Below are 72,089 nucleotides of genomic sequence, written 5' to 3'. Positions count from 1 at the left end.
AGAGACTAAGGCCATACTTGATAGCGGAGTTGGCATTGCCATTGCGACCAAAATGCTATGGAAAAATTGGGGAAAACCAGCAATACGAACAACTAGAATGAAATTGCAACTGGCGGGATGGGCACATAGAAATGCCTATAGGATTGCTTGAGGCAATTGTGGTATCTTCATGTGGCATAGAGTACGAACATACATTTGCCATAGTAGATTTTGGCAAGAAAAACAATTATGAAATTATCCTTGGTAGGCTGTTCATGAGGCAACTCAAGATGGTGCAGGACTGGGGGTATGATTATTTGTATCTAAGACATGCTAAAACCACTACACGTGTAAACATGAAAAATCATAGCTACCATGATGTCACGAGAACACCTGTGGAAGAATTTGACTCAGCCACACCATTAGTGGATCAGAAGTCCCAGCGTGGCTCTGTAAGAAAAAGGAGATATGGATGTGCGAAGCATCTCAATGTAGTGAATTTGACCACAATGAAAGGACACTAGAGAGGGTCTTGGAAGACGATGCCTATATAAGAGAACCCTTTCCTGAAGAGAAGCTCGAACCCCTAGAATGGTCTCAAATTTTGGCTACATTGGATGTATGTGTCAATGAAGTCACTCCCACCAAATTTTGTGACGAGAATGGCTACGATATCATACCATACTACATGTTGAGCAAAATTGTGGAGGAAGACGAGAACGATGGAGATACTAAGCATACGAGGATCTATAAAACGAAAACGAAACTTGAGATGAAGATAGTGGGATATGTAGACATCCCCACTAAAGAAATCGAGCAGGAGGGAGGAGAATTTTATGATTCTTCTGATCAATGTGAAAACAAAGATAATGCGGATGACGAGAAGTCGGAAAATACGGAGGAAGACTACCATCAAGATCAAGACAATGACGTCTTCTACAATTTCCCAAACCAAAGTGAGAGACGCCAAAAAAGATACAAGAGTAGGCGACACCATAACAGTCTACAAACTAGGCTGAGACCTATGCCTGAGTTCAGGGGTAAGACACATTTCCTTATGAACATTCATGTTGTTGATTGTGCTAAGGACAAAGTGTCAGGAAGATTTCTTAAGGTTGCTGAAGACTCAGGATTTAAGTCTAGACTGTTGAAACCTAAGAAAACTAGCAAAGCAAAAAAAGGAGTTGCAACAGAAAAATTGGATGTCTCTGGTGATCCAATTTATAACGAAAGTTGAACGGAAATCGAGATACAATTATTTGAAACAAAAACTAAAAAATGTATGGACAACCGAAATGGAAAGTAGCGATGGAACGAACGCTAGTGATGGGAGTAAAAAGATAGATGTACCTCCTCACTATTGTAAGTACACCATTCAGGAAAAAAGATTGGTGGTTCAGCAACCAATGAGAGAGCCTAAATCAAACGAGTCCTACGATGGGCCCGAGAACACTAAGAAAATAGACTTAGTAGAGCAGGGAGAAAGTCCTAGACCTGCTTACATCGCCACAGATCTAAGCCGGGAAGAAGAGGACTTACTGATCAAAACGCTTAAGGAATTCCGTGATGTATTTGCCTGGTCGTACAAAGATCTGAAGGGGGTGGATCCAAACATTTGTGAACATTCAATCCCTCTGAAGTCTGATGCAAAGCCAAGCAAACAACGTCCATACACGTACAATGAGACATTCGCCAAAAGGATAAAGGAAGAGATAGACAAACTTATGGAGGCTGAATTTATTTATGAGATAGAGCACACGGACTGGGTGTCATCGATAGTGGTGGTACCTAAGAAGAACGGGAAATTACGAGTGTGTGTGAATCTCAAGAAGGTAAATGCGGCAACAATAAGGGACAACTATCCTCTTCCTATCACTGAACACGTCCTGGAACGAGTAGCAGGCAAGCAAGCCTATAGCTTTATGGATGGATTCTCTGGTTATAACCAATTGGGGGTCAAACTAGAAGATCAATACAAAACATAGTTTGCAACAGAATGGGACATATATGCGTTTAGGGTAATGCCATTTGGCTTGACCAGTGCTCCAGCCACATTTCAGAGATTAATGACACATGCTTTTAAAGAATACTTGCGAATATTCTTGGATATTTACATGCATGACTTGTGTGTCTATTCTCTATTAAGAGAAGACCATATAGATTATCTTAGAAAGGTATTGGAAAAATACAGAACGTATAGGATTTGCCTCAACCCAGAAAAATGTGTATTCATGGTCTGACAAGGTAAAATCTTAGGCCACATAGTATCAGCTAATGGAATTACCACTGATGAAGACAAGGTAAAGGTGATCATAGAATTGCCAAGACCAAACATTGTACGAGAGGTACAATCATTTATGGGACATTGTGGATACTATCGACGTTTTATCTACATGTACGTTGTAATAGCAAAACCCTTGTATAGTCTAATCACGCTCTTCATGTGGACCAATGAATGTGAGGAGTCATTCCAGAAACTAAAAGATGCATTGGTATCTACACCAATTCTAAAAGCACCAGATTGGTCAAAGATCTTCCATGTACATGTAGATGCTTCGGCATTTGCAATAGGCTGTATATTAGCACAACCAGGGGAGGGTAATATAGATTTTTCGATCAGTTATGCTAGTAGACAACTCAACAGTGCAGAAAAGAATTATACCACCACTGAAAGAGAAGGATTGGGTATGATATATGCGGTAAAGAAATTTCGGCATTACTTACTTGCAAACAAATTCACATTTTTTGTGGATCATCAGGCGCTCTTGTACTTAGTAAACAAACCTTGTAACACGGGACGAATTGTAAGATGGTTCATTGTGTTGCTGGAGTTTGATTTTATGGTAGTAGTTAAGAAAAGAAAAACTCATCAAAGAGCAGACCACCTTTCTCGATTACTACATGGCGAAAAAACTACGAGGGTAGATGATGATCTCCCAGACGCCTACCTGTTTAATATAGAGATGGTACCGAAATGGTCGGAGCAAATTATTCCGTTGCTGACATATGGAATGAATCTTGACGACAAACACACGGTGGAAAACGTTAGACAAGCACGAAATTACACAATGCTTGCGGGAAGAATGTACCATCATGGAAACGATGGGATTCTAAGGTTGTGTATAGGCCCAGAAGAGTACGATGCGTATCTAGAGGAGGCCCATACACAAACAGGGGGATTCCATCGAGGAAATCAAATGACCTATGAACAATTAAGAAGACTTGGAGTGTATTGGCCAGGAATGGCAGGCGATGTAGCTAATTACATCAAAAAATGCAACTTTTGCACATCCAATACCACTGTGGATTATGCCACATTATACCAAGTGACAATAGCACCCGCATGGAGTCATGCTATTGTGGAATATTTGAGTAATAAGGAATTGCCAGGAGATTGGTCTAAAGCCAGACAAAAGACTTTACAAATCGAAGCAAATAGGTATACCCTCATTAGTGACCAATTGTATAAAAGAGGAACTGATGACCTGCTGAGGTTAGTTCCTCATGAAAATGACTACTTTCCATTATTATAACAAGCTCATGCAGGCATAGCAGGAGGTCATTTTTCAAAGAATCGTAAAAATCATTATGGTTGCAGGCATATGGTGGCCGACCATGATTCAAGATGCAGCAGAATTCGTGAAAAGATGTGATGAATGTCAACACACTAAGGTACCAGTTAAAAGAGACGAAATGCCTTTAAGACCAATGATGAGTGCTCGAGCATTCACTAAATGGGGATTGGACTTTGTTGGTCCTATCACTCCACCAGCGTATCGTTCACAAGCACAATATATCATAGTGGCCACGGATTACATGACCAAATGGGTGGAAGCAAAAGCCACAACGAAAGCAGACGCTAGAACCACGGCACAATTCTTATATGAATATGTGTTTACACGTTATGGCCTTCCAATCGAGCTGGTGAGTGATAGAGGGACACACTTTGTAAATGAAGTTATCCAACATCTCTTAAATGAGTTTATGGTAATTCATCGCAAATCTGCACCCTACCATCCACAAGCCAATGGTCAAGCAGAGGTGACAAACAAAATATTGTGCACAGTTCTTACAAAACTGGTTAGTGAAACAAGAACGGACTGGGATCAAATGCTATATTCGGTATTGTGGGCTTATCGAGTTGCATATAAAACAACACTCAATGCTACACCATTTAATATGGTATATGGGTTAAATGCAATATTTCCTATTGAATTTTTGATCCCCACACTAAGGGTAGCCACACAATTGGACTGAACGGGGCATGAGCTTTCAGAACGATTAGCGGACCTTGAAAAATTAGATGAGTTACGACTCAATGCTGTAGCAGTCATATATGCAAAAAAAAGACAACAAAAAGAGTTTTTTGACAAACATGTCAAGAACAAGGACTTTAAAATGGGTGACTATGTCTTAGTATACACCCTTAAACAGCATGCCAAGAAGCTAAAGAAAAGGGGAATGGGGCCTTATTTGGTCCAAGAAATATCGTCCAGCGGAGCAGTAAAACTGTCGACTCTAGATGGAAAAGAAATGCCGAACTGGATTAGTGGGTGTCGTTTGAAGAAATATCATCTACCTTTAACACCAGAAATGTTGTTTCAATTGCATTATAGCAAAGCCTATAGAGAGGAACAGCGAAGAATTCAGGACCAGGCACAACAAGAAGCCAAGGACCTCATTGCTAAGCAAAAGCAGTTTCTCAGGACAATAAACATGGTCACACCAATGATGAATAACGAATATCCTCTTTCGACATTCCGAACAATCGAAGCGGATATACAAAGCGAAGAATTAGCAAGGACAATAACAGAATTTATGGCTCAGGACGATAGCACCATTGACAACTTGGAAGATACGTGGTGTAGTCCTTACATAAAAGCTTATGCATGCACAAAACAAGTTGAGATCTATGCATTGCTTGACATTGGAGCAAAAATGAGTGTCATCAGCTTTGAGCTCTTTTAGAAACTTGGACCAATGAGGAAGATCCCAGAGACACACAGGTTGAAGGTAGCATCGGGTGATGAGGTGACCACGTTGTGGTCTATTATATTACCAATCACAGTGCAGGCACACCAGTACACTACCAAGTTCCATGTACTGCCACCTGGTAGATCAGCAACGCCGTGTATCTTAGCAGTGACATGGATGAAAGCTAACAGGGTATTCATTAATTTGGATACGAATGAAGCACTGTTCAGAAATGAAAACTTTTCAGAATCCTTCTTATCATATGACCAATACATGTCAAGGAGGAGACAGGAGTCAATACATCCGCAAGGAATTGACCAACAACAAACAAAATTTACATGTCAAAAAATGTGTTATGAAAAATCAACAATCTGCATGCAGGAAACCAGGCTAGTTTGGGTACGGCGTACAGATCTAGCCGAGGCACAATTACATCAAAGGCGGAAATATAAAGTTTGGATAAGGCAAGACAGTCTAATTCCTGTAAAAAAGTGGACAGAAGAACAGACAAAACACCAAAATCCAGCAAAGCTTCAAAGAACAATAGTCAACCAGTCGAATACGCAACGGACTATATTGGTATGGTGGCCAAAATTACCAATTCAGAACGTGCCAACAAAACAAGTATGGATGCCAAAGATGACCACCGAACAGTTATCTACAACTGTCAATGCCAAGCCAAATCATACAACCCGCATGAGGAAACAAGCAAAATCCACAATAATAACTACAAGGATCGGTACAACCAAAGTCCTCCAATGGAATAGAAAGAATGTTCCACCAGAATATGCAACAAAATCTACAACAATATCAATTTCAAAGGAGCCACATACGCCAATTCAAAAACCGTGGAAACCAATCAAACAAAGAGCGACAGATTTACAACTTCTTCTGGCAAAGAAAATCTGCCAGCCAACTCAGGCTACCACAGGAAACCTCAACGACAAATGCCAATAAGCGAATCGCTTATACCTTCCTCTTACACCGCATAAATTCTTTCTACATGCATATAGGGCTACATTACAAGGCCGGCAGTAGCACGAGTTCATGCCCATGCACAGCACATACCCTTGACGATACCATGTCGTCCGGGAGGACTCCAACTAGGAGAGGGGGAGGCATTCCAAATTCGAACTCACGTCATATATTAGAGGGCATTGTTTGTGATTAATTTTTCAATCATTTTTGCGTTTTATTGTGTGATTTTGGAAAAAAGAATATGCCCTCGTAATTAATCAGAATTGGGGACCAAATGATCATATATGAGCCCCTAGGGATGTGTATATACTATAAAGAGAGTCAAATCTGGCCAAAAAACGTCGGAAAACAGAAAAAAATAGGCCAAGGTTGACGATTAAGAGTGAGAATGTACATAAACGAGAGAAAAGTGAGCTACAAAGTGTTTTGCTTTTCATTGGTATTTTTATAGGTTAGAATTGCTATTTTCGGGTTATTTTGGGATTTATTTGCTTTATTTTAGTCATTTTCTAGCAAAAAATATAGAAAAAAATCCATAATCCAAATGGAAACACAACTGAAGAGACGCCTGATCAGAGCGAGGTAAAGAAGACACAGAAAAAATAGGAACTTCAAAGGTGACAGGGCAAAAATGACCACTGTCATGACGGGACCTCCAAAAGGAGAAATCTGCAAATATTGTAGAACTGGAGCAACCGAGGTCCAAATCAGGAAATTTGCGAGCCTAAACCGTGTCTCGCAAAAAGTTATGGCCACAGGTAAAAGATGGGAAAATTTCGTGTCGAAGTCTTGATTACATATAGAGAGGCTAGGCTAGAAATCTCTCATTTGAGTCATTTTCCATTGTGAGAGAGAGAGAGCTCCCTACAGCAGTTGAGACTTCCAGGAGCTCATCCATCGCGCACGGTCACCTGATCGACATCAGGTATGAGAGGTATGCTCGTCAACACTGACTCTAAGTGTTGTTTACTTCAGTCGGTCGCAAAACCTCGCCAGCACCACCATCACAACCTGTGCACGCATACTGTAGACCGGTTGTTAGGAAGACCTAGAGGCCATCAAATGGAACCAAAATTGAAAGGCACAATGCCTATAGCTTAGGAATCAAGCCTATGACCTCGAAAAGCGGGAAGGAAGCCGCCCAAAAAACCCTAATTTCACAGGACCTACAGAAGGGCAACTGAACCAAAGTGATCGGAAATGAGCCAAAACTCATGAGCAGTAAGCCAATAACCTCGACAAACCAACTGAATGGTTAGACCATGAAAAAGTTCGTCAAAACAAAGCCTAAAGTCCCTATCTGACGGAAACCGTGTAAAGCGTCATGATACTCTAACGGGCTGACCAAATGACACCAAATTTGACAGGGTACATCCAAAAGAGGTCAACTACGAGTTGGAATGTGTCCACTTTAGAAAAAGCTCTTACACTAGGGAAAATGCCAGCAACAGGCCAGAAATATGTCCAAATGGTCGTTCTTGGTGATGTAAACACCAAAACAACAATCGACTACTTTGACGGAAGGTCAAAAGGGAATGAAAGACAGCAAGAGTCATACAATGACCAAAAGGAACTGCAACCACCACCTAAGTGGTCTACTTCGACTCCAGAACCAGCTAAGTGCTGCAAACAAGGAGTACACTCTTCTAAATTGATTAAAACTTGATGTGTGTGTTTAGGAGAGCCTACTAACAACATTATGGACAACTAACACCAAAAAAATGGTAAAAATGACTAAATCTCAGTCTATCGCGATAGACTTGATATTACAATTAGACAAGTAAAATTTCGATTTTGACTTCATGAGGGGTGCTAACAAGGAATAATGACCACAAATATCAATCAAAGTGCAAAATTGATCTCTCTTAGCCAAGTAACCCAGTCTATCACGATAGACTTACTATTTTTATCTTTGGGGGGAAGGCTTTTCAAAATTTTCACAAGATAGACTTGGGGAAGCATATGGAGGCAGTACACCAAATTTGGTGACAAGATGGACTCATATGGCAAGCCGAGATAGACATGATAGCAACTCAGAGTCAGAACAAGGCATCTCAAGGGCAGACAGTTAAAATTCACATGTGAAAGGTCAAACAACCTTACATCAACTAGGAGGAGGCAGACAAATGATCACAGAGCCAAAATATGACAAAATGAGCAAAGTTTTCAGTCTACCGCGATAGACTAAGCAGAGTGATACTAGGCCATCTTATCAAAAATTGGAATCAACAGTTGGCTTCAGCATGATGCAAGAGGACTACCCACTAAGTTTGAGCCCAAAACAACACAAAATGAAGGAGATAGACCAACATCTCCTTGGAAGGAATCTGGAAAAATGGAAGTTGATCCAAAAAGGGGTCACTTGACATTCATTTGAGGTGGAAATGCGATCAGATCATGTGCAAGACATGAGAAACCAACTGGTGGAGTCACAAGTGCAAAATAGGACCCTTGTCAAGAGATGGCCAGTCTATCGCGATAGACTGGGCAGAAATTGCAAATGAATTGATTTTCAGTTTGTGACTATAGGGTGACCTTACATGCCCTGTGCACATACACCACACAAAATTTCAAGGCATTTGGACTTGTTCTCCTTCACCAACAACATTAATTTGAAGCCGTCAGAGTCGAACAATGGTAGAGCTTGTCTATCTGCTAATAATTTTACCTTAACTCATCTAGGGATTAAGAAGGATCATCTAGATGCATGATTAAGTGATAATCAATTTAGAAGAGAAGTACTATGTTTGTACATTAACTGTTATTTGTGAATACAGGATCCATGGATGCTTCTCCAAGAAAAAGAAAAGGCAAGAACCTGGCAACGGAAGGTGCAATACCCTATGCACTTCTACCCAATTCACTAAAGCCAGCGACCACGTGGATACCTGCAGACGTGCAACAGGCAGCAGCCTTTCAAATCTATCAAGGTTCATATGTGGATGACAAAGGAAATTTAGTGGATACAGTGATGATCCCCAAGGAGGTAGAAAATTACCTGAAAAGATCATCGCAAAGGTCATGGCTGAAAAAAGTTGGCTTGTGGAACTTTGTCTCACTACCACCAATGGGGATAGATTTCAAGAGGTTACAACACCTAATTGAGACTATCCAAGAAGATGGAACTTGCAGAGTGGCAGGCATGGATAATGAAGTGATGGAGGTTCAGATCACCAAGGAGATCATCAAAGAGGCACTGAAATTGTCTGATCAGGGAGCCAACATGAGAGAAAGAAGGAAGAACCTCACAGTCTACTTGCAAAGGTCCAAACTGCCTTCTTTCGAACTCATAGCAAACCCGGAAGTAAGAGAACTGACACAGATATACAGTCAGTGTTTGTTGAGCTACAGCAAGAGACCGCCTAGATACACTACACCGCACGGGAGCATCTCAACAACACTGACCTGGGCTATGGGAATGACACATGAGTTCTATATAGATCATGCATTATATCTTTTTGAGGAAGTGACAAAGCTACGGCAGGACAAACCAAATTACATTGCAGGAGGAGAAGTCCTCACTAGAATAATATACCAGGCCATAGGCACGGCAGATCAGCTGCCCCCGGCTCCTCATCAGAACGACTGGCTGGTGTTAAGAGAGAATATCGACGACAGATCACAAAGGCGAGCACCAGCCTCTATTAACACCATTGGAGGACGCAGGCTGGAAAGAGTAACCAGAAGTACACAAGAAAAGATGGAAGAAGAAAGAAAAACTGAAGAAGAAGATGTCCGACTAAAGAAGTGAAAAGCGAAAATGGAAAACAACACCAGATTGCAGAAGGTAGCAAAAATGGAAAGAATACTAGAAGGATTTGTTCTCGAGAGATCTCTAGGAGGCGATGTAGGCGCCACTTGGAAACCTTCTAGTAGCACTTACACATTGAGAACGAAGAATAAACACAACCCAGCTTTTGAGTTGGACTGGTTCGAGAGGTACATCCAAGAAAGAAATGCTATGGACGAACCGGAATTGCTACTAGAAGAGGAGGATCTCCAAACCTTGAGAGATCAATTAAGGCCAACTTCACGAGATCAGGAAGCACCACCTCCATCTCCAAGGCCAGAGACAAGTGAGAGGCAATCAACACCACCTACTGACTCTCCTTCGCATTCAGAGAGCTCACATCGTGATGAGAGAGTTCATACACCACCCAGTGAAGAAGAAGAAGAAAGAACAGATGGTCACCCAAACACTGGAACCATATCACAAATTAATAAAGGCAAGCAAAAAGAGGTGGATCAGACAAAAGAAAAAGCTTCCTCCTCTCAAGAAATTGAGCTGGAAGCTACTATAAATGTGGATTTACAGTCAATGCAGACCCTACTAAACCGAACAAGACTGCACAATTAGTGGTTAGCCGATCAAAACAGGTCCAACAAAACGAAGTTAGAAAAAATCCATCAAGAAGTTCTAAAACTGAAGGAGCAAAGAGAGGACACTCTAAAACTGATCAGCATCAGAGATGCTGAGATCTTGGGGCTCAAAAGCAGGGTAAATCTCCTTCAGGAAAATTTACAGGAGTCTAAAAATTGTGAAGATACGATCAATGTATTTCTTGAAGATGTCAGTGACAGAGATGAACACATCCAAAGGTTGGAAAAAGAAAAGCAAGATGCCCTGGAGACAGTCAAAAGTTTGCAAGTCGTAATAGATGACTTACAAATTGAAGTCAAAGATTTGAGAGCAGTAACAGATATACAAGCAAGGGAAATAGAACGAGCAAAGAAACAAAAAACGTCGTTACCAACAACATCGGTGGCGACCCGCAAGAAAAGTGGTTGCACTGAAGAGAGAGCTGGAGTTGGAAAGAAAACAGCGCTTAATGATAGCCGAAAGTGCGCTTAGGGCAAAGGATCAATTACAAAGGCAAATTTCGGACTTACAAAGTGAACAGCAATAAGGACCAGCTCATGACAGCAAAATAGAAAGCATTGTTTCCAAGTCCCTCAGGGAGGAAAATGAAAATTTGCATATCAGGGTTAAAGAGTTAGAGGAGTCAGCAGCTCAAAAAGAGATGGAATTTCAAGCTCTCCAAATCAATAATAGAACAATGGCTGCGCAAATTGCAAGTCTTCAAACTGCAAGGCAACACCAAGGACAGGTACGAGTGCACATAGAGCAAGCAGCCACGGATTTGGCTGGACTGGCAGAAATATATGGGGGTGAAGATGACTATGAGGAAGAATCAGATGATCATGAGGCCCCAGATACGCAGACTGATCAACCTGGCTCCAAAGACCAAGAAATAGACAAAGATTCAGTCTCGCGAAATTTGAAGAGCAGAAGCTGGTCGAACAAATGGAAAGGCAATCAGAGATGATGTGGTACAAGGCCATGCAACTAGAGAAGGAGATGCTACAAGGACTCTCCAGATCAGGCAAGACAGTAGCAGAGCTATAGGAAGAATGGAATTCCCCTCTGTTACCCTATGCTCTGCTTAAATACGAAACTCTGACACATCAACGGCAGCTTGCAAAAGAAGAACAAGTGCTAGTGTTTGAAGGAGAATTACAGGATCGGGAGCAGCAAAACAGGATAGTAGACAGCCAGCCAAAGTGGAGGCGTCAATGGCTTTTGAATCACCCTAATAACCTGATCCACTTAGTCAACGCATCGCCTGAGCTGAGGAATGATAGTACTTTTTGCCCAACGCCCCGAACATACACTTACAGCCAACATAAAGCACTACAAAGCAGAAATCCTACATGGCTGAATTATCCAGTATTGCTAGGGCCTGCAGAGGGAGAGAGAATATCCGGTTCTTACATGGTGAAAACCCTTCAGGGCTCCATCGCAGAATTCGGAGGCTCTCCCGACCTATCCTACAAGATGCTATGTAAAATAGCTCGAACCTTTTTGGTCTGTCTCACAGTGTTCTCAGAAAGTTGGACTTCAGAGTACATGAATACAGAAAGATGCATCTCAGAGCTGTCATATGATCTAAGTGGGCCACCTACAGAGCCAATGTTGTATGCCTACTTCAGACGGCTAATGTTTTTGCCTACCATCTCCAAACCTTTGAGGAAGCATTTTACACGGGCTTCTTCATGTACAAATCCAAAATTTTTGGCCCATTAATGGCAAGCGAGTCTATGCGATATGATGCGTTTCTACATCAAATCAACCAAGAAGGAAGACATCGACACTGAAGAAAAAAACGATCATGTCGTGGTAGACATGAATTAGGAGGGGGGGAGTGTTGGAGCCCAACTTGTCCAACTGTTGTAATGAGCCCACCTTGTAAGCCTATCAAATTCCCATTTTTATGTCGAAGACGTCTTATCATTTTGATCCACTTGTCTGGGTTATGTAAAGATTAATCAGCCAGTTAGGACCCAGAATTGTTCCCACTTTGTAATTATGAGGAAGAGAACCCCATGTACATTTTTGAGCTAAGGTGACTAAAGTATAAAAGTCACCTTAGAACCATTTTTTGGCATAACATTTTGAATATTAATCCTATGTCGTACGAGTCTGTGTGTGTGAGAGAGAGAGAGTGTCTTATCCTCTTCGTTACGCACTTCTCCCTCACCGGATTCACAACGTGACCACACCATCGTGATAGCCTCTCCGAGAGCTACGTGCCCACGCCACGCATTCACATTTTCGAGTCGTTCGCGATCGATCCTTCCTCGACCTTGTTTTGCTTGTAAGTAACACAAACGGTGTCTGTTTTCAACAATCAAGTGCTTTATGGAATGAGAAAGAGATTAGCTACACATAGATATTCATAAACTTAGGTTTCGCCCACTTTTGGATTATGACCTATGAGTCTATCGCGACTGTAATCGAGATAATTAGGGTTCAAATCTGGTGAGATTAGACTTATAGGTAAGCATATCTTATTGAGAGGATGGTGCCTAGTAAGTTTGATGCGATTCCGAGTTCATTTGAGATGTAAACGGTGTTGTGAGCGTTTAGGGATAGAGTGGGTTGCATTCTACCAGGGTTAGTGATTGATGCATCCTAAAAGTGTGTATGTGTAGATTGGTCTCAACCTGACAAGCTAACGAGATTGCCTACGTGCACCTACGGGTTAGTCGTGTCATCGGATGATAAGTATGTTGTCTGTGTCGTGCTTGTGAGCATGAACAAGGGAGTAGTTTTGCCTTAAAACAACTTGATTAGCAGTAGCCATTCTTACTAGAGGAGTGCAAAGGAAAATTGCACATGTTGGGGATGGATAGAGCAAGTTAGCAATAGAGAAGATGAGAGAAGCTCAAAAACAAGAAACTGACTTTAAAATGGGCCTTGCAAGTTACTTATAAAGGAGACAATTAAAAAAAGGACACTTTTAAAAAACTTAAAATTTTAGAGGTAATTAAAATTTAAACGTTCTCTTTCGTGGATAACTCAGGGCTATGTTGCATAGTGTTGCAATACAAACACCACAGTTTTAAACACCGTAACTCCACCACCCACCACAACTCTAAAGTCACTTAAGGCTTCTAAAATTAAAAGTTAGACATTCTTGGTCATAAAATTAATCAAAAATGTATCGTATTAATATGAGAGTATTACAATGCAATGGCAATTGTTTGCTTGATATAAATACATCTAGGGAAGGGAATGCTCTTATAAACATTTGCAACCAATAACACATATTTAAAAACATCACATTGTCTATATATAGTGGTTTACTAGGGTATTTTTTTCACTTATTTTTATATGGAACACACAATAATTAACTTAGATATTGGAACAATGATAATCATTTGCAAAAAACAAACAAAAGTAACAATATGTATGATTTCAACCGCATGCACCAATACTCTTTCTCAATACACAATGCACTCTCTATCTAACATAACTATGAAATCTTTAATACAATTACACACTTGAGGACTATTGTTTTCCAATCAAGGATTGTAGCTCCATATACATTCAAGTGAATATATAAAAGCTATTTTCATTCAATTAAGGATTGTAGCTCTCATATTGTGCAATGATAAATAATATACATTAACTAAAACCTATGATGGTGTGTGCAAGACTTCGAGGATCTTTACATACCCAATACACTAGTACAGGACACCCAACCCTTGACTAACGACTCATTTTTTAAATATTCTCATCTTCTAAAACCAACTTTAGCCCTTTATGGACGAGTGGCTTTGTTGCAAAATGAGCATGAATTTTAAGACATTCCATTTGTTTGGCATCGTACCTTTGCTTTCGGTCAAGGATTTTTAATTTTTTTAAAAGTGGTTATCGTATTAAGAATCACGCGTAGCCCCGAAATAGGATCTGTACCCGACATTAGAATACACTCCCCAGGGATTTTCCTAGTCAAAATGCTAAAGATAGTAGAGTTTTTACTATATACAAAAGGGCCCACCGAGAAAGTAAAAAAGCCCGACGGAGTTATCGACAAAGTGACTTGTGTAGGTTACCAAGAGGGTTACGTTAATATTTAATATGATCACGTGATTTTCATGTGACCACTTGTTAACGTGTTCACAAGTTCGTGTTCACATTAAAGAAATCCATGATTGAAGAAAATTCGTCTGCAAATAAGGAGAGGCATGCATTTGTTGGTATATAGCTGAACACCTTGCTTTTTTGTCATGCTAATAGAACCACATCAGCACTACTATAAATCTAGGAACATATTTCGAGATTTTCATATTCAGCTTCTTCCTTCCCCCGTTGTCCCCACTGACCCAGGGTATGACTCAACTCAAATTGAGACCTTTCTCTCTTGTTTCAAGTTACTTTAATTTTAGAACTCAATACTCTCTCTCTCTCTCTCTCTCTCTCTCTCTCTCTCTCTCTCTTAATTTTCTACTCTCTCTCTCTCTCTCTATCTCTCTCTCTCTCTCTCTCTCTCTCTCTCTCTCTCTCTCTCTCTCTCTTAAGGACAAGTTTTATCCCAACTTTTTTTCCAAAGGACAAGTTAATAGGCTAGCCTATATACTATGTGCACTAAAGACATTTTCTTGCAACCACGATGATCGAACCCCTTCTACGTTGGTACTAAAGCATGCGCCGAATTGCCAACCTTGCACTGCCTTGAACATGCAACGAAGGAGGCGTTCCTTGAAGCTCACGGTGCCCTTGCCTGGACCAGAAAGTTTTGGGCTGGTAAAATATATAAACCTAATTCTGAAATGTTTGCTCTATTAAAGAAGAAAAAATGTAGAGACTTTATCCCTCTCTTAATTTATAAGAATGATAATCATGCTACTTCTCAAAAAGAAAATTTGGAGATTACCAGGTCTTATTTTCTCTATTTTTCCCCAGAGAAATAAAAGCATCATTGATGCTAGAGCAAAAATAGCTCAAGTGAGGAAGAAAACAATGTCAAATCATATGGCCAAACTATTAGAACTCCCTCTCACAGAAGGGGAAATCAAAGAAACTACTGGAAAACTGAAACCTGGTAAATCTCCTGGCATAAATGGTGTGATTAATGAATTTTATTGTATATATCAAGATTTCCTAACTCCATATCTATTGAGGGTCTGGAAAGAAGCTCTTACCATAGGAGCTCTCTCCCCTTTCATTAATGTTGGTGTAGTAAAGCTAATTCATAAGAAAGGCTCAAGGGATGACCTGTCAAATTTGAGACCAATCACATGTCTGACTTTTGTCTAGAAGATCTTTTCTTTTCTCTCTCCTTAGCTAGAAGACTTACCCTTTGATGGATCAGTTTATAGTAAAAGAGCAGAAGGGGTTCATTAAAGGAATATTTATCCTTGCTGCCATAATTACTTTATGGGAAGGGATGGAGCATGCAAAAGAATTAGATTAGGAATTTATCGACAGAATTTTACAAAGTCTCTTTGATATGGGTTTTGGCAAAATGTTTATCAGATTTGTTCACATTTTGTTTGGCAATGCTTCAACCAAAATTTCTATCAATGTTTCTCTTACGGACACCATTCTTCTTCACAAGTTAATCAGGTAGGGCTATCCATTATCTCCACTCCTCTAGGCCATTGCATCAATCCAGGTAAGCTGGAAGCAGTTGATATTCCAGGTGCAAAGAACTATCGACACCATATTAGTGAATCTGGGAATTTTTGAGGTCCCACTTTTAAATAAAGCTCAAGATTAGACCACATGGACAAATCTTAACCAAAGTTTTGAGAACATGGCTTGAAAGATCTTTTCAAGGGCTACCTTGTGAAAGGTTTTGGCCTTTAAAAATAGTTTCAGATTTGTCCATATGGCCAAATATTCAAGACATTGGTGATTCCCAAATTGGCTCTAAAGTCTCAAAGTCTTTAATATAGTGTTCATCTATGTCTGCAACAATTTTCTTATGATACTAATGCCATGGTCGAGAATAACCAACAGTTCATGGAGAGCTTCTGGAGTTGTCTTAACACCTTTTGTCTTGCTAGTGGTTCAATCATTAACCATGAGAAAACTGGTTTCAAGTCATTCAAGGGTCCTTGTCCAAGCATAATTACACAAGCTAGTTGTAAACCTATAGAGGACGGTCACATTTTCAAGTTACTTGGTATCCCAATGGGTTTTAAGGTCTCCTTCAATCAGAGATGGGAATGGGTTTTGGCAAAACTTCAAGAAAAAATTGTACCGCTAGCAAAATCATCAACCCAATATCACAGCCAAAGTGTTTGTACTAACTCATTTTTTGTTGTCCTCTTTAGTTTTTTTTTCTTTCACGTTGGTCTCCTACTCAATACTAGCTCAACAAAGTTTTTTCACTCTCAAGCAGGTTTCTTTGGGGTGGCTAAGTTGAAATCAACAGAATCCCAAAAGTCGCTTGGCAGGTGTGCTGCAATCCCAAGGAACGTGGTGGTCTGGGCATTCTCAATATTCAACAGCTCACCAACAAATTATCAAGCAAACGGATATTGAGAGCTACAACATCCAACAATTTTTGGGTTATTCTACTCAAAAGGAAGATCCACTCCTTCTATTCGTGACGATTGCTATGCACACACATAGTCCATTTGAGCTTATTGTGCAAGCTTTAAATCCAATTGGGTCAACTCAAAATCAAGCACGGCTAAAGGCAATCAAGATAATTATTCGAGGCTTAAGGTAGAGAGCAATTAGGGGAGCAAAACATGCACAAATCAATACCAAATGCAATATAATGAAAAACTAATGCTTTCTGTCATAATAATCAATATCTAATTCTCCTAAATGATTTTCTCATATTAAACTGATCATTTAATGTGGGGAAATGCCAGGGGAGAAAAGGCTAGAATATTGGTTAAGCTAGCAGACCGGCCACAATAGGGATCCAAAGGGGGGGCCATCTGCAAAAAAGAGCCATGTGCAACAATGGGCTAAAAAGACCCTAAGGTTCAGCCCATTAAGACTTCCAAAATGCTAAGGTTCCAAAATTCAAAGGTTGTGTCCAAAGGGTTAAAGCTTAGGGGGGAATTGGATGCTTTGTGTGCTCTCCAAAGTCAACACATATCCCTACATGGGAGGGGGCGAGCCCTTCTTCTAGGAGATGAGAGAGAAAGCCACACACACACACACACACACACACACACACACAGGCTCCCTTTACACAAAGGGAATGAGGGACACATGTCAGCTCCCTAGGCCAGATGCCCACAAGGTGTGCCCAGTTTCTATTGGATGACACTTGAAGTGGACCAATGAGAATTAAGCTAGAGTAAATCGAGTTTAATTAATTTAAAAACATTTAATAAAAGAAACCAATGAGAATTAAGTCTCCTAGAAGACTATTGGGCAGTCTCACAAGGGGTCCAATGAGCATTCAGGAGCCCAATGGCAACCCAATGGCTTGCCTGATTCCTATTGGCCAGGAGGCAAAGGGGTCCAATGAGAGTTTATTTTATTATTTAATTACCTAAAGCTCTCACAAAAGGGGAAAGGGGGACACATGTCAGAAGGCTATCACTTATGCTGCTTAATAGTCATTGGCTTGACTTGGGGAGAGCCAATGAGGGCTCAGCAAGAGCAAATAGCAAGAGGGCTCGCCCAAGAGAGAGAGGGGGGGCTGATTTTTGCAAGGCATTATCACACACACACTCACACAATCTCATGTGTGAAGTAAAGAAGACTATCTCTTCCCAAGCTTTAATGGAGAGCTCATCACCTACTCCAAGCTTGTGAGATAGAAGCCTACATCGACACACTCTTGGCATGTGGATGCAAATCCAACCAAGAGCCAAGCTTCAATGCATGCTCATCTCCTCTACCATGCTAATTACTAAGCTAAGATATGCTAATATGAGTGATTATGTGAGGAGATGTACATCTTTCTCATAAGATACTCCTTCTTCCTCTCAATCTACTCTCCTACCCTGCTAGCTCTCACCATCTTCGAAGGTGTGTGGGGTCTTGGGTTTGAGACCGGGGATAATTAATGTTGTGTTTGCTAAGTGTTTTGATTAGTGCATGAAGCTTTCATCTTCATTGCACTAGCTAGTCTTGAAGGAACACAAAGAATTGTATTGTACAATGTCTCTCTTGATGGGAGAAACCATAATACAAGCCTTTTGGAGGGGGGACCGGCTCCATGCAAATCCGGTCCTCAACTGTTGTCAATAGCTTAATTTCTCTCTCTTTTGAAAGTATTGTTCATGCTATCTAACTAGGTGTTATGCTTTTTGTTGCTCTATCCACCCAAGCACTCTTGTAATTCTCATTAGGAATCTATTCTAATGAAATGCCCACTATGTTCATGCTAATTTCCGCTACACACAAGTTTTTAGGCCATTAAATGTTACACTTTCTAATCAAACTTGCCTAGTCCATGGAGGGTAGCGGCCTCTTGGGTCTACCAAGGATGTGTCCACACATGAATAGGGTAGAGCTTGATTAGTAAGAGGTATAATTAGCTAAGAGAGTGTTAATCCCACCAAGCTTTGATACCACTTGTAGGATCAAGGTGGGTGCAAGAGAGTGGCATTCATGGCATGTGCGTGTGTATACTTAGAGAGAGAGAGAGAGAGAGAGAGAGAGAGAGAGAGAGAGAGAGAGAGAGAGAGAGAGAGAGAGAGATTGACTCAATGAAACTCAAAATGATAACTCTATTATGCTTGAGCTTGAACACTTAAAATATTGAGTATACACAATGCCTCTTATATAGGCATACAACAGATGACCTCATGAGTGACTTCATCAAATAATACATCATCCAATGTGTTAGCAATCCTAGGTGAAAAGTAGCCACATGCTACCACATGGGATACACATGCCCAATGCCATGTAGGCATCCTAGTAGAAGATTCACATGAAGTGTTGGGTTTCCAAGCCCAAGAGGTGTCTAAGCCGCGTGGGAACACTCTCATAATGCGTGCAGTTGTAGGCCATTAGTTCAGTTGAGTTTGCAGGATACACTTTTTTTGCTTTATATATATTGTAAGGCTTCTACACAAGGACAAGGAATGAACAATAGCGTTATTTTTTACGTGATGAGTCTCTCTCTCTCTCTCTCTCTCTCTCTCTCTCTCTCTCTCTCTCTCTCTCTCTCTCTCTCTCTCTCTCTCTCTCTCTCTCTCTCTCTCTCTCTCTCTCCTCATTTCTCTGCTCGCATAGCTTCTCGCCATGAGTCCTGCACCTCAAAGGCTTTACCCGCCATAGCTGCAACCTAGCAACTGGTATCAGAGCAGTAGGCTTAGCGCTAGAGGGCCTTTCAGGCGTACATATCAAAAGGTGATTGTTGAAGGGCTACATGCGATAAGCTTCTCAAGGCGGTTTTAAGCTTCTGCAGTGTTGCAAAGTGGTGACAGTTTGGCTTTGCAACTCCACACAGGCTGGGATTTCCTACGTACTAGGCAATCTTGTCGAGCTTGTTAGCAAGCTTGCGTGCAAGTTTGAGTTGGTCACTGCTCATGCGGTGCATCAGAGAGCCCAGGAGGGCGTTAATGCTGCTAGAGCCCACGCAGGTCAAGGAAGGAGGTCGGCACAAGGTCTGCAGAACGCTGGGTGCAGCAAACAAAGTGCAGCCCGCATGGGAAGTAACCTCACCAACAGAGAGCAATCAAGAGTTGTGAACTAGAACAACGAGGTGTCATTTCTTCTGCGTCGCTCTGCGTTACAAATAGTTACAAAGCTCAATTTTTCTTGGGATTTCACACTAGTTCTTTAGTTGTCCATTTATTTAATCCTCTCAAGAACTCATTCACACCTCACAAGAGTAGCCACATCTTTCGGTGCTCGCGTGTCCATTGAAAAAGGCTCACAAAGTTGGCCTCATAGGCTACAAATTGGCCTCGAAAGCTATTTGTTTAGCTTGCCATAGTATTTCAAGACACACCTATTGCTACAAGATGAGCATCATACAAAATTTTTGGTTCTTGATGCTAAAGAAAAGCATGAGAACGGCTCCAAAAATCGAAGCTTCTCGAGAAAGAAAGACAGAGGTGATTATTCCATGGTTTTGCTTCATGCTAGGTTTATGACATGCAAGAACCAGATATATTGACAACCACAAGCACAACCAAGATTTGCTTTCAAGAATTTGGTCCATCAACATTCAATTTTACATGTTCAGTGTCATAGGTTTATTTCAAATTTGGTATGTTGTCAATATCAATTTCAAAGCCTTGTTTTAGCCTCTCGGTAGTCGGCCACTGTCATGCTATTTATTGTCATGCCAAACTTTTGTACGGGTTATAGACACTGCCACAAAAATAAAGTGGTAAGACCACCCTTTTGTTGTTTGGTCGAGTTCTCGTATGTCTCACACTGATGGTTGTTTGAGGGAAGTACACACACACACACACCTATGCTATAGTCAAGGGGGGGGCTTCTACTCATGGTTTCAGGTGAATGAACTCTACCATGGTCTGTCTGTCTCGAGTCCATTGTCACTGGTTTGGGCTTGAGGGGGGGGTTGTTGGGTTTCCAAGCCCAAGAGGTGTCTAAGCCGCGTGGGAACACTCTCATAATGCATGCAGCTGTAGGCCACCGGTTCAGTTGAGTTTGCATGATACACTTTTTTTGCTTTTATATATATTGTAAGGCTTCTACACAAGGACAAGGAATGTCATAATAATCAATATCTAATTCTCCTAAATGATTTTCTCATGTTAAACTGATCATTTAATATGGGGAAGTGCCACGGGAGAAAAAGCTAGAATATTGGTTAAGCTAGCAGACCGGCCACAGTAGGGATCCAAAGGAGGGGCCATCTGCAAAAGAGCCATGTGCAACAATGGGCTAAAAAGACCCTAAGGTTCAGCCCATTAAGACTTCCAAAATGCTAAGGTTCCAAAATTCAAAGGTTGTGTCCAAAGGTCAACCTTAAGGGAATTGGATGCTTTGTGTGTGAAAAAAAAAGTCTTTGCAATCCCTACTTGGGAGGGGGCAAGCCTTTCTTGTAGGGGATGAGAGAGAAATCCACACACACACACACACACACACACACACACACACACACACACACACACACACACACACACAAGCTCCCTTTACACAAAGGGAATGAGGGACACATGTCAGCTCCCTAGGCTAGATGCCCACAAGGTGTACCCAATTCCTATTGGATGGCCTTGGAGGTGGACCAATGAGAATTAGGCTAGAGTAAATCTAGTTTAATTAATTTAAAAACACTTAGTAAAAGAACCAATGAGAATTAAGTCCTCTAGAAGACTATTGGACAGTCTCCCAAGGGGTCCAATGAGCATTCAGCAACCCAATGGCTTGCCTGATTCCTATTGGCCAAGAGGCAAAGGGGTCCAATGAGAGTTTAGTTTATTATTTAATTACCTAAAGCTCTCACAAAAGGGGAAAGGGGGACACATGTCAGAAGGCTATCACTTATGCTGCTTAATAGTCATTGGCTTGACTTGGGGAGAGCCAATGAGGGCTCAGCAAGAGCAAATAGCAAGAGGGCTCGCCCAAGAGAGAGAGAGGGGGCTGATTTTTGCAGGGCATTATCACACACACACTCACACAATCTCATGTGTGAAGTAAAGAAGACTCTCTCTTCCCAAGCTTTAATGGAGAGCTCATCACCTACTCCAAGCTTGTGAGATAGAAGCCTACATCGACACACTCTTGGCATGTGGATGCAAATCCAACCAAGAGCCAAGCTTCAATGCATGCTCATCTCCTCTACCATGCTAATTAATAAGCTAAGCTATGCTAATATGAGTGATTATGTGAGGAGATGTACATCTTTCTCATAAGATACTCCTTCTTCCTCTCAATCTACTCTCATACCCCGCTAGCTCTCACCATCTTCAAAGGTGTGTGAGGTCTTGGGTCTGAGACCGGGGATAATTAATGTTGTGTTTGCTAAGTGTTTTGCGTAGTGCATGAAGCTTTCATCTTCATTGCACTAGCTAGTCTTGAAGGAACACAAAGAATTGTATTGTACAATGTATCTCTTGATGGGAGAAACCATAATACAAAGCCTTTTGGAGGGGGGACCGGCTCCATGCAAATCCGGTCCTCAACTGTTGTCAATAGCTTAATTTCTCTCTCTTTTGAAAGTATTGTTCATGCTATCTAACTAGGTGTTATGCTTTTTGTTGCTCACTCCCACCCAAGCACTCTTGTAATTCTCATTAGGAATCTATTCTAATGAAATGCCCACTATGTTCATGCTAATTTCTGCTACACACAATTTTTTAGGCCGTTAAATGTTACATTGGTATCAGAGCACAAGGTTTCTTTTTTCTTGGTCAAGAAGGGAGGTCCTCAAGCTAGCTATAAATGGTTGGTATTATTAATTGCCTGTGAGTAAGTAGAATAGGGATTTTTCAGCCTTGCAGTGTGCCTACCTTCGTGCAGTTAACGAGGAATCACCATCGAGAGCTATGGTCTTAATAGTGGAGTCCTACGGGGCTTGCCTATGGCTTAACCACTATTGAGCTATTAGAAGCTTGACAGGAGCCGATGCTGTTTTGGTGTTGAAAGACCCTCTCTTCTATTCCTTGCAATTAATGGTATTCGAGCCACGGGTACAGTAGCTTGAGTGCTTTTTCTAAAGGGGTAAAGAGGAGTAGCAACTAGGGCTTGAAGTGCCAAAGTACACCTAAAAAGTTGTTAGAATGGCTGACAATAGTAAAGAGAGTGAAATTAATGTTGATAACTTTGATTTTGCTAATGAACAAGCTACTAATGATGCTCCGATGCTTGTTAACTATCTTGTTTCTAGGCTTCAACAAGCCATGGGAAATCCATCTCTCCAAAGTGAAGTGCAACGGCAGCTCCGTGCTCACGGGATTCTCCAAGCTCATCACCATGACGAGAGAACACCTAGGAAGCCTCCTTGTGAGACTCCCAAAAGAGGTCTCTCTCCAATTCGGGAAGAAGAAGAGAATCCATACAAAGGGCTCAAGAATTTACTTCTTGATGATGCATCTCCTTCCCAAAGGAGAACTCAAGAGCCTCCACCGAAGGAACGAGAAAGAAGTGAGTCTCCCGCCACCTCAGTGGAGATGGCTCCACGAAGACGGCGGGCTAAACGCTCTTTATCACCACCAAAGCGGAGAAGACCATCACACTCTTCTCCACACCATAATTTAAAGAGGGATGATAAAAAGCAAGAGAAGAAAAAGGCGAGAAAGAGGACACCCTCTTCTCCATCTTCTTCATCCTCTTCCTCTCACGAAAATGATGGTGAAGGCAACGAAGATCAAGACAACAAAAAGGCGAGAAAGAGGTCACCCTCTTCTCCACATTCTTCAAATTCTTCACCTTCTGAAGAAAGTGATGGTGCAACCTTTGAACCATCAAAAAGAAGAGGCCATAGGAAATCCTATGCCGCATGGAAGAGGTCGTCCAAGTTGAAGAAGTTCAAAGAGGGAGGGAAGGAAAGAGATGCTTGGCGTAGCTTAGAGGACGTTTGGAGATGAGGGATTCACGGAGTCCTCTAAGCTACGCCATGCAGCTATGCACTTTCAAAAGTCCGCCAGACTATGGTGGTCTGGCCTACGAGCCAACGGTGAAGCTCCACGAACATGGAAAACTTTAAGAGCTTCCATTATGAAGCAGTTTTTGGCCATCGATGCCAAAGACAAAGTACTCACCGAATGGCGAAGCTTAAAGCTCTCTCCCTATGAATCCATCCACAAATATATAGACAAGTTTTGGGACCTACAACTCAAACCCACTGTCTTTAAAAAGTTGGATTTTGGAGAGCAAAAGCAACAATTTTGTGCGGGCTTAACCGAAGAAATGGCGGAGTATGTCAACTCCCAAAGGCCACGTACCATATCGGCGGTAATACACCATACTATGGTGGCCTCTCGAATCAATTTCCAAACGGGGGCTAAAAGAAATAATAAGCCCACGGAAAACAAGGGTTCCAACGAGCCTAAGGGGAAGGACAATGTCCAAAATTCTCCTAAGGGCAACTCCAGCAAAGCTAAAGAGAAGGGAGTTTACAAAGGTAAGAACAAACTCTCTCCTGAAGAGCTTGAGCGTTATCGCAAGGATAACCGGTGTTTCAAGTGCGGCGAACAAGGGCATGCGTACCGCGCTTGTCCCCAAAAGAACAACCGCCAAGATCCTCCTAGAGCTTCCTTGGTTGAAATCCAAGAGGAGGAGACTCACCAAACTCATCACAAGGGATCTCCTCTATGCCATGCTTGGGGAAAGGTAAGAAAACATGATGCTTTTATTCTCTTTGACCCTGGTTCTACTCACAATTTTATATCTATAGAGTTGGCCACCAAGCTAGGCATACAAGCTTACGAGATGGGAGATGTCCTACCGGCCGCAGACAGTGCCTTCAAGGGGCAAGAAGCTTCAGTCACTCCCTTAATCGGGAAATTGAAGCTTCATGTCCATGGCTATGTGGACAAAGAGGACTTCTTTATCTCTCCTCTCAAGCATGAGGATGTAATCCTAGGGGCACCATGGTTTGATCGCCTGACTGCCAATGTTAAATTCCATGAAAGGAGAATCTCCTTTAAGTTTAGGGAAAAAGACATGTATATAGATGCTAAGGAAATGGGTAACACTATCCCCATTGTACATACACCAGCTTTCAACAAGTCAATAAAGAGCTCTATTTCCGTGTACATGATTTTTGTTAAAGATTCTCAAAATGAATCTAATGCTTTAGCAAAAGAAAATAAAAGCAACCAAAAGGAATTAGAGTTATCCAATTTTCTCAAGGGGTTTCAAGATGTTTTTATTGACGACATCCCTTGTGAGCTACCTCCTAAACGAGGTAATGATGACCATGCAATTGAACTTCTTCCAGGAAGCTCACGGCCTAACAAACCTCCTTATAGAGTTTCTCAAGCTCAACAAGAGGAGATTATGCGGCAAGTGCATGAGTTAGTTGAGAAGGGCATGGTTAGGCCTAGCTCATCTCCATTTTGTTGTGCTATTAGTGCAAAACAAAGACGGCACGTATCGTATGTGTGTCGACTATAGAGCACTAAATAGGATCACTATCAAGAATAGGTTTCCCATTCCACGGGTAGAAGACCTATTTGATGAGCTACAAGGATCGACCTACTTTAGTAGGATTGACCTAAAAAGTGGCTATCATCAAATAAGGATAGTTGATCAAGACATTGTAAAGACCGCATTTCGCACCACATTTGGTCTTTACGAATACATTGTCATGCCTTTTGGCTTGACCAATGCACCAGCCACATTCAACCGCTTGATGGAGAAGCTGTTCAGGCCTCATCGAACCTTCACTGGAGTGTTCTTTGATGATATTATCATCTACTCTAATTCATTAGACGAACACAAGCAACACCTCCAGGTAATATTTCAAGTTTTAAGAGAGAATAAACTTTATGTTAATCGAAAGAAAAGTGAATTTTTCTTGCAAGAGATTCAGTATTTAGGTCACATTATCTCTCAAGATGGCATCCAAATGGATCCATCCAAGTTAGAGGTAATAAAAGGATGGCCTAAACCAAGGAATCTTCATGAACTAAGAAGCTTTATAGGTATGTGTGCATACTATAAACGCTTCATAGAAAAGTTCTCACAAATTGCGGGACCATTACATGACCTAACAAAGAAAAGCGTTAGGTATACATGGTCTGCTAAGGAGAACAATGCTTTCGAAAAGCTTAAAGAAAAGCTTATCTCTCAACCTGTGCTTACACTACCGGATCTCTCAAAACCATTTGAGGTCCAATGTGATGCTTGTGGTGATTGCCTTGGAGCTGTTTTGCTCCAAGAAGGGCATGCCATAGGCTATGAGAGTCGAAGGCTCGACCCTGTTGAGCAAGCTCTAGGTCATATATGAAAAAGGAACTCCTTGCAGTTCTACATGCCTTAGACTCATGGAAGCACTATTTATTGGGGACTCCTTTCATTCTGCGAACGGATCACCAAAGTCTTAAGTACTTCATGATGCAGACCAAGCTCTTCGACAAACAAATGAGGTGGGCAAATTTCCTTTCGCAATTTCATTTTCATATTGCTCACATTGCTGGCAAGCATAATCAAGTAGCTGATGCACTCTCAAGACGGCCGAGAGTGAATGCGGTTTCCATAGCAACTCACAATGATCTATCTTCAATGATAGATGAGTATGCTATTGATCCCGATTTTAGAGATGTGATTTCAGCCCTTGAATTAGGGAAGAAAGAAGAACCATTTACTTTACAAGATGGTTATCTTCTCTATGGCAATAGACTATGTGTTACTAACTCACTACGTGAGAAAGTAATGTATGAATCTCACGCTCCACCTTATGTGGAGCATAGAGGGATTCAGTCTACCTTAAAGGGAATTGAAACATATTTCTATTGGCCTACCATGAAAGTGAACATACAAGAGTATGTTTCCAAATGTGTGGTATGCCAAAAGACAAAATTTGATAGAGGGAAGCAACTTGGATTGCTTCAACCCTTGTCAATCCCTAATTCACCATGGGAGAGCATATCCATGGATTTTATCTTTGGATTGCCTAAGTCTATCCATTGGAATACGGGAATATGGACGATAGTAGACAGGTTCAGTAAACAAGCTCATTTTATACCTGTCAAAAAGACTATCAAAGCCCATCAAATGGCAACCCTCTTCATTTCACAAATTTTCAAGTACCATGGCTTGCCAATGTCCATAGTGTCGGATAGAGATCCTACAATGACCAGTAATTTCTGGAAGGGTCTCTTTGAGAATTTAGGGACAAGGCTAAACTTCTCTTCGGCCTATCATCCACAAACGGATGGACAAAGTGAAATAGCTAACCTAACCATTCTCGATCTACTAAAAGCCTATGTAACGGAAGTAGATCAAAGATCCCAATGGGAGAAGTACTTACCCTTAGTGGAGTATGCTTACAATTTCACTGTACATACTTCCACAGGAAAAGCACCTTTCGAGGTAATTGAGGGGAGATCAAAAAGTCCCTTGCTACTTAAGGTACATGGGAAGATCTTCGTTGCAGATGAGTATAGCCGAGACCTACAAGAATCTTTTCAAAAGATTAAGGTTGCTATCTCTATCTCATAGCAAAGGCAAAAGGCTGCTGCTGACAAGCACAGAAGAGCCCAAGCCTTTAAAGAAAATGATTGGGTCTTATTAAAGTTTCCCAAGGCTCGATTAAGGCACACGACGGGCAAGAATCCTACGGGACACCAAAAGTACTATGCTAAACTAGCAAAAAGGTACTATGGTCCCTTCCATATTCTTAGGCCAATCAATGAGATGGCCTATCAACTCAAGTTGCCCAACCATTGGCTCATACACAATGCTTTCCATGTGAGCCTATTAAAGCCTTACAAAGGAGAGCCACCTCAAGAACCAACTATTGAAGACCCACCGGAGATCGAGGACCAAGAGGAGGTGCTGCAGCTCGAGTCCATTCTCCGACATGAAGACAAGGTATTAAGAGGCGGTAAGACTATCCGACGATATCTTATTAAGTTTAAGAATTATCCTTTTGAAGATGCTAGATGGATGCAAGGCATACAATTAAAGGATAACCTAAACCTTGTCATGCTTACAATGCTTCCCAAGAGTAAGCAAATGTACAAAATATTAAAAATGGACAAAGTTTTTGTCTTATAAGACTCTCTTTTTCTTTATTTGTGCACAAAAATGAAGTAGTATGCATGCTTAGATCAAGTTTGTGGACATGACGTCTCCCAAACACCAAGTAGAGCTTGTCACTCTACTATGGAAGACTGATAGGACTAATGTGCAGACATGCTTGCGGCAGCCTCAGGCTCTCAAGCGCCAAATGGACTAGTCATCCATTGTGGAATGATGTCGTAGGGTAACATAGGGATCCTCTACCCGCTAAGAAAAGGACTCATGAATATGCTTTATCTTCTCTACACCATAGTCGAGGACGACTATGATTTCAAGAGAGAGGTAATGTCATAATAATCAATATCTAATTCTCCTAAATGATTTTCTCATGTTAAACTGATCATTTAATATGGGGAAGTGCCACGGGAGAAAAAGCTAGAATATTGGTTAAGCTAGCAGACCGGCCACAGTAGGGATCCAAAGGAAGGAAAATAGGGATCCAAAGAGGGGGCCATCTGCAAAAGAGCCATGTGCAACAATGGGCTAAAAAGACCCTAAGGTTCAGACCATTAAGACTTCCAAAATGCTAAGGTTCCAAAAAATTCAAAGGTTGTGTCCAAAGGTCAACCTTAAGGGAATTGGATGCTTTGTGTGTGAACAAAAAAAGTCTTTGCAATCCCTACTTGGGAGGGGGAGAGCCTCTCTTGTAGGGGATGAGAGTGAAAGCCACACACACACACACACACACACACACACACACACACACACACACACACACACACAAGCTCCCTTTACACAAAGGGAATGAGGGACACATGTCAGCTCCCTAGGCCAGATGCCCACAAGGTGTACCCAATTCCTATTGGATGGCCTTGGAGGTGGACCAATGAGAATTAGGCTAGAGTAAATCTAGTTTAATCACTTAATAAAAGAACCAATGAGAATTAAGTCCTCTCGAAGACTATTGGATAGTCTCCCAAGGGGTCCAATGAGCATTCAGCAACCCAATGGCTTGCCTGATTCCTATTGGCCAAGAGGCAAAGGGGTCCAATGAGATTTTAGTCAAATTATTAAATTACCTAAAGCTCTCACAAAAGGGGAAAGGGGGACACATGTCAGAAGGCTATCACTTATGCTGCTTAATACTCATTGGCTTCACCTGGGGAGGTCCAATGAGGGTAGAGCAAGAGCAAATAGCAAGAGGGCTCATCCTGTTAGGAAATAAGACGTAGCTAAATAGATATTTGAGTAGATTACTTAATGGAGAGAGATAGATTTCACACACAAAAGATTATAGAGTAGAGAGAGAGAGAGAGAGTACACACGATATACGTGGTTCACCCAATGTGGGCTACGTCCACGGGAAAGCAACCACTCAATGGATTTAGTACTTCAAAACAAGAAGTAGTTTACAAAGGGATTATACCCTTAATGGAGCTCCCGCCTTGCTTCACTCTCACCACCTCACACTCACCTTGTTGCATCAACTTCACACTATGAAATGTGTGTAGAAATGGCCTCCTTTTATAGGCCAAAAGGGTTGCCCTCTCTCATGAGAGGCAACCATGTGTAGCCTCCCTTGTGTAGATAAGTCCAAATCGGACCCTCCAATCCGCCCATGTGTGGCCGCCCTTGAGAAGACAAGTCCGCTTTTGAATTCGTCCACCAGCCATTGACTTTCGACCACCGGCCACTGACCATTGACTATCGGCCACCGGCCAACCGACGGTTGTTTTCCGACTACTTTCCGGTCGTCGTCCGGCCATTATATTCCGGCGAAAAGGAATATTCCGGCGAGGGAAAAAAAGTTCGAGGGCTTCCGCCCTCGAGGTCCCTAAAGTTGCCCCTGATTTTTGGCCGTGAAAATTTTGGTTTCCGGCGAGTGATTTTCCTTCACGCACGATGGCTTCTCCTCATAATGGGGGCCTTACAAATGTGCGCTTTTACCATAGAAAAATTACAAGGGTAAATCAGGCTTCATACTTAACACGCCCAAGAGAGAGAGGGGGCTGATTTTTGCAGGGCATTATCACACACACACTCACACAATCTCATGTGTGAAGTAAAGAAGACTCTCTCTTCCCAAGCTTTAATGGAGAGCTCATCACCTACTCCAAGCTTGTGAGATAGAAGCCTACATCGACACACTCTTGGCATGTGGATGCAAATCCAACCAAGAGCCAAGCTTCAATGCATGCTCATCTCCTCTACCATGCTAATTAATAAGCTAAGCTATGCTAATATGAGTGATTATGTGAGGAGATGTACATCTTTCTCATAAGATACTCCTTCTTCCTCTCAATCTACTCTCATACCCTGCTAGCTCTCACCATCTTCGAAGGTGTGTGGGGTCTTGGGTTTGAGATCGGGGATAATTAATGTTGTGTTAGCTAAGTGTTTTGCGTAGTGCATGAAGCTTTCATCTTCATTGCACTAGCTAGTTTTGAAGGAACACAAAGAATTGTATTGTACAATGTCTCTCTTGATGGGAGAAACCATAATACAAGCCTTTTGGAGGGGGGACCGGCTCCATGCAAATCCGGTCCTCAACTGTTGTCAATAGCTTAATTTCTCTCTCTTTTGAAAGTATTGTTCATGCTATCTAACTAGGTGTTATGCTTTTTGTTGCTCTCTCCACCCAAGCACTCTTGTAATTCTCATTAGGAATCTATTCTAATGAAATGCCCACTATGTTCATGCTAATTTCCGCTACACACAAGTTTTTAGGCCATTAAATGTTACAAGGAATGAACAATAGCGTTATTTTTTACGTGCTGAGTCTTCTCTCTCTCTCTCTCTCTCTCTCTCTCTCTCTCTCTCTCTCTCTCTCTCTCTCTCCTCGTTTCTCTGCTTGCATAGCTTCACGCCATGAGTCCTGCACCTCAAAGGCTTCACCCGCCATAGTTGCAACCTAGCATGAAGAAGCATAAGAATAGGTCAAACCCCACAAATCCCAACACCACCTCGACCCACTAAGCAATGGCGAGGGTCCTCCCGTCCCCTTCTACACGACATCCCTGATCTAAGCACGTCTTGCGAGGTGCCCATCGGCAGTTGCCCATGGAAGTCTACCTCTGATCCGTCGGTTAGGAAATAGAGAGAGAGAGAGAGAGAGAGAGAGAGAGAGAGAGAGAGAGAGAGAGAGAGAGAGAGAGAGAGAGAGAGAGAGAGAGAGAGAGAGTATTCATAACGGCAATAGAAGCCCTTGCACTTGCTGTATCATTCAAACAACCTTATTGGTGCATCCTTTGCTGGCGCAATCGTTGGAGATGTTCTTTTGAGAGTTTGAGTATGCAAAGTACAAAGGCCCTCTCAAGCTGCCCTATGACACTCACCATTTTGAGGATTTGTTAGGCGCCATAGCCAAGTCCAACACTACTATTGCTACGCCTCCACTTAAGCTCACATTGCCCTTGGTTTACTCCACTGCTGAAAATAAAACTTTTTCTCAAAATTTAGAAAACCTACGTATGAGAGGTAAATTGACTATATTTAAGGGTTCTTACACTATTTTCTCTAAATTTTGTACCTTTTCTTACCTTCAAATTTGAATTTTTGTGGGATTACACTAACCATAGTTTTTTTTCGAGCACTGGTCTACTCTATCTCCCACCTCGACTCACTAATCCCCACTTCTACACGACAGTCCAGATCTAATCCTCTCTTACAAGGTGCTCGTGGCCACTTGCCTGTGGGATTTTGCCTCTGATTCATCTTTTAGGGAATAGAGAGAGAGAGAGAGAGAGAGAGAGAGAGAGAGAGAGAGAGAGAGAGAGAGAGAGAGAGAGAGAGAGAGAGAGAGACATTGAAATGCTCGGGGTAATTCTAATCAGATTAACACTATTCCTCTCAAAATCTAGGTGAGACAAAGAGAGAATCCATTGGTTTTTGGGGGCGAGAGAGAGAGAGAGAGAGAGAGAGAGAGAGAGAGAGAGAGAGAGAGAGCTCAATGCTATACTATTCGCTCTCTTTCCTACATTTATTGCTTTTTGAGCATCGTAGCTTCTTATCTCTCTTATGAGTTCCCAAGCATGTTTGAATTTTATACTACCTATGGCCTCGATCCTCGCCAAGAGAGATAAGTGGCAGGACCAACTCCATCATGTTGAGAAACCGGTTTATGATCTTGAAATCTATTGGAGCGTCCCCGGCCCCCGCCCCATTTCCTCGGCTTTTGCAAGTGGCAACTCAGCCATATTGGTAACAAGCTTGCTGATGGCAGTTTTGCCATCTATAACAGCAAGAGGAGGCACATCCAACCTTTGAGTAGGTCTTGAGCACCAAGTCTCCCCTCAATCGCAGCTGCTTGCAGCACTTGGTGGCCCTTTCTCTCTGCACCGCAACCAATGGCGAGACTACATCTGGTTTGAGGTGAGGTCTGCTGATTGCAAAAAGGCTAGAGATTCTTATGTCTCTAGCCCTATTCTAACATGTAGACGAAGTAAATGGAGAGAATGTAAATTGATTGTTTAAATGTCTCCCTACTTAAAAGTACCAAGTTTTGAAAGTTCTTACACTAAATTTCTCTTAGTTTTGTATGTACTCTCACCTTTAAATATGAAGTAAAGATGCAAACAACTAAATTTGTAAGTTGGTGGATTACACTAACCCTAGGTTTTGTCTGAGTTTTGGTGGAGAGCAAAGGAAAGGGAAAATTTGTCAACAAGTGCTAGCTCAATTGATAGAGCAAAAGCAGGGCACTCGTGGATTCTTCCCACTCAAAAGTGCACAAAGCCCACCATAGCCCCACCACACCTCTACACTCAATTATCGAGGCTCTCACTAGCACCACCACAACATCAATCTAAAAGCTTAGACGGTCACCCTCGGTGGAGAGTTGTTTCAATGGAGGGAAGAGGACATATTGGCTATGACAAAGGACAACTAAACATATGGCGTTGACCATGCTTTTGAGGTTGGCTAGAGCTGCAACATGTGCGCACAATAAGAGAGACGTGTTGATAGAAGGGGGGGGGGGGGGGGGGGGGGGGGGGGGGGGGGGGGGGGGGGACTAAATGGCACGGGGTCTTAAATGACCCCCCAACCATGGGATCGACGACGAGGGATTGAGGGTGGGCATCTCGAGGAGATTCTACGACGACAAAAATTATGGCGGCATGTGCCTGGGCCCAGACTACTCGAACTCAGACGTGTGATGTGACAGCCCCGTGCTCTAACCAAGCCCGCATATGCATTTCATTGAAGAGTAGGCGTGTTCACATATACTTATGCTTGTCTGAGTTTATTCTCTAGATGTCTAAGTTTACTAAATTTGTCCGAGTTTATTTTTAAAAAATCGAACAGCACCGCATGCCTCTGCTTTTGTGCGTGGAGTTCTCTTCCATGGATCCCATGATGGGGGCTTCATTCAAGACCCCATGTTCTTTAGTCGTAGGCGTGTTCACATATACTTATGCTTGTCTGAGTTTATTCTCTAGATGTCTAAGTTTACTAAATTTGTCCGAGTTTATTTTTAAAAAATCGAACAGCACCGCATGCCTCTGCTTTTGTGCGTGGAGTTCTCTTCCATGGATCCCATGATGGGGGCTTCATTCAAGACCCATGTTCTTTAGTCCTGTGTGATGTGAGAGAGAGAGAGAGAGAGAGGCCGCCGAAATTAAACTTATACTAGTTAACTAAGCACTGAGCACTTAGACCACATCGAGGTCACGTGTTGCGTATAAAGTTGGGGATCGTTAGCCTAACATTGTGTGATATCTGGTTGGGAATGCAATGCGGTGATGGTGAATCGTGAAGGCTTGCTTGGCGCTGCCCTCGAGCTGGGGGCCATGGATCAGGAGGGGGAGGAGTTCCCTTTCAGCCCAGGCCAAAAAGTGGAGTCCAAATCAAACATCAAAGGCTTCCGTGGAGCATGGTTCCGTGGCGAGGTTACCCTTGTTTTGATCCTGTTGATGTTTCTCATAATGTTTGTGAGCTGGAACAGTCGCAGCAGGACAATAATGATAAGCTCTCAGATGACGATATTGATTGGTATGAAATAAAAGGCAAGGCTGGGTTCTCCCCAAAGACTAGACTTGTGGGCACTAGACCATGTCATCTCATCTCGTCAACAACTTGAATATGGCGTCCAATTAGGAACTTATTATTGTGATTGAAGAAATAGCTTTAGAATTCAAGGCCCAAACGGTGTCCTAGCCTAGAAGTGAAGGTTTGATTATTGACGCGAAGGTTGTGAAGAGGAAATGTTTGGGGACTTGCATGGTTTAACTAAGTCCTTGTTTTCTGACGAGTCTTTAATGGCATTCCAATGATAAGATTCAGTAATCATTTGGCAGGACTTCTTTGTGGCTATTCTTTCATAGTAATTGAGCAGTTTCATTTAATGCAAGACATATCTCTTAAGAATCAATGTATGTGAAGCCAAACTAGATTAAGTCGGCCATGTACCAAGGGCTTGTTTCTTGGAGGCCTGGGACAGAAAATAGACTTCCAATCCAGTGTTTGGATTGCTCGGTCTTGGAGAGAGTATTGCTTAGAGATGAAGTTACCGTATATCCTTCACAAAGTAGGAAATAATGAAGAGATGTGTCCTGAATTAGAAAGATTAGCATTTTTGTTTTGTAAACAAAGTTACAAAACCTATCTGCCATGTGTTGATGGTGGGTTGTTTGCAAAATTGACAAGGGTCTGCCTGCCTTTGAGTGGATGAAGGGGCTGATCTGCAACATTTGAGGGGCTGAGAGTTGCAATGAGGGGTGAAATCTGCGATGGAGAGAGCAGAAAGGAGTTGCCACCTTGGTCTGCAGGAGGGCCGATTACTATCACCACAGAGAGAAGGATTACTTTTGCTTATGGCTATCTCACGAAGGGGAATTGAGCCACTTTGCTCGCCGGTCTCTATCCAGATAAAGATATGTTAAAGGTGAAAGCTAGTCTATTGATTTGAGCAATGGAGAAAAAACCGTAGAGAACCTCGTATCCTTCATCTAAATGCCCATGTAGCTAGCTGGCTTGGAGATTGTGTTGGTTATACAGACTAACCAATAATGACCTTAAAATTGCAGATGCTGCTCTCACTGAGTTTTGTTCAGTCTTTTCGGTCTGCTTACGTGTGAGGTAGATTCCCTACTTGAAGGTGGTATCAGAGCAGATTCGATTCATCTTCTATGAAGGATCCAATCCCTATACTCACAAGATTTGGTTGACGAATCCTGCCAGGAGGAAACTGTGGCGTCTGACCCGTCCAGCCCGGGCAAGAACAATGAAGATTCCAATGGACATCGTCCATCTTTTGAAGATTCGGAGCAATACAGGCCATCTCCTCCTACTGAGTACGAAAGAATGGGGATGCAACGGCAACAACGGGTTGATGCTTGTGTCCAACAAATGCTTCAGTACTCCAAAGATCCACAATATGCGAATTTTTGGCCAAGTATCCACTTGACGAGATGCATTCAAGATTGCGCTCCGTCATCATATCATCTCTGAAGTCAGCACTGAAGAAGCCGACCACACCTAGGACTCTTGCTCAGAAGGTGTATTCAGAGGATGAGTTTGAAGAAGCAGTAGAACGACGAGTCAGCAGACTCATGAAAACCATGAAGTGGCCCGGAAATCAGAGTCAAGCAACAGACTATCCAGGCTACTTGGGTCGGAGATCTACTTTTGAAAACGCCAAGAAGGCAAAGAAACGAGTTAGATTTGAGGATGATTTCAGTTCGTCCTCATCTTCTTTTGATAGCCCTCTGACAGTTCTTCGACCTCCGAGTCTAGTGACGAGGGAAGAAAGTGCAAGAAGAGGAGAAAGATCCAGAGAGACAGCGCAGGCAAGAAGGCAAAGAAGAGTCGAACCCATAGAAGATCTTGGAAATATTGCGATGGTTCAGGCGAGGATTCCTCTTCCTCAAGAGTTCATAGTCTGATGAGCCGATGTTCGCAAAGAGGAAGCATTTTTACAGAGCCAACCAATATGATTTTCTCGAGGATAGGAAGAAGAAACTCAAAGATTTTAAGGAGGGCGGGCAAGCAATAAAGTTTGACACTTTTTCGGGCTTTAAGGACACGCATCGGACGAACGACCCAACTATAGCCACCATCTGGCAGCAACCCCTGTTGTGGGGTCATAAGAGTACCCAATCACCAAGTGAACACAACAATTTACGTTGGTGACGATCAGCAGCCCTTTTCTGCTTTGCTCGAGTCTTCTCCAAGGCAAGCTTGATTTTCTTGTACATTTTATCCATATTCTCAACATATCGATCTGCTTCGAAAATTTTGTCCTTTGTGTGCAATATGGGAGGAACCTTTTTGCCATCCTCAATAATATCAAAAGGTGCCTTGCCTATTGACGAATGCACTGTATTGTTGTATGCTTACTCAAGCATGGGCAAATACCATTGGCACTTGTCCTTGTCATCTGACACACAGCATTCAATAGATCTAAGACAATAGAATTAGCCTCTTCTGACTGTCCATCAGTTTGTGGATGAAATGAAGAAGAAAACTTGAGCGTGGTGCCCATGTTTTCAAACAAGCCTCTTCAAAATAGGTTCGTCATACGAGGATCACGATCACTGACAATAGACTGTGGCCTATTATGGTACTTGAACACATTGTACATAAATAATCGTGCCATCTGATCAGATTTTATCTTCTTCCTGACAGGAATAAAATGGACTTGCTTGCTGAACCTGCAGATGTTGGTGCATATATCATCATTCCTTATCGGCGTTCTTGGAAGGTCAAGGATAAAATCCATAGCAATACTTACCCTTGGCTTATCTAGAATAGGTAGCGGGTGTAAACCCTGGTGCCTTTTGCCTATCAAACATGACCTTTTGGCAAATCACGCATGCTTGCACAAAGGCATCCACATCTCTCCTCAAAGTAGGCAAATAAAAGAATGTCTTGACCGCTTTCCCTATCGCATCTATACGACGATGCCCTGTGGGGCATGGCTGTCTACCATAACCTTATGTGGCAATGGCCTAGTGACACATAGTCTGCCTTGCGTTGTCATAAAACCATCCTTGAGGAGGTAGTTCTCATGGCATTGCCCCAATCTTGCAACTGGTCAAAGATCCTTGCAAAATCTTCATCAGTAGCATACTTTTTCTTCTTGTCATCAAGCTCATGATATGATAAGGGATTGACATAGCTGAAATTTGTGGCTTTCTCGATAACGCATCAGCCACAACATTCTTTTTGCCTTCCACATGGAGAATTTGAAAGTGGAACTTTTGCCCATCGCATATGCTTTTCGGATAACTTTGACTGTGTTAAGAAGTATCGCAAGGTCTAATGATCTGTTTGGACAACAAAATCAAGGTAGTGCTTCCAACTAGAAAGCGCATGAATCACGGCCAGTAGCTCTTTGTCATAGATTTGCATAGTCTTTTGTAGCCCTTGCAAGATTTTGCTCTTGTAAGCTACTACCCGACCATCTTGCATTAACAGTGTCCCAATACTATTACCGCACGCATCACACTGGACCACAAATGACTTGTTGAGATCCGGTAAAACAACTACTCGATCCGAAGTCATCTTTTCGTTCGGGGGTTCTTCTGCGGGTTCTAAATGTTGAAAACTGAAAACGCTGATGCTTGTGGGGATTCCGTTGCGAAGATCTGCAAAAACGTTGTAGTGTCTTGCAGATGCAAAAACGCTAGGGCTGAAAATGGTCTTGCTGTGGAGAATTTGCTAACGATGGGGAGTCTGCTGCTTCTTGTTGTCGCCAGGCTGATGTCAAAGAAAAAACGCTGGCTGAGCTAAGGTTTTATCCAAAAACGCTAGCCTTCTGCTGTGGAACAAAACGCTAGGGCCTCTTGGGGGTTCTGCTGAGAAGTTGCTTGTTGAGCGAGTGCTCCTACTGCCTCTTTTGCCAAAAAGTGCTAGCTTTGGTTTGCTTATATATTTCATTAGCAAAATTGCCCTATCTAGTTTCCAACAAAAGTCGCTTAATAAATAAGTGAAAAATGTCAAAAATAGGGAAAATAGGTTTTAATGCACTGAAAAATTCTCCTGATGGATTCTGATGGAAATGCTGATGATCATGCTGTGTGCAACCAGAGGATATGCATCTACTTTAAGTGTCTGGACATGCACGGTCTGCGAACAGACTCACAAAAGTGCCAGAACACTTCCTATTCTAGACTGACTGAACTGAATTAAACCCATGTCATGAAGTAGCTTGTCCACGTACACATAGGGTTAGATGTATCACGTGACATCCCCTCCTTTTCAAAGTGAGGTACTGGTACCGAACTGTATGGCGTCGAGGGAGATCGCCAATAGGGTCTGGAATCCTGGAAAGGACTCGTCGCCGGCCCACTCTGATGCGTGGGTCATGCGGTACTTGAACTTCATAAAGGTCTGCAACGCTTGCTTCTTTGGGCCGTGCCGAAAGCGACAGTCTTCTGTGGCTGCTTCGATGCTTCAACTTCGTCGATAATCATGCTTCTTGCTTCTTCAAGAATCTCCATGGCTGAAAATTCCTGAAACCACTTCCAACAGAAAAACATGAACATACCTATTCCATGTAAAGTGACTGAAAAAAATCTCGGCGTCCTCAAAGACTGTGCATGCAATGTAGATGAACCAATAGACGGAGTGCCAAACCGTTCACCACACACACGCAAACAATGAGATCGACTTTTGTGTTTTTGATCTAATTCAATCAATTTTGGCAAATCACAATGGACATGCCTATGCTTGTTGCTCAATCTTTCTTGTGCTCTTTCTACGACTATGTCGTGCCAAGGAAGAGACATGGAATGTGACTTCCTTGAATGCATACTTTTCAGCTTTTCATGAACAATCCGCATACATCCGTTCTCATTCATGAATGAAACGTGCTCAACGTACAATATGTGATGCCTAGGAAAAGGGATCACATAAAGGTGCTGACTAAAATACAAGAAACGATCATGAATGAAGCACTCGAACAATGCGTGTTGACTTATCATTCAAACACATAATACTTCCTGTGAGGGTTCTTTGGACCTAGGTTGGAGAGCCAAGATGAGTTCTTCCTGAGGGATCGAAACTTCCTGAGGGGGTTCTTTGGACCTCGACTCGAGAGCCAAGATCGGTTCTTAGTGATTGATCGGACCTTCTTGTGGGGGTTCTGTGGACCTCGACTCGAAAGCCAAGATCGCTTCTTCGTGATTGATCGAATCTGCAATGAGGTTAGCTTCACTAGAAAAAGTATTAACTAAACCATCATCCTTGTGAACAATCACATCGTGATCCTGCAAATCATCATGCTTGTGAGAAATCACATCTTGATCATGTAAATCATCATGCCAATTATTATCATGCAATTCATCATGCTTGTCATTATCATCCAAATCATCATGTTTATCATCATGCAATCCATCATGCATGTCATTATCAACCAAATCATGTGTGTCGTGCTTTGGAGAAGAAGAGACTTAGAGAGTCCTCTTTTCTCGAATCTCTTGCATCTGTGCCTGCACTTGAGAAAAGAATCGGAACAAGGCGGCTTTCCTTTCGTTGTGCTCATGCTCTATGGCTGCCATTCTTTCTTCGTGTTCACGTTGTATTTCTGTTTTTCTTTCTGCGGCCTCCAAGCGTGCTTGCTCGCGCTCACGCTCAAAGTCTGTCACAAAGTGATGACGTGGCGGACAGTAGAAACCCTAAAATTCTTGCAAACCCTAATTTCTGCCAAAAACCCTAATTTTTGGAAATCCGGAGGCTATTAATATATATATATATATATATATATTTTGGAAAACGAAGAGCGACGCGAATTTTGCTTTTTTTTTTATAAAAAAAGAGAAAAAGACTCTCTAGGAGAGAGAGAGAACTGATGCTTTTTATCTTAAAGCTTTTGGGGCACTGCTTTTGGGCATCCCTTGTAACCTTTAAATTAGTGGTGAGGGCCTCACTTCTCAGAGCATCTGGACGCAGAGTCTGAGAGTGAAACCCTAACCGCTCTCTTGTACTTTGATGATTGATTAATACAAAAAGAAATACCGAAAGGGGCGCCAGTCTTTGGGGCCAATATCTCTAGGCACGGAACTCCGTCGGGCCAGTGCAAATCTATTGTGATCTGTGAATTGTTTTGAAGTGGTTATTTGGTGCTGTCGTGGTTGATTCTTGACTTGGAGTGTCCAAGTCTGTTATAGTGGTATTAGAGCACGGCCGATTTCTCTTCTACAGGAAATCCGATCCCCAATTTTTTTTTTCCGCGGCACCTATGGCTTCGGGCAATGATCAGTCGACTCCCTCTACATCTGGAGATGCGGGCTGGGATCACAACGAAGATTCAGACAGGGAGTATGGCCCGCCGCGGCCTACTCAAGCGGAGCAAAGAGAGATGGAGCGTCGTCGATTGATTGGCGATGCAACAAAGATGATGCTCAATTTTGCCAAGGACCCGAAGATGGCAAAATATATGAACCAGACCTCTTTGAAAGAGGTACAGATGGAGTGGCAAAGAACCACAACACCACTCCCGAAACCCGCTCTCAAGAAATCTTCTGCCTCCAAGAAATATACGGAGAAGGAACTGGAGAACGTGGTTGATGCATGGATTGCTCAGCTTTTCGACGTGCAAAAGCACGGCAAAAAGCAGAAGAAATGCATTGACTTCCCAAGATATTTGGGTCGTCGGTCGACTTTTGACAAGGTAAAGAAACAGAAGAAGCGTGTTCGATATGAAGGAGTACCCCGTTCTTCTTCTTCTTCTTCTGATAGTTCTTCTAGCTCCTCGGATTCGAGCGAAGAAGACAGAAAAGGTAAAAAGCGAAGCAAGAAACAAAGCTTCGGAAAGGGCAAGAAAAAGGCAAAGAAGGCTACATTTCGCCCAGAGACTTACAATTCTACTGAGGACTCGTCTACAGACAACTCAGATTCCGATGACGGAAAGTTTTATGCGAACAAGAAGAATTTTTACAAAACCAACCAGTATGACTTTCTCGAAGATAAAAGCAAGAAAGTCCGAGAGTTTAAGGAAGGTGGCCACTCGATCAAGTTTGATACTTTTTAGGATACTCAGATGCCTCGAAGGCTTTGTCTTTTATATAGCAGTTTGACATCGCTTTCGCGGGAGGACGCTATTCAGAGCACTCCAAGATTCGGAGAGCTACCTCTTACCTTAAGGGGAATGCTCGTACTTGGTGGTCCACGCTTCTTTTAACAAGACTGCGCCAGTTAAATGACTGAAATTTAAGAAGCTTTTTATTTCTTCTTGGTTGACGCAAGAATATGAAAGAGATATACGAGCTGCTTGGAACCATCTTCGGATGACCAAGAAAGATACAATCGATGCTTATTGTGAAAGATTCTGGAGCTCTTTTCTACCCGCCTCTTCATTCAAGAAGATCTCGTTCAGAGAACAGATTGAGCGGTTTACCTTGGGTCTACCTACAGAGATCCGAGATCACTGCTTGGAACAAAAGTCAGCTTCTATTCAGGAGTTGATGAGTCATGTGAAGCGGGGCTTTGCCATTCACTCTGGCAGTCTGACCTACCCCACAGATGAGGCCATGACACAACGAGCCGAACAGACTTTTGGGAATGAAAGTAGAAAGAAAAAGAGCAACCCATAGAAAAATGATGCACGACCCAAGCTTACTCTTGAGGAGAGAGCTCGCTTCATCAGAGAGGGGAAGTGCTTTGGATGCGGGGAACATGGACATATCTCCGCGAAGTGCCCTAATAAGGCACAGAAAGAACATAATGATAAGACGACGACAGGTCTGAGAGTTCGAGAGCAGCTGAGGAATGTGGCAGAAAAGGCAGATAGAAAAGCAGAACTGGTACCACATGGCGTGGGACCTGCACCGAATCTAATGAATGAAAGTACAAACTTTGCCGCTTTTGGGCAAAGTGAAGGATCACGAAGCTCTTTTGAAGGAGCCAAGGCCAACTTCTTTTCACTTGGAATTGGCGGCTCGATTTGGAATTACGCCCGACAGACTGACGCCACAGGCAGAGGTAGTTCTACTGGCACCCGGATGGGATGTTGCCATTACACCGAGCATTGGCAAACTTTGTTTGCAATGACAGGGGTGTTCAGGGCACGCGAGTGACGTTCGACTCAGGATCCCTTGGTACCACAAGAACTACGCCGTGGTTGACTACCGGGCCGAGAAAGCGACTTTGATAAATGAAGGGCTTAGAGATTGTACTTGATGAACTTCAGTTTCTTACTCATTCTTTTGGAAGAGAACTGAACGATGGATAAAGGTTGAATATGTTTTGACCTGATCAAAAGAACGCCAAGATTTTTCTCCACACTCATGCCGATTGCTTTTCAGAGGGCCTGAAGATCAAACCATTGATCTGATACCTGGAAGCACGCCACCGAATCAGCCACCTTACCGTGTGAGCCGAGTACAGAATGAAAAGATTATGAACCCAATGAAAGACCTCTTGGAAAAGGGTCTTGTCCAGCCTAGTACTTCACTGTATTGCTCTCCAGTGTTGTTGGTTTTGAAGAAAGACGGATCTTGGAGAATGTGCATCGATTATAGCACTCTCAACGAAATCACCATCAAGAACGGATTTCTGATTCCTAGGATCGATGATATACTCGACAGGTTATAGGGATCCTCGTGCTTTAGCAGGATTGACTTGAAGAGTGGATATCATCAGATCAGGATAGCGCCAGGAGATGTCTACAAGACAACTATTCGGACGACTTTTGGGTTATTTGAGTTTTTGGTGATGCCTTTTGGCTTAACCAATGCTCCTGCGACATTTAACCGGATGATGGACAGGATTTTTCGAGAGTACAGGCTATTTGTTGGCACTTTCTTTGACGACATCATTGTTTTCTCCAAGAATGAGGCAGAACATAGAGATCATCTGCTTCAAGTCTTTTAGGCATTACGAGATCACACGTTAGTGATTAATGCAAAGAAAAGTGAATTTTTCCTACCAGAGATACAATTTTTGGGACACATTGTGTCAGCAGCAGGAGTGCAAATGGACCCGGCCAAGATAGAGACTATCCGTGATTGGCCCAATTTGAGGAATGTCCATGAAGTTAGAAGCTTCTTGGGACTGCGTTCGTACTACATGCGGTTCATACGAAAGTTTGCAGAGATTGCTTCCCCTTTGCATACCTTGACACAGAAAGGAGTACCTTTTTCGTGGGGACCCACAGAGGTGATTGCCTTTCGGACATTGAAAGAGAAATTGACTACAGGACCATATTTGACTTTGCCGGACTTGCAGAAGTCATTTGAAGTATTTTGTGATGCTTGTGGTCGTAGTCTAGGTGCGGTCTTGATGCAAGAAGGCCATGTCATAGCTTACGAGAGCCGTTTGTTCTCTAGGCTGGAGATGACAGCACAGATCTATGAGAAAGAGCTTTTGGCGGTTATCCATGCTCTTACTCAGTGGCGGCATTACCTACTCGGAGCGGATTTTACTGTCTTTATAGACCATCAGAGTTTGCGCTGCTTCTTGTCACAAAAGCAGCTTTCGGAAAAGCAGATGCGGTGGGCGAACATCTTGTCACAGTTTCACTTCCAGATTTTCCATGTGCAGGGACAAAAGAATGTGGTGGCAGATGCTTTGTCTCGGAAACCGTTGGTTCTGGCTGTTTCCGCAATACATCATAGGAGCTTCGAGGATATGGTCGATCAGTATGCCACAGCCGTTGAGGGATAAGGTTATGACTGAATGCCACTGTCCACCTTTTACGGATCACCGCGGCATTGCTACCACCATGAAGGGGGTAGAGAGATACTTCTTTGGGCCGAGACTCAAAAAGGATGTGGAAGAGTTTGTGTGCAGTTGCTTGGTATGCCAGAAGGTCAAGTTTGACAGGCATAAGGCACACGGATTGTTACAGCCTTTACCCATACCCACCCACCCCTGGGAAAGTATTGCAATGGATTTCATTTTTGATCTCCCGAGAACACAGAATGATCACGATGATTTTCCGATTACATGGCACGTCTGAGACTATTGTCTCCGACATGTTGGAATTAGGGTTGCAGAGAAACACACAGCTTGGAGAAGACGAAGCAAGCTCAAGGCACACAATAGAGAGTGTGTTACTTAGTGTGCAATGGAAAGATTGATAGCCCTAGAGTGATGGGCGTATATACAATGCACGGGGAAAAAAACCTCCTAGAGAGGGAAAAAAATACCCCGGCGGTCCTAGTGTGTTCACACACATCACTACCACATGTATATGGTAACAAATCCCCCGTGGAGTGATGCGGTGAACGAGAGCTGGCACATGAGTAAAGGGAAGTGCCATGCCCTGAGGACAGGATCAGTCCACAAAGGGGAGTAAGCCCAAAGCTTTGCGGAAAGCTTCAAGCTTCTCACGAGACAATGCCTTTGTGAAAAGATCTACAAGGTTGTCCTGTGTTGGCACATAAGCCAAGGTGATCTCTCCTGTTGAGAGCCTCTCCCTGACATAGTGGTAATGCACCTCAATGTGCTTTGTGCGAGCATGAAAAACTGGGTTCCTCGCAACTGCCAATGCGCTCTGACTGTCAGTGTAGATAGTGTTGGCAGTGTCCTGTCCAACACCCAAATCAGCCATAAGGCGTCTGAGCCATACACACTCAACCGTAGCTGTGAAGACTGCCCTGTACTCAGCCTCACAACTCGAAGTGGCCACAGTAGGTTGCTTCTTGCTCAACCATGATATACATGAACTGCCAAGCATGAAACAAAAACCACTTGTGGACACTCGCGTGTCAAAACAACCAGCCCAATCTGAGTCCGAAAAAGCATGTAAGTCTGGCGGCAATGATCCCCCCTTGGGATAAAACAAGCCAAGATGTAAAGTGCCACTAAGGTAGCGGAAAATTCTCTTGACAGCTTGCCAATGCTTAGACCCTGGGCTATGCATAAATCTGCTGACCTGTGAGACTGCAAACTGAATATCCGGCCTCGTGTTGCATACATAAATGAGGCAACCAACAGCAGTTTGGTAAAGAGTGACATCAGCAGGATCACCAACATCATGTAGACATTCAAACCTGTTTCCATGGGAGTGGCAATAGGTTTGCAATCCTCAAGTCCAAACTTACATAGCAATGTCTCTATGTAACTTTTCTGACACAAGGCAATACCACCATCACACTGCTTAAACTGTATACCCAAATAATGATGCAACAGCCTCAAATATTTCATCTTGAAAGTAGCATTCAAATCAGCCTTAAATTCAGCAATATGTCTCTCATTTGGTCCAGTGATCAACAAATCATCAACATAAAGAACCACAATGAGAAGTACATCACCCTCACGCTTTACATACAATGTGCTTTTTGTTGGATTGTTACGAAAGCCTTGTTTGACCAAATGAGTGTCAGCTTTCTCATACCAAGTACGAGGAGATTGCTTCAACCCATACAAAGCCTTGTTACATTTGCACACTTTGTCCTCTTGTCCTTTTATGACAAAACCGCGAGGCTGCGTTACATAAACTTCCTCAAATATGTCACCATTCAAGAAAGCAGTAACAATGTCTGATTGATGTACATCCCAACCAAAATGAGCTGCCAATGCACATAGAAAACGCACAGTAGTCATAAGACAAGTGGGAGCAAAAGTCTCTTCATAATCTATGCCTTTTTGCTGTGCATAACCCTTTGCAACAAGTCGAGCCTTATGGCGATCGATCTCACCATCCGGCTTGCGTTTCAACTTGTAAACCCACTTCGTACCAATGGCCTTTTTGCCAGGAGGCAAATCACATAAAGTCCATGTGTCATTCTCTATAAGTGCATCATATTCTGATTGCATGGCAGCCATCCAATTTTCTGAATTCTGTGCTTCATCAAAAGACAAGAGGCTCCTCAACATCATGTAAGCTAGACACAGCCAAAGCATAACAATCAGATGCATAAGATGCATGGTGAGAGCCTGAACGAGTACGACTAGACAAAGGTGCATCCAATTTACTGTCACGCAAAGTGTGCACCAGCCATTTTGGCATACCTCTAGCCTGCTCATTTTCAGCCCTTTCCTCATCAAGTACATCATGTACATCTGCATCAGTAATAGGCTGATCTAAAACATTTTCAGAAACCCCCATAGGCTGTACATTTGCCTCATTGGAACTTACATTCGTATTTCCACCACTAAAAAGAGGCAACAAAGTGTCATAAATGTCCTGTGAGCTTACATTACTGTCTCTAGTACATGATAACAAGGGCTGAGCAGAATCTTTCACAAACACTACATCCCGAGAAACCAGAATACGTTTTGTTTGCGGATGATACAACCTGTAACCTTTGCTTTCAGCACTATAACCAACAAAAATACATTTGACAGCCTTATCATCCAATTTTCTGCGCTGCACTTGTGGCACCAAAGCATATGCCAAACAGCCAAAAACACGCATGTGCTCAATAGAAGGCTTTCTATCATGCCATGCTTCATATGGAGTAATAGACTGCAAAGCTTTCGTAGGACACTGTTTAGTACATAAGTGGCACACATGATGGCCTCAAGCCAAAAAGAATGCGGCAAAGCTTGACTTTTGACCATACATCGTGCCATTTCCGTCAGTGACTTGTTTTTCCTCTCAGCAACACCATTTTGCTGAGGCGTATAAGGCACTGTACATTGGTGTTTTATCCCACGACTAGCCAGAAATGCATTAAATTCATGAGACATATACTCCCCCCCTCGATCTGAACGGAGGGTGCCCATAGTACATTTCGAGACATTTTCAGCCATAGCCAGAAATTGTTTGAAGCACATAAAGACTTCGGACTTCGCTTTAAGCGGAAATACCCATGCATGCCTGGAGTAATCATCAATGAAAGTCACGAAGTACAGGTAATTGCCCAAGGACGGAGTTTGCATGGGCCCACAAACATCACTATGCAAAAGCTGCAACCTGCATGTGGCCCGAGCTGAACTATCCTTTGGAAATTTAGAACGTTGTATCTTACCCAAAATACAGCCTTCACAAACATGTTTGACAGGTGCTCCAAGAGGTGGCGAAGAAGCAACCATATCAGATTTCTGCAAACGCAGCAAACTGGCAAAATTCAGATGACCAAAACGTGCATGCCAAAGTTTGCATCTGAAATAGCCCTTGAATCTGCAACAGCATTTGCAAAATTTTGTCCACACTTGTCATACAAAGTGAGCTTATATAGCCCACGGTACAAAAGCCCAGATGCAACAATTTCATCACCAAAACAGTCATCCACAAATTTGATTACAAGTCCAAGTCTAGCAAGTGCGGATACAGACAAGAGATTCTTCTTGATCCCAGGTACATAAAGTGCATCAACAAGTGTGAAGGAACTGCCATTAGCAGCAGTGAGCACAATCTTTCCAACTCCCTGAACTGGATAAGAGGCGTTGTTGGCACAAGTGACCGAATTCCCATGAGGGACTGACTCGAGAGAGAGAAAACAATTCACGATGTGAGGTAATGTGCTTTGTAGCACCACTGTCGAAATACCACACATGTCAATCTGCAACAATGACAAGCATGCATCATGGACAGCAGGATTGTAAGTGCACTCTGCGCTAAAAGCCCATTGTGCATCAACATCAGCATTACAGTCTCCTTTCACAGAAGACTCAACAATGGCTGCATTTGTAGTGGAACCAGCATTTGCAGTGGAACCACCCTCTTTCTTCTTAGCCTCTTTGGCCTTCAACTTAGGACACGACTTGATCAAGTGATCATTGGCTTTACAATAATGGCAACGCATCTTCTTTTTGCCCTTATCACCAGAATTGCCAGACGAAGTGCTGCCAGCAGAAGCATTAGGAACAGAATTTTTGCCACTCGCAGCAGAACCATAAGAAGTGGCTGCATTACTGTTACCACCCTTTCTTTGAGAAGCAATAAAAGCCTGTTCAACTGCACGCTGCCTAGTCCTGTTTTTTCTGGAAAGTGACTCTTGCAACAGCAATGTGCATAATGCATCAAACTTGACAACTTCAGGATTTCCTTGGGTCATCAGTCTCCAAGTACTAGCAAAAGTCTGGTAGGAATCTGGTAAGGCATCAAGAACCGTCTGCACAAGGGAACTGTCTGAAATGACTTCACCTGCAGAAATAAGCTGCTCATTGATATCCTTGACACTAGCAAGGAAAGTGTCCATATCATCTTCCTCATGCATAATCTTCGATTCCAGCTCTTTACACAGCAAAGCAATTTTAGCCTCATTGCGGCTTGCATAAAGACCTGCTAAAATATCCCAAGCTTGCAGATTTTGCTGAACGGATGTGAGGAACAACGGTGCGCTTCACAGACAACGCAATCAGTGCATGAGCCTGCGCATCCTTAACATCCCAACGAGCTTGTTCTACCGTAGGCAAAACAACTCTAACAGCTACAATCCTTGCAGCAAGACCTGCAACATCCTCAACATCGCCTACATCCTCAGAACCAGGACGTACATCAATGCCCTGCACAATGTTCCAGACACCCTTTGACACAAGAACATGTTGCATCATATAAGCCCACATAGGGTAGTTGTCCCCATCCAACCTGTCCTCAGCAGCAAACATCTTGAACACATCTGTGTTGTTGTTGTCAGCCATGATAAATGCTGCACCTGATGTGAAAACTATCCAAAAATAGGAGAAACGGAGCGAGAACAACCTGTGCTATATAGCACAAACCGTAGAAGACTATAAGGCACCTGTTATGCAGAAAACGGCACTGACAGAAATTCTGCACAAAATGACGAAATAGCCTGTGCAGTACTGCCTGTAGTGGAAACGGAGGCCGAAATGAGCCCAAATCAAAATTCTGAGCAGACCAAGCTCTTCGAGATCTCCCAAAATTTTGTCGACCTGCGATCGCTCGCCAAAGCTCACTGAAATCGGAGAAAGTGAGCAGCATGGCTAGAGCAGCGGGCGACTAAGCCCGGGAGGCGTGACCTGCTCTGATACCAATTGTTGGAATTAGGGTTGCAGAGAAACACACACAGCTTGGAGAAGACGAAGGAAGCTCAAGGCACACAATAGAGAGTGTGTGTGCAATGGAGATTGATAGCCCTAGAGTGATGGGCGTATATACAATGCACGGGGGGAAAAACCTCCTAAAGAGGAAAAAATGCCCCGGCGGTCCTAGTGTGTTCACACACATCACTACCACATGTATATGGTAACGCGACAGAGACCCCAGATTTATGAGTTTGTTTTGGAAGGCAATTTGGGAGAACATTGGCACGCAGTTGCAGTTCTCGTCATCGTTCCACTTGCAGACTGACGGGCAATTTGAGATTGCCAATTCAGTGATTTTAGATTTATTGAATCTTGTGTCTCGATCAGAAGACTCAATGGGAAAAGAACCTTCTTTGGTGGAATTGCCTACAGTAAACACGATACACTCTTTGACGGGAAACGCCATGTGAGATTGTTGAAAGTGTTGCGAAGGTTCCATCCTTCCTGAGCACGAAAGATTAGATATTGGAAGCGATGAATATTCGTGAGATTTGGATATGGCTTTTGCCAAGGTTCGCGAGACTTTGCAGGAGTCTCAAGAATGACAGAAAAAGGCAGCGGATCGCCATCGTCGCGACTTGAAATTAAAGGAGGATGATTGGTGCTCTTACTTTTGAGAAGGCACGCCACGAAAGAAAAAGGGAAAGCAGAGGCTTTTTCCAAAGCTTAGTATGCGATACTACGGACCTTTCCAGATCACTGACAAGATAAATGTTGTCTCCTTCCGATTGAAACTGCCAGATACTTGGAGGATTCACAATGCATTGCATGTGAATCTCTTGAAACCTGTTAAGGTGATTTGCCTGATGAGCAAATCGAAGTGGAAAAAACGAGGAGATCCTTGTTCCTGAACAGATTTTGGCACATAACGATACGAAGAAAGGTAAAGTCCGAAGGCGGTTCTTGGTTAAATTCAAGAACTTTCTTGCATTTGATGCGAAGTGGATGGAGGAGGAGACCTAGCAGATACTCCTCAGATTGTGAAACTTTACCTCGATGTTTGGGTTTAGCATAGTCTACTCCAAACGGAACCCAGAAACAGCTTGGCCGAAGATGGTGCAGTGGGATGCACAAGAGGGGGTTACTCCGCTCCTTTGTCAAAGATGCCTCGATTTTGATACTAAAGTCACTGATGTCTCTTTGAGCTTCAGGGATACTGAGACTGACAGTATTCTGCTGGATGACTTTATGAATGGAATTCCTTATAATGATACGATTTTGTTCTTGACTTCTTGTGAGTGTAGGAATTGATAGCCGAAATGACTGCAGCATTTTGGTCTACTTGATCTCGAATAGACATGGTTGCAATAGGGGTTAGTCAATCGGACATCGATGAGGTCCCGATTGGACCTAGATGTGATTGCTAGCTACATTGCCGATAAATCATGGTCTAATATCCGAATGAATGTTGAATGTCATGTGATGTCCTGTGATGTCTTGTGATGTCGTGTGATGTGACTGTCGATTTTTGTACATGTGCTAGATGTGTGTTCCTAGTACGTAGGTACTAACAGTCAGTGTTTGCTAAGACGGTTTTAGGCTTTTGTCGGTTTTGCAGGTGTAATCGCGGTCGATTACAATGTTTTCAAGAGGGGGGTATGTCACAAAGTGATGACGTGGCGGACATCAAACCCCCTAAAATTCTTGCAAACCCTAATTTCTGCCAGAAACCTTAATTTCCGGAAATTGCGGAGGCTATTAAATTTTTTTATTTTTTATTTTTGGAAAATGAAGAGCGACTCGATTTTGCTTTTTTTTTATAAAAAAAGAGAAAAAACTCTCTAAGAGAGAGAGAGAGAACTGATGCTTTTTATTTTAAAAGCTTTTGGGGCTCTGCTTTTGGGCATCCCTTATAACCTTTAAATTAGTGGTGAGGGCCTCACTTCTCAGAGCATGTGGACGCAGAGTCTGAGAGTGAAACCTAACCGCTCTCTTGTACTTTGATGATTGATTAATACAAAAATAAATACCGAAAGGGCGCCAGTCTTTGGGCCAATATCTCTAGGCACGGAACTCCGCCGGGCCAGTGCAAATCTGTTGTGATCTGTGAATTGTTTGAAGTGGTTATTTGGTGCTGTCGCGGTTGATTCTTGACTTGGAGTGTCCAAGTCTGTTACAAATCCGCCTTTCTTTCTACTTTTCTTGCTTCGCGTTCTAACTTCCTTTCCATAAATAACTGCTTCAACTCCTCCATAAGAGTTATGCAATCCTTGGCATAGATGGGGAAGGGAAGGTCGGAAAAACCTCATGGTGGGGAAAATTCTTCTCGCCTCTCTCATGCTCATCACCTCCAAGCAAAGTATCCATTCCGCTTCGACTGATGACCATCTACTGAAGTCGTGGATTCTTGTGGGTTTGTGTGGTCTTGGGTTCTTAAGTTTAGGAGAACTTGGGTTCTTATGGGTCTTGGTTCTTGGTTCTTGAGTGTCTTGAGGTTCTTCTTTCGCTTGCAATCTGTGTTAGAGAAGGATCTTCTCTTCACCCGAGCTCTTCTCTTTTCCGCGGGTGCACCCCTTGCGGCTTGCGCTCGCACCAAGGTTCTTTTTCCCACCTCACGTCGATTGGCCGGCCGCTAAGTGCACGATCCGCTCTCAATGAGTGAAAAAAGGCACAAGGGGGCTGGACAAGCCCTTGGTTTCCTGTCACTCTTCAAAAACACGATTAGGAATCGACACGCCTAAGAGTCTTGGGTTACGTACGACCGCAACAAGCAAAAAAATTATTGTGGCTCTTTCCTTGAGTGATATAGAACATTGCCAAAGCTCTGATACCATGTAAGGTGCAGCGGAAGTGAATGTTTGAACTTTGCTCAAGATGAGTGCTCCGAACTGTGCTCAAGGTTCCTTTTACTTACGGAAGGGAGAGCCTTCCCTTCCTTTAGTGAGAGAGTGCAATGGACACAAACAAAGTGAATGGGCACTATGACCCTCCTTCGAAGGCCCCACTCTCTATGGTGAGAGTGGTCTACTTATGATTGCACAAATCCTACAATGCTTGGACTTGCCGACGATGTCGACGACGACGACGAGACGGCTGAAATCTGAAAATGCGAAGGGCTGAAATCTGCTAATCTTCTATCTGTTGAATTCTGACTCTATTTCGATGACGATGTCGATGGCGACGATGCAATAACGACGCGCTGAAAACGCAGATGCTGAAATCTGCGTTTTCCGGCTGAAACTGTAAACTTTGTGGATCTGACCGTGCGGCGAGGATCTGTTGCGGGAGGTGAGATTTGCGAGTTCGGGGGTTCTTCTGCGGGTTCTAAATGCTGAAAACTGAAAACGCTGATGCTTGTGGGGATTCCGTCGCCAAGATCTGCATAAACGTTGAAGTGATGCAAAAACGCTAGGGCTGAAAATGGTCTTGCTGTGGAGAATCTGCTAACGATGGGGAGTCTGCTGCTTCTTGTTGTCGCAATGTTGTTGTCAAAGCAAAAACGTTGGCTGATCTGAGGTTTTGTCCAAAAATTCTAGCCTTTTGCTGTGCCAGCAAAAATGCTAGGCCTTGGGGGTTCTGCTGAAAGTTGCCTGGTGAGCGAGTGCTCCTGCTGCCTCTTCTGCGAGAAAGTGCTAGCTCTGTTTGCTTATATATTTCATTAGCAGCAATTGGCCTACCTAGTTTCCAACAAAAGTTACTTAATAAAAGCGAAAAATGTCAAAAATAGGAAAATAGGTTTTAATGCACTGAAAAATTCCCCTGATGGATTCTGATGGAAATGCTGATATCATGCTGTGTGCAACCAGAGTATATGCATCTACTCTAAGTGTCTGGACATGCTCGGTCTGCGAACAGACTCATAAAAGTGCTAGAACACTTCCTATTCTAGATTGACTGAACTGAACTAAACCCATGTCATGAAGTAGCTTGTCCATGTACACATAGGGTTAGATGTGTCACGTGACAAAGTAAAAGCCCAAAAAGCTACGGCCATCGTGCACAGCTTTCAAGTTTGGCCATGTCTTGATTGCTTCAACCTTGGCAGAATCCATTTGGACACCATCCTTCGACACTATGTGGCGAAGAAAGTGGATCTCCTCCAAGAAGAATTCACCTTTTTTAGGATTGACAAGCAAGTTGTTACTGCGTAGCCCTTCGAACACATGGTTATGTAACCGGCCTATTAACTCAAAAAGGCGGTAGACTTTACTTCAAACCTTGATTTAACTTTCACCCATTATTAGTCGTCTATTCTACCTGTACTATAATGACACAAGAGAGGGGAATGGTACAGATGCTAGAATGCACGTGTATGCGAGTCAGACACTAGATTGGCCCCTAAATAGGCGCCCCTTTCGGTATTTCTTTATTCTTTTACAGTTAAGAGGAAGTACAAAGAGTGCTTATAGCACTAAACCTGTATCCCGCAGTTTCTATCCTGTTTGGAGGAATTTGGGCAGCATAACGACGCAGAACCCTGCCCAAAACAGTCTGCAAGTAGGGATCCTAAGGAGACTACTGTCCTTGTCCCGATTCCACCTTTAATTGACCAAAACAGGCATAACCACCTCTGTAATTTCTGGTTTATTGACTGGTTTTTCTATGTTTTCAGCTCCCTGTAGCCCCTGCAGTGTTCCCTACACCTTGGACTAGTTGCCCCTTGAATCTGGAAGGATTTAGAGCATCGAAACAGCCCCAAACCTGCAAAAATCAGAGTTCCGGGAATCCTAATCTGTATCCAACAATACAACACCTGTTTTGGCTAAATTTTGGCAGCACAACGGCTCCAAAATTGATGCCAAACAATTCCCAACACTGGAACTTGATTCAATTGACAAAAACCCTCTGATTCCAACTCAAAAAGAGCAATTACAGCTCGCTGGAATTTCTGTTTTTCACTTGTTTTGAGCCCCAACACTTCCCAGAAGTGTTCTCTGACAATTGGACACTATTCCCAATGCATCGGGCATCCATACGGCTGCAAAACAATAAATTTCAGACCGCTGTATTTTCTGGTTAGGACCTGTTTTTGACCTAATTTCAGCTGTCAACTGTCCCCTGCACTGTTCCCAATGCCTTGGACTACGTGTCCCTTGATTATGGCATGATTCGGAGCACAAAACAGTCCCAAAACAGCCCAAAATCAGCAATAAAACAGTGCTGATTTTTGTGTGTTTACTTGAGAGGTTATCACCCTCTCGTTTCCCTGCTTTGGAGTAGCTAACTGGAGTGAGAGGTGTGCAGGTCATGACATCCTGCACCTCACTGTACATAGAGGGTAAGCCAACACTCCATTGAAGCTCTCCCACCTGTGATAGCACTGAATAACGAGCTCACAGCTGAAAATCACGTTTTTGCCTTCTCTTTAAGTAGTAAACTGGCCTCAGAGTGCCAAGTGTCACTCATTTGTGCATTTTCCCGCTTTAGACCCTTGGGTCTAATTAATATCTCACCTGCAGCCTCAGTTGACTTGGCCACAGAGTAACAAAATGATCCCCATGTCAAACTGCACGCAATGACACGAAGACATTTTGCCGCCCAAAAATAACAATCCCTAAATTTAGGAGTTTCTGCCATTACATTCTTCTAGGTCATCTGACCCTCTTTGTACAGTGCAGCCACACCCAGAACTGAAATGTAGCCTATGTAGCAAAGGATTCCGCTTTGGCTGGCCAATGAACCCACTTTGGCTAACCATAGTCCTTGTCCAACCTTAGTGCTCTTTAGCCCTCAGGCTTGGACTCTCTCTGAACAGTTCCACACTGGCTATGCAATGCAGGGCTGTTAGATTTCCAGAGGGGTGTTTCCAAAAGGTAAAACAACCGAAATTCCCCAAAGAAAGAGAAAATGAACAAAAATGGAATTGCCACTGGCTGGTGACATTAAGTGTCACCTATGCTCCTTGTCTTTGAATAGACTATCATGTCATCAAAGAATGTGTCGACAAACTTTTAATGTGGGCGGAAAATCCGATCCATCATCCTATTGAACGTAGCAGGCACATTTGTAAGACCGAATGGCATCACTAAAAACTCATACAGACCAAATGTCGTCCTAAACGTAGTCTGGTGCACATCCTTTAGCCTAGTACGAATCTGATGGTACCCACTCTTAATGTCTATCCCCGAGAGGATCTTACTGGATCCAAAGCTTAGAGAGCGAGTGGAGGCACTTTGGACAGAGAGCCTGGACACGTATCCCTGCTGGTGAGTGGCATTTGGACTGGTTGATCTTTGTCGCTGCTTCTTTCAAGAGTCTGCAACTCGTTTGGCTGCAGCCATGGAGGAGGAGAAGCGTCTTCAACGTCTCATTGTTTCCTTGCAAAGGATACAGGAGTAGCATCGAGACAACCCTGGTTGGAGGAGCAGATGTAGCAGGCTAGGCAAGAGTTGGTTAGCATTGAGGAGCGGCGTCATGAGTTTGCCTTCTATCGGCAGGCATCTCAGTGGACCCAGGTGGGTGGCATTTATTGGGGCGTTTTTTGAGACAGTGGGGCCACGCCATGCTCACACCAGTGTAAGTCAGTTGAGGAGCCACGACAGATTAGTTGTTGTAGAGCCTGAGGACAACTGCTACTGTCTTCTAACGTGCTTTGTTGTCAGCTGAGCCTTAGTCAGAGCGTCAGGATGCATGCAAAGAGCAGGTTTGGGCATAGATGCCTTGCCTTGTTGCTGAGGAGATGCGATAGAGACTTGAACTTCCCCTCCAGCTAGAGGAGCTCCATGAGGTCCTGAGAGCACTCCCCCCAGGTAGTTGTCGAGGGGAAGATGGTTTGACTCCTAGCTTCTTATTGGGACTTGCTTGGTTCAGATCTTTGCAGCGCATTCCAACACGTTTTGCATACTGATGAGATGCCTGACAGCATGAGTGAGGGCTTGATCTACCTTATTCCCAAGGAGGGAGGCTCCTTGGATGAGATTCGACAGTGGCGACCCATTACCATCCTCAATTCATCCTCCAAATTCTAGCAAAGGCTCTAAGCTGGAGGATCCAGCCACTACTATAGACAACATTATACATGGTGGGACCCAAACAGGTTTTGTCAAGGAGCGTAGTATCCTTGACAACATCTTCACTTTTTGGGAGTCTCTGCCCTTGCGCGTCTCTGAGGAGAAGATTTGGTGATACTCCTCCTCGATTTTGAGAAGGCCTACGACAGTTGACTGGGACTTCTTGGAGGGCACTCTACGCTGGATGGGTTTCACAGATGCTTGGATCAGAGGTATGTCAGCTCTCTACACCAGCTGAGTGGCTCACCCCTCTAGAGAGAGCAGCTCCGAGGTGGATGGGGGCCTTCACGTGACTGGAGGTTCTTATCGCAGTTCGTGCTTGCTCGGAGTCCGTACCTTGAGATCCAGGGCGAGGGTCGACTACTCAAAGTCTCAGTAGAGGCTCCACAAGTTGCAAAGTGCTGTTTTCAGAGGATACGAGTAGTGGGCATCTATGGGAGGACCTGTGTCACAGATCCTGACCCAGCAGATCTTGAGACAGGCCACTGGAGGCTTTGGGCATGGGAGAGCTGCCCTCTGGCACGAGTGCAGTGGGACCCTGGAGAGTGGTTTTGGAGAGAACCCTTCTCTTTAGCCAACCATCTTGGGATCCCTTTCTTTCAGTACACTGCTCGACTGGGGCGACACATACTGGTAGCACGGAGAGAGGCTCGTCCGGCTACAGCACCTCACTGGCAGGAGGAGGGTCTCACAGCTGGGTTCTTGTCGGGCTTTTGGGAGCGGTTATTGGACTTCAGACAGCTGATGCGAGTCACTTTGTTCCAGTGGCTAGTTGCACACATAGCGAACAATAGTGGGAGCTGGTTGGTACATAGTGGCCTTTCGGCAGTCTGTGTAGCTTGTGATCATCCTTTGGAGAGTTGGCGTCGTTGTTTGTGGGATTGCCCCATGGCACATGAGGTTTGGCTTCAGGTTCTTCGGCTGATGCCAGCTCTTTCCACAGCGAGACAATACACTTGGGGTGTTGCTGCCTGGTCCACCCTCACAAGCCCGACCCTACAATTTGAGCTATCTTCCACTAGCAGGATGATAGTGATCCAAGGGGTCGACCTACACTTCAGCCTGCTACAGAGCTTACCCCCCAGAGTGGTACAGTGAGAGAGGTGTGTGTTGGGAGCTCGTCTGTGGTATGACACTCTGGTTCATTTGGCGTGCCCGTTGCTTCCGCATCTTCGAGGCTCGCCTTGTGCTAGCGGCAGAGATTGTTTGCGACTTTTGGGTGGAGTTGATCCATACTCTTAGGGGTCAGTTCAAGAGACTCCAAGGCAGCTGTGACCGCGTGCGGGAGCGCAGAGAGGCTTTCCTGCGACTTTGGCGCCCAGGGTGAAACCGGCCTGTTCAATCCAAAAAGGGCGGTAGACTTTACTTTAAACCTTGATTTAGCTTTCACCCATTATTAGTCGTCTATTTTACCTGTACTTTCAAGACACTGCAAAAGGGGAGAGGGATACAGGCTGCTAGATTGCACCTGTATGAGTAGACAGACACCAGATTGGCCCCTAACTTAGGCGCCCCTTTCGGTATTTCTTTATTGTTCAAAAGAGGGAATAAACGCTGTGGTTCCTACAAGCTGCCCCGCACAAACTCGGCTGAATTTCCACTGTTCCAGCCCGATTTCGGCAGCATAACTGTACTAGAACCCTTCACGGTCAGTATTCCCACGCATTGACTGACTTTCCCGACGCATACGGGCACTTTGCAAAACCTGGCGAGAATCTGCAGCACGCTGAATTCTCTGTTTTCAGCCCTGAAAATGCTCCAGATCGCCTGTACAGCGGTCCCCTTGCGTCCCCGAACCTCCTGGGGGTATTAGGGTCCGTTTAGGGCCAAAACCCTAAACCTGCAAAAATACACAGCAGGCTGTAATTCACTGTTTCGGGCTCCGTTTCGCGTGCCGGTCGCATCCCTAGCAAGTCCTCGAGCTCCCGCACCTGTAGGGCTACTTGCCCTTTGAATCGGACGAGATTTCTGGCGTGAAACCTCTCCGAATTCACCTGTACCTGCGGGGGGATTAGCCGCTAGCTAATCCAGTACCTGTGCAAGAGGCTCTTGCCTCGGCAATCGCGCATGAACCCACACAACTGTACATTGGTCAAATGAAGAGCCCACTAGAGGGGCATAACATACTGCCAAAGGGGAGAGAGAGGGCAGTGCGTAGCGTGCAGGGCATCACTCCTGGCACCGCACTGTGCATAAGAGGGAAAGCAAGCACTCCATAGCTCTTAACCTGTGACAGAGACTTGCAAAATGAGCCTCCCAACTATAAATCACGTTTTTGCCTTCTCTATAAGTAGTAAACTGGCCTCAAAGTGCCAAGTGTCACTCATTTGTGCATTTTCCCGCTTTAGACCCTCGGGTCTAAAAATATCTCACCTGCAGCCTCTGTTGACTTGGCCACAGAGTAACAAAATGATCCCCATGTCAAACTGCACGTAATGACGCGAAGACATTTTCAGGTCCCAAAATAGCAGTTCCCTAAATTTTAGGAGATGCTGCCATTGTATCTTTCTAGGTCATCCGACCCTCTTTGTACACTGTGGCCACATCCAAAACTGAAATGTAGCCTCTGTAGCAAAGGATTCCACTTTGGCTAGTCAATGACCCCACTTGGCTAACCATAGTCCTTGTCCAACCTTAGTGCTCTCTTGCCCTCAGGCCCGGACTCCCTCTGGACAGTTCCACACTAGCTATGCAATGCAGGGCAGTTAGATTTCCCGAGGGGTGTTTCCAAAAAGTGAAAGTAAATAGATAATAAGAAAGAAATCAACAAAAAGGATAGATAGTAGTCACACGCTGGTGACATACCCCCCTCTTGAAATCTCAAACGTCCTCGTTTGCATCTATGTCGTACAAGCTCCTAGTCAACATTGATGTATTCAACACCTGTCGACACATGTACGACACATACATGCTCATTGTCAACCCTGGTGTATTCAACACCTCGTCGACTCATGTATTGCTTGCGTGTGAACCCTGTCCCAATGACATAGTGGTAGCTTCACACTCTGCCATTGCTTTGAGTCACTAACTTTCCAATGACAAAATGGTAGCTGCACATTTTGCCACTGTCTTATAGTACACGTTGGATCCCGTAACACTTTCGAGCATACCCAAACCGACAGTTTAAGAATGCAGTTACACATGTACTCTTCAATAGAAGCAATCACTGTATCCTTGACAAACTGACAAGAAATACTCACTTCTATAGCACTAATCAAACTTTTGGACATTCCATAAGAGCAATTGCCAAACTGACAATCTGTACAGCTCTAACATTCATGTAACAGGTATTTGATTTGAGCTCACTTTAAATACCTTGTACATCATTTGTTTCAGAAGCCATTGTCACACTGACAATCCATTTAGCTATTGAAACTCAAGGGTCAAGGTAGGTTGCAAAATCGAAGGCTTCCGGTAAAGTGATAACACAGTTGGTGACTCTGCAAGTTCACCTTCTTCCATCCACTTAGCATCCATTGGTGGATAGTTTTCATTTCTGAACTTACCCAGTAACGCCTAGCAACCTTGCCTTTCACTTTCCTTTCTTTGTGTGCCAAAATCTGTTCAGGGACCAAGATTTCGTCAAGTTCCTCGACTTCCGGCTGATCTTCAGCTGGCATATCTTCTGGCACATCACCCACATAGGGTCTGAGAAGACTCACATGAAACGCATTGTGAATCTTCCAACTGTCAGGCAATTTCAGCCTATATGCAACATCACTGATTATGTCGCACACTTGAAAAGGCCCATAGTAACGCATGCTGAGCTTTGGAAACAGTCTTTCCTTGCCCTTCATCTTCTTTAACCTTGCCTTTTCAAAGCGTAAAAGCACCCAATCACCAAGTGAATATACCACTTCACGACGGTGACGATCAGCTGCTTTCTTTTGCTTTGCCTGAGTCCTTTCTAAGGCCACTTTGACCTTCTGGTACATTTCATCCATGTCCTGAACATACTTATCTGCTTCAAATATCTTGTCCTTTGTATGCAGTATGGGAGGAACTTTCTTGCCACCTTCAACTATCTCAAAGGTGCCTTGCCAGTTGATGAATGCACTGTATTATTGTATGCATACTCCACCAATGGCAAATACTGCTCCCACTTTCCTTTATGCTCTGACACATAGCACTTCAGCAGATCTAGGACAGTAGAATTTGCCTCTTCTGACTGCCCATCTGTTTGAGGATGAAATGACGAAGAGAATTTGAGCGTGGTGCCCATATTCTCAAACAAGCCTCTCCAGAACAAACTTCATGCGTGGATCACGGTCGCTAACAATCGACTGTGGCATGCCATGATACTTGAAAATATTGCTCATAAACAAGCGTGCCATCTGATCTGGCTTTATCTTCTTCCTGACAGGAATAAAATGAGCCTGTTTGCTGAATCTGCAAATAATGGTCCAAATACCATCGTTTCCTGTCTGCGTTCTCGGAAGATCAAAGATAAAATCCATAGCAATACTTTCCCATGGTTTATCTGGAATAGGTAGTGGTTGCAATAACCCTGGTGCCTTTTGCCTGTCAAACTTGACCTTTTGGCATATTAGGCATTCTCGCACAAAGGCATCCACATCCCTCTTCTCAATGTAGGCCAATAGAAGAATGTCTCAACCGCTTTAACTGTAGCATCGATACCACGATGCCCTGCATACGGTGGGACATGACTCTCTTCCATAACTTTGCGTCGCAATGGCTTTGTGACACACAATCTGCCATGCATCATCATGAACCCGTCTTTAAGAAGATAGTGTTCATGACGTTGTCCATCCATTAGTTGCTCGAAGACCCTTGCAAAATCTTCATCATTTGCATACTGTTCTCTCATATCATCAAGTTCATGATGATAAGGAATCGACACAGCTGAAATTTGTGGCTTCCTTGACAAGGCATCAGCCACAACGTTCTTCTTGCCTTCCACATGCACAATCTGAAAATGGAACATGGACAAGATATTTGCCCATCGCATATGCTTCTCAGATAACTTTGTCTGTGTCAAGAAGTATCGCAAGGTCTGATGGTCCGTTTGGACAACAAATCTGCACCTAGCAGGTAGTGTTTCCAACTTAAGAGCGCATGAATCACAGCCAGTAATCTTTCTCATAGACCTGCATGGTCATCTCTGGCCCTTGCAAAATTCTGCTCTCATAGGCTACTACCCTGCCATCTTGCATTAGCACAGCACCAATGCTACTACCGCAGGCATCACACTGGACCACAAATGACTTCCTAAGATCTGGCAACACAATGACTGGATCTGAAGTCATCTTTTCCTTTAAGAGATTAAAAGCTGAAATCTCTTTTTGTGTCCATCTAAAGGTGACTGCCTTCTTTTGAAGAGCATGTAAAGGTGAAGCAATCTCAGCGAAATTTCGGATAAACCTTCTGTAATAGGAGCATAGTCCCAAAAAGCTTCGGACATCATGCACCGTCTTCAAATTTGGCCATGACTTGATCGCTTCAACTTTTGCAGGATCCATTCTGACACCATCCTTTGAGACAATGTGTCCCAAAAGTGAATCTCTTCCAGAAAAAACTCACTTTTCTTTGCATTGATGAGCAACCTATGACTGCGTAGCTCTTTGAACACAATGGCCAAGTGATGCCTATGCTCCTCTTCATTCTTTGAGTAGACTATCATGTCATCAAAGAATGTACCAACAAACTGCTGGTGTGGACGGAAAATTCTGTCCATCATCCTATTAAACGTAGCAGGAGCATTTGTGAGACCAAAGGGCATCACTAAAAATTCGTAAAGGCCAAACGTCGTTCTAAAAGCAGTCTTGTGCACATCCTCTGATCTAATGCGGATCTGATGATACCCACTCTTTAGATCTATCCTGCTAAACATAGCTGCTCCTTCTAATTTGTCCATAATATCATCAATTCTAGGTATAGGGAACCTATTCTTGATGGTATTCTTGTTCAGTGCACGGTAGTCGATGCACATACGCCATGAGCCATCCTTTTTCTGCACCAACAACACTGGAGAACAGAATGGAGATGAACTGGGCTGAATCAGCCCCTTTTCTAACAACTCCTGTACTTGGCCCATTATCTCTTTCTGCTGAGCCGCACTAACCCTGTACGGAGGCTTATTTGGTGGGCTACTGCCCTGGCACCAAATCTATCGCATGGTCCTCGGGTCTCTGGCGGTAATTGAGACGGTAATGAATCGAAAAAACAGTCACTATACTGTTGTAAAAACATTGACCTTTCTTTATCTAGCACAGATAAATTTGATTCATCACAATCTGACACTTCACGTGCAAAAACCAAGTACGCAGAAAGATGCTTTTTCATTACAGAAGTAATAGCAGAAGCTGATACAGTAGGAATAGACTCCCCTTTAAGCTTTACATCCAGAATGTGAGTCTTTCCCCTGCTCTGTACAGTGATCTTTTTGTTGTAGGCATCCATGATTCCCTGTACACGAAATAACCAAGGAATACCTAACAACACATCACATCCGTCCAGTGGCATGATGTAAAATTCTTCAGCATCTACATAGGACTGGATATGTAGACGCAACTTTCCAATGATGGGTGTCACAGCCTCTGTATGGCCAGGACATGCCAAACCTGCCTCTGCTGTATACCCCATCTCTTCAGGTCTGATTCCCAACTTTGAAGCCAATTCTGGGGAAATGAAGTTGGCTTTGGCACCTGGATCAAAGAAGATAAGCACTGTTTGATCCCTAACCTTTCCCCATGCTCTGCAAAGCTCACTTGCATCTGAATTTGGCTTGTCGCCCACCATATCTGGCACTAGACCAGCCATGGGCTTCTTTCCTTTCTTGTCTTTCTTGTCTTCAGAATCAGCTGGCCTTTTCTTTGTAGGACAATTGTAAGCAATGTGGCCAGGCTGCTCACATATAAAGCATTTGTTCTCTGTCCTTAGGACCTTCTTTTGCTCTTCTGACTTGCGAGGAAAACGTCTTTTCCATTTCTTTGCGGGTCCTTTTTCTGATTCAGCCGTAGCTTTGTCTTTCCCTGCGTTGGCCGACTCCTGAGTCCCTTTAGGAGCCTCATTGGGAACGTGCTTCTTGGCTGAATTTTTCTTGCCTGATCCTGCCTTGACGCCAGTGTTAAATTCACAATCTTCTCCCTTGAGCAAACCATTGCCAGTGTTTGCTACCTCGATGAGCTGCGTCAAAGTAGTGACTTTTGTCTTCGTACAGTACTTTCTCAATCCTTTAGGTAGGCCACAACAGTATTTTTCAATCTGTTCTGTCAATGGCACAAACCTATAGGAAGTTACGGGAAGTAGAGCTTTCCAAAACTTCCGATTGTAATCATCCAGATTTCTGCAAGTGGCAGCATTAAGCTGGTGCCATTCTGTCATGACATCTGCTTCGAAATCATCAGATAACCATGCTGCTGCAAAAATCTGCTTGAAGTAAATCCATGTGGACGGAGCTTGCCCTTGAAGCAATAAAGTTGTCCACCATTGTCCCGCATTCCCTGTCAAGAAAGTGGCTGCCTTGCGGACCTTTGAAGCCTCTGTAAAGTTTCCCCCTGCATAGGCCTTGTCAAACTGCTGGAGGAATGAAAGAGCCTTCTTCCTGTCATCAAACCCTGTAAAGGTCGTGAATGACACTCCTTTGCCACCTTCTTTGTACGGAGTTGGCCTCTCCAGCGGCGTTAAATTGTCATATGGAAGTGACTAAAACATGGGAACACTAATAGGGTTCATCTGTGTTCCTTGGCCGCTATTAACTTGACTTGGAAACGCCATATTTGGCTGCTGATTTGTAATTCCAGCCATACCAAAATTTGCTTGTGGCATCCCAAATTGTCCCTGAGTGCTTTGAAACCCTGGTTGCATACCCATGACACTGTACATGGGGTTAGGCATCATCGTTTGAGCACCCGCAAACACTGTTCCTGGCGTATAAAACTGATTTCCAGGTGCATGACCAGCCATGCTTTGGAATACGGATCCACCTCCAAAATAGCCAGGGTGTACTGAAGGTGGTGGGAAGACTTGTTGCATAGCCTGTAAGTTGCTTCCCTGCCCATTAGAACCAGCTATAGGCTGTTGAAAGGTGGCGGGCTGAATTGGTACAGCTTGAAAAACTGGCATCTCAGCCACCTGTTCTTGCACCTTAGGCATAATTGTGGAGACTGCATATTCTCCGTCAAGTGTACAGGTGTTTCCATTGACTGTGCGGTATGAATCACCTGTGCTCGAGCCTTAACAGGCTTTTGAATATGATCCAGTGACCCAACTTGCTGAGACGGAACAGGAGGTTGCAGAAAGGCTAAAAACCTTGGGTTCTGCATTACTTGTGTGAACATAGCCACAGCAGTAGCCAACTGGGTCCTGAATATATCATCATCAGTCTGTGGTGGTCTTGAGGACTCACCCACTTCATGTGTCTGTTGACCCTGTGAAGAGGAAACCTCTTCAGTCACATCATCTGGTCTGTCAGCCATAATTGCAATTCCCTGTGTCTGGTCTATGATCCCCTGTGTCTTCAAGCCCAAAACTGACCAAGGCTCACTTCTATGGGAAAAAGTGATTTAATCCCGTCGATGGAACCATGAAACCGGCCTGTTCAATCCAAAAAGGGCGGTAGACTTTACTTTAAACCTTGATTTAGCTTTCACCCATTATTAGTCGTCTATTTTACCTGTACTTTCAAGACACTGCAAAAGGGAGAGGGATACAGGCTGCTAGATTGCACCTGTATGAGTAGACAGACACCAGATTGGCCCCTAACTTAGGCGCCCCTTTCGGTATTTCTTTATTGTTCAAAAGAGGGAATAAACGCTGTGGTTCCTACAAGCTGCCCCGCACAAACTCGGCTGAATTTCCACTGTTCCAGCCCGATTTCGGCAGCATAACTGTACTAGAACCCTTCACGGTCAGTATTCCCACGCATTGACTGACTTTCCCGACGCATACGGGCACTTTGCAAAACCTGGCGAGAATCTGCAGCACGCTGAATTCTCTGTTTTCAGCCCTGAAAATGCTCCAGATCGCCTGTACAGCGGTCCCCTTGCGTCCCCGAACCTCCTGGGGGTATTAGGGTCCGTTTAGGGCCAAAACCCTAAACCTGCAAAAATACACAGCAGGCTGTAATTCACTGTTTCGGGCTCCGTTTCGCGTGCCGGTCGCATCCCTAGCAAGTCCTCGAGCTCCCGCACCTGTAGGGCTACTTGCCCTTTGAATCGGACGAGATTTCTGGCGTGAAACCTCTCCGAATTCACCTGTACCTGCGGGGGGATTAGCCGCTAGCTAATCCAGTACCTGTGCAAGAGGCTCTTGCCTCGGCAATCGCGCATGAACCCACACAACTGTACATTGGTCAAATGAAGAGCCCACTAGAGGGGCATAACATACTGCCAAAGGGGAGAGAGAGGGCAGTGCGTAGCGTGCAGGGCATCACTCCTGGCACCGCACTGTGCATAAGAGGGAAAGCAAGCACTCCATAGCTCTTAACCTGTGACAGAGACTTGCAAAATGAGCCTCCCAACTATAAATCACGTTTTTGCCTTCTCTATAAGTAGTAAACTGGCCTCAAAGTGCCAAGTGTCACTCATTTGTGCATTTTCCCGCTTTAGACCCTCGGGTCTAAAAATATCTCACCTGCAGCCTCTGTTGACTTGGCCACAGAGTAACAAAATGATCCCCATGTCAAACTGCACGTAATGACGCGAAGACATTTTCAGGTCCCAAAATAGCAGTTCCCTAAATTTTAGGAGATGCTGCCATTGTATCTTTCTAGGTCATCCGACCCTCTTTGTACACTGTGGCCACATCCAAAACTGAAATGTAGCCTCTGTAGCAAAGGATTCCACTTTGGCTAGTCAATGACCCCACTTGGCTAACCATAGTCCTTGTCCAACCTTAGTGCTCTCTTGCCCTCAGGCCCGGACTCCCTCTGGACAGTTCCACACTAGCTATGCAATGCAGGGCAGTTAGATTTCCCGAGGGGTGTTTCCAAAAAGTGAAAGTAAATAGATAATAAGAAAGAAATCAACAAAAAGGATAGATAGTAGTCACACGCTGGTGACACAGGGCCCTTCTTCTCCATGATCCAAGGTGTGCCTAGATGGCACTATCAGCTACTTGTGTGGCTCTTTCCTCCTCCCGTTTCGTGATTTAGCCTCGTTGTCATAATTTGTTTACTCACTGGGAGAATCTTTTTTGATGTAGCCCTCTCTAGTAGAGGTGGTTTGTAGGGCAGTGTTTTCTCAACTATTCGATTGAAGTTGCTAGATACTCGAAAGGTTTACAATGCTTTTCATGTGAGTTTCTTCTAAGGTGAGGTGCCAAAGGACAGGAAGCCATAGGAGAAACTAGAAGTGGAAGAGATCGAAGAGATCCTCATTCCAGAAAATGTCGTCGTGCATGAGGAGAGACCTTGAGGATTGTTAGAGAGAGTGATAGTCACCTCTTGTGGGATTAGCATTCCTTTTTAATCAAGGGATTTTGGGGTCAAATAAAACTATGAAATTATATTGGAGAAACCTTCCATGAGACAATTCCAAATGATTCAAGATTGGGGCTATAATGCCATATATCTCACGCAATCCGGAGCAATAATGAGAGTGTCTTTTGAATCATGTACATAGATAGGACTCTAGTAGAGGATTTGGATACCGAATTATTGGCCTCTGATGATATAGAGCTACCATCATGGCTCAAAGACGTTACACCCATATGGATGTATGCGTCCTTAGAACATGATAGCCTAGAAGGGAAGATTCTCCTTGATTACTAGAGTTGTACCTTGAGGCTTTTGATTCACGCCATCTATTCCTTAAGTGCATGTTGAATCAGCGGTTTGAATATGGTGCGGCGTGTGCTGCACAAGAGCCACTCCATACCTTTATCATAGATTATCTAGAATGGAACAAAAGCACTAAATTTTCGATGAGATTTTGGAGATACTGACAGGCTAATGGTATTCTGCTGAATGACTTTATGAGGAGATGTACATTGAAATGGGAATTTCTAAAATGAACTTGTTACATGTGCTCTTTCATGTGTGTTTTGTTTGAGTACATGTTGGAAAGATTAAATGACTGCAGCATTTTATTTGTTGCGATTGACGGTGATCTGAATGTGATAGTAACGAGATTTAGTAGATCAAGACATCCATGAAAAGATCAGTGCAGTTTGGATGTGATTGCTAAATAAGTTACAATGATCATGAATCATGATTCTCATCTTAGATCTCGATGGGGATAATGATGTGAATGTGATGTGACTGCTCAGTGACTGTCGTGTTTGTGTCTATGCTCGATGTGTGTAGTGGGTACATAGAGTCAGTGTCTGCTGAGCTAGGTTTTGTCCTATGTCTAATTTGCAGGCGTAATTGAGGGCGATTACTCTTCTTCCAAGAGGGGGCTATGTCACAAGTGAGCTGACGTGGCATGTCCTCGGGGGACCTGAAAAGGCAAGAGAGAGCCTCAAAAGGGTGGCTCATCAAAATTGCACTTCAAAAGCAGATTTGAACCCAACATAATATGGGGCTGAGGACGTGGCAGTCCGTCCATATGGCCAGCTTGGGGGCAGCTCTTGGGCAACAACTTTTGGAGCCATGCTTTGGGAGTTTGCAGCTTTTGGGGCTAATTTGAGGGCTCCCTTCAAAACCTTTCAATACGAGGCCAGGGCTCCTCTTTCCGTAGATTAGCTTGGGAGTAGTCTCGGAGAAGAGTCCCTCCGCAGTTGTACTTTTGTGATCAATCAACAAAGGAATACTGCAAGGGGCACCAGTCTTTGGGGCTAGTGCATCTGGAAGCAGAACTCTGTCGCTTCATGTCGACTCTCTCTCTCTCTCTCTCTTCAAGTTCACAGTTGTTGCAGTTTGAGAGAGAGAGAGAGAGAGGAGGGATGGAGGGAGTGAGAGTTTTAAATTTGTTTTAAACTATCGTATTGTCTTAAAGAAGAAAATAAGTCCGCTCTCTCATCCTTCCCCTCTCTCTCTCATCCGAGAGAGAGAGAGAGAGAGAGAGAGAGAAGAGAGAGAGAGAGAGGGAGAGAAAGTGGATGCCTATATAAAGGCATGGAGAGAATTATTTGTCATGCTTTGCAAATTAAAATTATTGGACGCTCTAGGTAAATTCTCTTATCTCTCCCCCCCCCCCCCCCCCTCTCTCTCTCTCTCTCTCTCTATAATTGGGCGCTTATTTATAACATGAGAGAAGAGAGAGAGAGAGAGAGAGAGAGAGAGAGAGAGAGAGCTGAGTCTCTCTGTTTTCACCATTTTTGATGCAAGAAGTAACACCTCTGTTCCATTTTAATTTGGAAATATGCATGACGACCGTTTGAACAAATTCATTACTTGCCTTGGATTGATTGCGTGCATATGCCATTGCTCCATTGGAACAAGTCTTTTTTGACACTGCAAACCAACACCCGACCAACTTTTTCATTTTATTGAGAAGACCTTATGGAATAAATTCATTACTTGATTACATGCCTATGCCATTACTCCGTTAGAACAAGTCTTTTTCCACACTGCAAACCAACACCCAGTTGACTTCTGTTACTTGTCATTCTGCAGATAAAGAATATTCAGGTTCGGAGAGGTGAAATCTGGTGTGCTATGCATTATATCGACTTTCCTGATGAGAGTATGAGCTGTTAGACGTAATTTGATCACCACTAGCACGTGCTATGCATCATTGATGGCAATTTTAACTTTGCATACAGAGACCAATTTCATGAAGGTATACCAGCAGGACCCCTCAGGAAAAAAGAAACGGGTTCTTATGGTTAGGCCATCGTTTCCATTAATATTGATGGGTGTTGAGGAATCAATTATCAATGATGCAACTGGACCTGCTGTTGTTGTCGATGGAGATTGGTTAGTTGGAGATCTTGTAGATTGGTTCACAGACGGTTGCTTTTGGGCAGCAAGGATAACCGCTGTTTTAAACAAGGGGTTTGTGCAGGTAATGGATCCCAATTTCTGTCTTCTGTTTGAATAAGCTACTTGTTGCTTCTTTTAGTGCTAAGCTTCATATTGCCTGAGTCTGCCCTGTATCTCTAGAGTTATTGTATTTAAGTCTGCTCTTGCGTGTTTGTGTGTGTGGGCCAGTGCGTGCGCATGTGGTACCTAGTTCTACACCCATCATTGGGCACTCACGAAATTGGATGTCATAGCTTTTAGTCAATACTATGCATTTGGAGCTGATGCTTATATTGACTTATGGTTGATTGCCATGAGTATGTACCTCACACTTCCCTACAAAGGTGAATTTGGGCTTATCCTGGTTTCATCTAGGTATGTATTTTTTCAGGCATGTACAATGGGTAAATGTTGTTTCTTTTGCCCAGGTTGAATTACCAAGTGCTCCATATGGTGAAGGAGGAAGTTATGAGGCTTCCATCAAAGACATTCGCCCATCTCTAGACTGGTCTATGGACAAAGTCTGGACTGTCCCCAGGGTAAACGTACTCCTTAATATAAAGCTAATTTTTTCATTGCACTATTTCTAAATTGTTTCAGGCTCGATGCCTATTAGCTTGCTGTAACACAACTCAAGGTTTGAGTACAGCTGCATTCACAGACTTTGAAGGCTTATACCATGGATGCACCCTCTCAAAGCGTGCCTAGCCCTGTGCAAGACTTGGAGACATTGGACACAGGACATATTTTTATTGCCAAGCAGGAACCTCGAAGAATTCCTCTTGTACAAGATCTGAACATTACAGATGCTCATGGTGTCAACAATTTGATTGCGAGCAGCCGACATGCACAAACTGTGACTGCTAATACGCCAAATGTGATTTCAGGGAGAGTGGTTAAAGAAAGTGCTGTGGTAACTGCCAATATTCAGAAGAATGGGTTATCTGAAAGTGCTGTGGTGAGTATGGACATGCAGAAGAATGGGGTATCTGAATGTCCTCAGATCACCAGCCTAGGTGACAAGAAAGTTACTCCACCAGATTTTCATGGCAGAGGCTTTGCTAGTGCTAATAAGCCTCCTAACAAGGGCCAGCTACTACGGTTTAGCACAAGTGAATGGGGGCTGGGATCAAGCTCTTGCCAGAGACCAGAAGGGGCAAATCAAGTGCGTATGAGAGAGACGAGTCCAGAAACATTACAAAAGCCTCCGCCACAGACTGATGCTGTTGACTTGAATGGCAGAACTGAAATTGAACAAAATACATTGAGTAAAATTGATGCTTTAAGCACCTTGAATGATATGGGGGAGACACTCTTGTTTAAGGAGCTCAATTTCTTACTTGAGGATGAAAAACTCTTGGATCTCAGTGATGAGAGGATAGGCTCATCGATTGTGGCCCTAGAAGAGCTAATCAGCAGGATAGCCTGGTTAAGAGGAGTCATGCAATTCGGTTTGAAGGGCTGGTGCAAAGAAAGGAGAAAAAGGAAATGGGTTTTCTTTGAAAAGGAAGATCATCCCTTCGCCAGGTCTGAAAACAGTGCTGATCTTGTTCAAAAAACGTTAGAGGAACAGCATTAATGTGAGAAGTATACGAAAAGATTGTATAATCTTACGGAAGCTGTAATCAGCAATTCCTTAATCCCTGCAAGCTCCAACATCATGAATCCAAGAACTTCACAACTGCTGCTGTTTGCTGGAACAAGTGTATGCAGGAGAGCAGGGTTTTTCGATCTGTGCAAGCCCCTGACAATTTGGAGTCCAAGATGTCTTGATGCAATCAGTCATCTTGATCTTTAGAAGAAAAAGCCTTTGACTTAAATTTTGTAACCAGTGCTTAAGTTGTGATCACAACTCCCCCTTGGATTGTTGTTTCAAAATTAGGTAGCACCGTCCACACTTTATTACTGATTTGATGAAGATTACAAAACAGTTAGCCAAAAAGAGTTTCCTATTTCAAAATAGGCTGGTCACTAAGCAGTAATTTGATTGTGTAGTAGAGCAATGTGACGTGCAATTGGACACATCATCGCAAATCATATGGGTAGGGTACATATACCAACTAAAATCACTGGCGTACAAACAATTTGAGGTGATGGATGGTCATGTTGATCGTGTAGCATTGACTACCACGGGCATAAAAGAAATGCAGCGCAGGAAAATGTTGATTTTCTCATTGTTTAGTGATGGTATGCGGTGAGATGGCCTTGTAGGCTGGAAAGTGAAATTAAGCACTAGTGTGAAGTATTATCCTGTTTTCTTGGATAAAAATAAAATAAGCAGAGCTCTTTGTCTGGTAGTCAGTCCCTGAGAAAGTTTGAGCAGGTGCCTTGACAAGACTGATTTAGGCAACAAAAAAATCGTGCTTGGATGGAGAAAGCCCAAATTTAGAGCATGTAACCTTTAGTCAGAAAATTTATCATCTAGTAAGCGGTCAGAATGTTTCATGGTCAAGTAGTCCTCACCTTTGGTTGGAGTAGTCAATCACCCATAGACCAGCAAATATTGTGGAAGGACATAATTATGGAAGGGCATAACCACAAAATTTGTGTATAATGGACCTTGAGGTACATTGACATTAACCATTCTCCTTCACCAACCCACTTCTTTAGTTGGAGGATTTGAGCCACCCACTGTGAGTCGCTTTGTATGAATTATATATGACCTCCATCTCACTGTGGAGATTCTGTTCGCTGAATGCTGTAAGCTCTTCTCCAATTTCCCAATGCTTTGTCATCAAGGGTATCATTGCAAAACATCCCTTGGTCAACCCCTGTGGGCTGTGGCTCGTCGTGCAAATTGCACTACAGATCTTTGCTCGATTGCCGACATCAGTCACTGCCACGGCAAGGCTTAACATTCAAAGCCTTGGAAAGTGTTCGCAATTGTTAAGCTTGGAACTACATGGTTTAAAGCTCGTGGATACTGCTACATAGAAAGCAAATATATATCTATTTGCATGTTGTATCAAACATATTCTTGAACTTGCAACTTAAACCTTACACCAAATAATGTGAGGCTTACAAGTTTAGTATCATGACCTTGTAAAGCAAGTTCAATTGTAGTTAATAATACTGTGTATCCATTGCCAAATTTTAGGGTCTAGTGTTATTAGGTCTCCCCAATCTCGAAAAAAAAAAGTCTTTCAAAACATATTAAGTGCGTAAGTGAAGGGTGAGTTTAGGAAATGAAAAGACCGGATGAAGGCGGAAAGTCAAAAGATATATGAATGTGGAAAGTCAAAAGACCTTTTGTGTCCATATAAAGAGGTGTGTAACTTCACATTGTATATTTGTGTTTCTCTTTTCCTTTATTTTTCTTTTAGCACTTTTATCTCTTTAAAGTGTCCTTGCACTCTCTCTCTCTCTCTCTCTCTCTCTCTCTCTCTCTCTCTCTCTCTCTCTGTGATACTTTTCTTGCTTGATACTTGGAGCCTATCTACGATTGTACCTATCTTCAAATCAGGAGACCCTATGGAGCCTGGGAATTATCGCACTATCATGATTGGACACACATTGGCACGGTTGTACTCATTCATTCTTGAGTAGCAGTTGAGTAGATGGGCAGACAGAGGGAGTACGT

At 43.4% G+C, this 72,089-nt stretch overlaps 1 protein-coding gene across 3 annotated transcripts; it reads left to right on the top strand.

The window, feature by feature from the left end:
* Nucleotides 1-33,407: 33,407 nt before the first annotated feature.
* Nucleotides 33,408-70,469, top strand: LOC147438510 (uncharacterized). Of its 3 annotated transcripts, none has more exons than XM_086484607.1 (5): nucleotides 33,408-33,696; nucleotides 68,162-68,231; nucleotides 68,311-68,552; nucleotides 68,938-69,048; nucleotides 69,171-70,469. In XM_086484607.1, exons 1-5 carry the CDS (start codon nucleotides 33,550-33,552, stop codon nucleotides 70,086-70,088), a joined length of 1,488 nt encoding a protein of 495 aa, XP_086340733.1. In that variant the 5' UTR covers nucleotides 33,408-33,549; the 3' UTR covers nucleotides 70,089-70,469. The 3 variants fall into 3 exon arrangements, with proteins under 3 accessions (XP_086340733.1, XP_086340732.1, XP_086340734.1); XM_086484606.1 differs by having other exon boundaries at nucleotides 69,159-70,469; XM_086484608.1 differs by having other exon boundaries at nucleotides 33,683-33,813; nucleotides 69,159-70,469.
* Nucleotides 70,470-72,089: the final 1,620 nt, after the last annotated feature.

The sequence above is a fragment of the Adiantum capillus-veneris genome, chromosome 16, assembly GCF_014529385.1.
Source record: "Adiantum capillus-veneris isolate H3 chromosome 16, ASM1452938v2, whole genome shotgun sequence".
Classification (NCBI taxonomy): Eukaryota; Viridiplantae; Streptophyta; class Polypodiopsida; order Polypodiales; family Pteridaceae; genus Adiantum; species Adiantum capillus-veneris.
Note: the sequence above shows the minus strand (reverse complement) of the source record. Positions and strands in the feature narration are given on the sequence as shown.

Coding starts and splice junctions, on each gene's coding strand:
- LOC147438510 (XM_086484606.1), top strand. CDS start 33,550: ATGGTGAATCGTGAAGGCTTGCTTGGCGCTGCCCTCGAGCTGGGGGCC. Junction 33,697..68,161: donor GAGCATGGTTCCGTGGCGAG/GTTACCCTTGTT, acceptor GTCATTCTGCAG/ATAAAGAATATTCAGGTTCG. Junction 68,553..68,937: donor TAAACAAGGGGTTTGTGCAG/GTAATGGATCCC, acceptor TCTTTTGCCCAG/GTTGAATTACCAAGTGCTCC.